This window comes from Spea bombifrons, chromosome 1 (assembly GCF_027358695.1).
Source record: "Spea bombifrons isolate aSpeBom1 chromosome 1, aSpeBom1.2.pri, whole genome shotgun sequence".
NCBI lineage: Eukaryota > Metazoa > Chordata > Amphibia > Anura > Pelobatidae > Spea > Spea bombifrons.
Window position 1 is genome coordinate 73432347 of NC_071087.1, and position 72089 is coordinate 73504435.

Below are 72089 nucleotides of genomic sequence, written 5' to 3' on the forward strand. Positions count from 1 at the left end.
CTTGCACATAGATTTCTAATTCACCTTGTCCAATGTAAACAAAATTGCTTTGTCTTTTGCAGCAGCCCCTCTCTGCAAATATATTTCTTCTGTCACTGTGCCAGTTCATCGCTCCATCATCTGTTTAAAAAAAAACAAAGCTTGGGTGAGATCTCATTTTATATAATACAGCAAAGTTTAAATGTATTAAGGTTTATCAAAAGGAAAATTAAAATAACTGTCATGCCCACAGTTATGCAGCAAGTATTTTGTCTCCAAATACATAACATTTACAAAGTATGATGCATTTTAATTTAATTTGATATGGATAAATACCACGATACTTACATGCTGTATTGAGAGAAAATAACAAACTACAAAGATGTAGGATGATCAAGAACACATGCTCCATATCTGGTTCCTACTTGTGCTCGCAAGATACTGAATAGGTTCTGGGATTTCTGACTTTATATGCTTTGGATGACAAATCTAACATGTATATTGATAGCAAAGCTACAAGAAGCTAATTTAGATTACGATCTTAATACAACACAAAAGTGGTGTCATAATACCCTTAAACTAATTGAATTTCCCCAAATGGTTCAGGGGCAGTGGTCAAAAAAATACTTCAAAGACTTCTTTTAAATACCAAATTATTCTTCAAGCTGTGATCATCTTTTGAATTTATTTACTTGCTCAGCATGAGCTGTTGGCTTAAACTACTTAGACCACCCAAATTAAGCACTAAGTGACATTCAGTCTCCACTAAGCCTCTTTTTATGAAAAGGAACATAAACATTTAAACGCCTTTCAGCTTTCTCAGTTGTCTTTCATCTGAGGTTAAAAAACTCTCACAACACTTAAGCTTTCAAGTTTAAAATAGTTTTATTTTCCTTTCTATAAACACAGACAACTGGGGAGCTATCATTACTATTACTTTGTTAGTTTGCAGGGAATTAAAAGCTTCTGTGGAAACTCTACAATGTTATTACACAAAATTTCAACCATAGTAGATTTGATAAAGGAGAAAATACTACCACTAGTAAATACATTGCTACTAAAATACTACCAAAAACAATAAATACATTTTATTTAATAAAACGTATTCAATGTCTTAAAAAATCAGCATCTACCCAATATAACTAGAATTCTTGCTTCCCAAATTTTTCCTTGGATATTTTGTCCTATATCTTTACTGAGAAATCTCCTTTCTTTTTCTGCAGATTTGGAAATCAAATATGCATTTTATTTAAGCTGTTGATAACACCTGTTTTTATGCCATGACATTGCATGCATATGAAAAGCAAAATATGTTAGATAGTTTTTGATTTATTTTGCCAAACAAAATTATACTGTAACTCTCTTGTCTACAGTATCTGTATGTAATAATTCAATGAGAAAGTAAAAGTAGTTATTTGGAAGTTTTTGAGAGATTCTCTCTATCTTCTACTACTATATAACGTGGCTACGTTAACTTTACTTAGTCATCACGTAGTTTTTTTTGTGTTGGTTTAACGAACACAAAACAAAAAACAAATCACATAAACAGTGACATATCTTGTTGGAGCACACCCGGTTCTTAATGTTTACCAGATTGTGCTGAAGCATGTAGTTGTGTTGGTCAGTGTTTCCTGTTTCACAACATGAAAGAGAAATATGATCTACGAGTAAGTAGTAGGCAAACCCCTGTGGGACAAATATTTTGCTAGGAAGTTGCCTCTTCTCATTTCCCCCCTTGAATAAATTCCAAAGCAGTGGCCCACCTCTCCTCACACCTCCCATGTTCGATCTTCCAAGTGTTTGTTGGAGCACATACAATTTGCAATAAAGGACCTTATTTCCATAAAATGACACAGCATAACTGTTTTAAAAAGGTGATAACTTTCAGGCACACTAGATTTTGATTCATTAAATTCAGCATTTCCTGTCTAGATAGCCCACTGTTATTCCATTGTAGTTGGTTTTCACTACAATAACAGGCACATCATTTATTTATTTTCTATATTGCATTCATTTATATGACACTTCTTACTACAAACAATTTCATATACTCTACACAGTTTGCAACTAATTTACTTTTGTGATGTGTATGCTATATGTATGATTTAGTAATACTTTTAGATTTGACAGAACATAAATACTATAGTTATGCTTTGTTAGCATGAAATAACTGAAACAAGTAGTTTTTTTTTTTTTTGCATTAGAGTTGGCCACGCTTAAGAACTATATGGTCCACCTAGTCTCCTAGTCTGAATGTTTTTTGTTGTTTTTTTCTTTTTTTCTTGCTTTTAAGCAGACCTTGGTCTTGTTTAAGATTCGGATAGCCAAATGCCTATCCCATGCATGTTTAAATTCCCTTCTTGTGTTTACTTCTACCACTTCTGTTGGGTGGCGGTTCTACTTGTTTTGAGAGGCTGTTTCACCCTCTCAGTTAAGTAAAACGTCCTTACATTATAAGCTTCAGACCCTCCAGTTTCAGAATATGACCTCTTTTCCTAACATTTCCTCCTTTTAAATGAACTGTACTTCCCAGTATTTAAATGTATATGTAACATTCCCTTTCACTCTCTCTCATTTCCTCCAAACTATACATATTGAGATCCCTTAGTCTTTCCTAATAATTTTATCCTGTATTATTTTATAAGCCATTCTCTGAACTCTCTGTAGAATGTCAATATATTTTTGGAGACTGGGCACCTATTCTAAAGAAGGATATCATAGCACTAGAAAGGGTGCAGAGGCGGGCTACAAAATTAATGAAAGGAATGGAGCACTATAGTTATGAAGAAAGGTTAACAAATTTAAATTTGTTTAGTTTAGAAAAACCGCGCCTCAGAGGGGATATGATAGCATTATATAAATATATTTGGGGCCAATACAAACCATTGTGTGGAAATCTGGACTATGCATAGGACACGTAGTCACGCGTTTAGACTGGAAGAAAGAAGATTTAGTCTAAGGCAGAGGAAAGGGTTTTTTATAGTAAGGACAGTAAGGATGTGGAATTCTCTGCCTGCAGAGGTAGTTTTATCGGAGTCTGTACAGACGTTTAAACAGCAACTGGATGGATACTAATAATAATCGGGGATATAATCTTTAATTATGGGGAAACAGCTTATTGATCCAAGGAGAAATCTCACTGCCATTTTGGGGTCAAGAAGGAATTTCTTCCCTGGTTAGTGCAAAATTGGAAAGAGCCAAATTGGGTTTTTTTGCCTTCTTTTGGATCAACAGCAACAAATGAACAGATATAGGAAAGGCTGAACTTAATGGACTCATGTCTTTTTTCAGCCTATATAACTATGTAACTAAACACAAGATTCTAGGTGAGGTCTGACCAGAGATCTGTAAAGTGACATAACCACCTCACTCCTTCTGCTACTAATGCCTATAGTTATACATTATGTTCCTTTTATTAACATAAAAACTTTAACTGTCATTCTTCCAATGTACTTAAATCATTAGCCATTTGGCTTATTCCATCCTTTTTTGATATAGCTGATAAAAAATATCAAAAAGTATGGGTGTCTCTATCAATTTCTGAGGCATTTATTATTTACCTTTTGGTCTTTCCTTGTTGTCCTATCTAGTCCCATTGATTTATCTGTTTTTACCTTGGAGAGTTCAAGTAGAAACAAAGTCCCTTCCTTTAATGTTCCTCTGTAAAGACTTAACAGAAACATTTAGGCACTCTGCTAGATATGCATTCTCATTTATCTTTGTCTTTAGTCTAATTATTCCTTGTTTATATTTTTCCTTTTACTTATATACCTCAAAAATGTTTTATCACTGCTTTCTATTAAATAGGCCAATGTTGTCCCTCTTTCTGCTACTGATGCCTACAGTTATGGATTATCTTCCATTTATTAACATTAAACTTTAGCTACCATTCTTCTAATTTACTTAACTCATTAGCCATTTGGCGTATTCCACTCAGAATACCTATCCTGTTGCAAACCTTTTTAAAAGTCATTTTCGAGACCGTCTGTGATATAACTGATAAAAAAAACATTAAAATGTGTGGGTCCCACTATCGATCTCTGAGGCAGCAATTAATTTACCTTCTGCTATGCTCTAGGCCCAGCCTTGGGCAACACCTCTGCTCTCCTCCTTGGCAACTGGAATTAAAAAGGTGATCTGTACCTTTAAGACAAGGAGCGGTGGGATATGACTTCTAACAGAGGCCATGCTGAGTCGGTACAGCCTCTATAGTGTAAATGGGCCAGTTGGGGAGCTCTATTAATTACTGGCTGTATTCCTATCTAGTTCTACTGATTTATCTGTTTTTACTTTTATCACTGCTTTTTACTAAATATACACAAAATAGGGGACAGCATACTAAACAGCATATTGGGATGATGGGGATGATTGGCTGCAATGCTCAGCACTATCACTACGGGTCAGTACACTTTTTATACACATATATGAGAACTGTTGTAAATCAAAAAATGTTGTTCTTTTCTGTAGCGCTTGATACCATGTTGCAACTACTAAGTTGCAAAAAAGAAGTTGCAAATGTTTAACTATTCACTTGCTGATATATATACAATAAATTTCATAGAAATAAAAAAATGAGTCAGGACATTTGCAGGACTAGATTACTGAATAAGAAAATGGGTAGAATTATTTTTCTGCATGCGGATAACAGGTAAAATATCATAATAACACATGCCAAGTAACATATTTGACCTGTTTCTGATAACATGGATATATTTTTTTCTACATGGGATTATGGATGAAATAACATGGTTACACATGCCAAGGAATATATTTTCCCTATTTCTGATATGAATATGGGTATAATTATTTCTCTATGTGGGGACTGTGGGTGAAATATAATTTTTACACATGCCAAGGAACATATCGTATTTGCTCGATTATAACACGACCCTGATTATAAGTAAACCCCAAAAAATCTGAATATTAATTTAGGAAAAAAAAAAAGCCTGTTAATTCATGTAAACTATTTTTTCATATGTAATAAAAGCTATGATTGAGAAAAATATTTTTTTTGTTTTTATTTCCTTTTATTTGCCAACCTGCCACCCTCCCAGTTATGCACATCTGCCCCCAGTCTTGCCACTCAGCCCCCAGAAATGCGTTATACCTCCTATATGCCACTCTGCCTCCCTGATATGACTTATATCCTCCTATATGCCACCCTGCCTCCAGAAATGCCTTTTAACTTCCTATATGCCACTCTGCCTCCAGAAATGCCTTATACCCCCTATATGCCTTTTAACACCCTATAAAAGGCATATAGGGGGTACAAGGCATTTCTGGAGGCAGACTGGCATATAGGGGGTTAAAAGGCATATCATGGGACAGAGTGGCATAAATGGGGGTTAAAAGGCATATCATAGGGCACTCTGCCTCCACGAAAGCCTTATGCCCCCCATATAACATTCCCCCCTGACTTACCAGTGCTTCTGACGTCCTGAGTCAAAACCAGTGTGGCTTACCTGGAAAGTAAAACAGGAATAAGGAATAAACAATTGGCATTTAAGCATTATAAAAGCGAGGGGTCGGTAGTATCATTTATGGCATACAAAGATGGCAACAAAGCCTGTAAAAAGGAAAAATGGCTAAACTAGAAAATGAGAAACTTTTTGCCAAGGAAAGTAAAACCAATCCCAAGAATTTTTGGAAATGGAAAAAAGTTAAAGGTAGGGAATGTAAGGTAAGGGTCTGTTATTATCTGAAATTGAAAATTTGGTTAGTGAGGACAGAGAGAAAGCCGACATCTTAACCCCTTCGTGACAAAGGCTGATTCTATTTTTTGTACCCTTCGTGACAATGGCTGTTTTATCGTTTCTGCGGTGTTTGTGTTTAGCTGTAATTTTCTCTTAACCCATTTACTAAACCCACACAAGTTATATATTGTTTTTTTCAAGACAAGAAGGGCTTTCTTCAGACACCATAATTTTTTTCATATGATGTAATTTCCTATAATAAAAATAATAAAATATGACGAAAAATTTAAAAAAAAAACATTTTCTCACTTTTATTTGAAAAATCTTTTATTCATCATAAAAAACTACTGAAAAAACCTGCTAAATAGATTCTACTATTTGTCCCGAGTTTAGAAATACCCAATGTTTTTATGTTTTTTTGCTTTCTTCTACACGTTATGGGGCAATAAGTACAAGTAGCGTTTTGCTAATTCAAAACCATTTTTCTCTGAATCTGGTAATTCTGTCTCTATGTGGTATTTCGGGTATCTTTGAAGCCAGCAAATTAAATTTACCCCACCAAACCATATATTTTTGAAAACTAGACACCCCAGGGTATTTTAGATGCTGATAGTTTAACCCTTTCCATGCACTAATCCTACCACCAACCCTTGTCAAAGTTTGTGATAGTAATTGTTTTTGGTGTTTTTTTCACATACTTTGTACTTCAGGTGTGAAATTACAGCTCCTGGTATATGTTGCTGTCACACAACACCCCGATATGTGTTCAGCAACATCTCCTGAGTACATTGATACCCCACATGCATGGGTTTGTCAGATTGTTTGGGGGACATTTGGAACATGAGCAATTCAAATTCAGTAGGAATTTTACATCTGGGTAAAGAAAAATGCTTGTACCCAACTATCAGTAGGGACAGGTTACAAGAAAGCCTGGCCTATCTCCAAGAAGGGATTTGATCTAGCACCTTAAGTGGTCCCTCATGCCACGGAATGGACACAGGGTTCACTTGACAGCGCAAATAAAAACGCTTAAAAATGGTGGAGCAAATAAAAGCTAAAAACAGTAAATGTAACAAAAAATTACAAAAAAAAAAATACAAAAATGGAGCAGGAACAAAAAAAAATTAAAAATGGGAAACTGTGTGATACAGCTTGAAGCAGTCACCGACACAGAGTGCAGGTTTTCCAGGGCAATCTGGACAGTAAAATGTGGTGTCCTTTCTTTGCCCCCTGCTGTGGCATACCCTGCATCTCTTTTGGGGATTCTGCTTCTTTGCTGTAGGGGGGATTTTAAAAATAAAATGGGTAGCCCCAATTCTGTTGGTTCCCATCACTACTTGGGGACCAGGTGCATCACGGTACAAGATACCTGAAATTACTTCGAGCTGAAACTGCAAAAAAGACAGCTTCAGCCCAGTGTCTGCTTTTTTGTGCAGCAAAAAAGCGTTATAGGTTGCAATTTGCATTAGATAAATTGCAACCTTCTTGTACCAGGCCTTTGTCTTCCTCATAATGAGGTAGGGCTGTAGGAGTTGATCTGACAGATCAACTCCACCCATGTTCTTATTATAGGCCCTGATGCACACTGGCTTTCTTACAACCTCAGCTCTGCCACGGACAGAAACCTCCACGGTTCTCTCATCGTGGATGGTGCTCAGCATGCACACATCTTTTCTGTCCCTGAACTTCAATGCCAAAAGCTCCTCTTGGCGTAGAGCTGAGGTCTCCCCCTTTCCTAGCCGGGTTCGTACCAGGTGTTGTGGGAAATCCAAGCGGTTCTTTTTTATAGTACCGCAAGCTACCGTATCGAAACAATACAGCAGCTTGAACAAAGGGACGCTTGTATAGAAGTTATCTACATACAAGTGGTAGCCTTTGTTCATAAGGGGGAATATTAGGTCCCAAACAATCTTGGCACTGGTGCCCAGATGGTCTGGGCAACCTGGAGGGTCAAGGTAGCTATCCTTACCCTCGTATACCCGGAAGGCATGAGTATACCCTGTCTTGCTCTCGCAGAGCTTATACACCTTCACTCCATACCTAGAGCGCTTGGAAGGAATATACTGCTTGAATCCCAACCTTCCTTTATATTTCATCAGGGATTCATCCACACAGATATCCCTTCCAGGTGTATAAACCTCTGGAAACCTGGCAGCGAGATGGGTACTCAGGGGGCGGATTTTGTAGAGCCTATCAAACTGAGGGTCCTCCTTAGGGGGGCACAGGCTGTTGTCGCTAAAATGCATGAAACGAAGAATCATTTCATACCTTTGCCTAGTTATAGTTTGGGCATAAATGGGGGTACTAAAGATGGGGCTGGTGCTCCAGTAGGAGCGGATGGAGGGCTTTTTTATAATGCCCATTAACATTGTGAGTGCCCAGAATTTAAGAAATTCTGGCACGTCAATGGGAGTCCATGGCTGTTTTGCCCAAAAAGAATTAGGGCATAAATGTTTGTTTGTGTGACAATGTCTCCCAAGACATCGTCTCCCAAAAAAACCTGCACAAATTGCAGTGGAGTGAATCCTGTAACATCAATATTGATGCCAGGAATTCCAGAAAAAGGAGGGATAGCTGGCTTGTACCTATTAGGCGCTACCCATGCCTCTGGTGCACTGCCACGACTACGTGTGGCAGGCGTCCTAACAGCCACAGATACATCACTAGATGTATCTGTGAACTGACCAACGTCAAAATCTGACGCTGTATCAGTGGCCTCAGAATCTGTGGCCAAAAAGGCATACGCCTCCTCAGCCGTATACCGCTGCATGGTAACAATTGCAGCAAAAATAGTGGGGAAGGAAAGGGTTAATGGCTATAATAAAAAATAAAAAAAAACCTAAAAAAGTAAAAAAAAATGTAAAAAAAAAAAAACCCCAAAAACAATTGCCACTATGCAAGATCACTGTTTATGCAGTGATCAATGGCAATGAAGGGGTTAATATTATATGGGTGGCTCTTATAAGAGCCTTTGGATCAATATATAAATATTTTTTTATTAGAGAATACCTGAAATACCAGAAAACACACCGATCTGTCTCTCTCCCTCACTAGAAGCAAGTGAAGGAGGGGGGCAGATCCAATACTGATCAAAGGCAATGTTTAGAAAACATTGCCTTTGATTTAGCAAATCATGATCACTCTTATGAGTGATCTGACCACTAGGGGTGTTATTCACTGGATGTCCATGACATCCAGCAACACCCCCCCCCGATGATGACAGCAGGCTCCGCCCCCCGGCTTGATGGGCGCCGCCATCTTGAAACACCGCGTGTGTTTCGAAGACGCCGGCACCGGAAAGGTAAGTTGAGCATTTAGTAAGCGATCGTGAGTCGCTTCCTTTGCTAAACAGGTGTTGCAAAGATGCCTCGATACTGAGGCATCTTAGCAACACCAGCTAAGCAAAGGAAGCGACTCGCGATCGCTTCCTAAACCCGTTTTTCGGCGGCGGGCGCCGCCATGTTTGAAAGAAGTGCAGTCTTTCAAACATGTTTTTTTATTTGCTCCTAGGAGCGATCGGGGGGGGGCGGGAATGTTTTTTTTGGTGTTGCTCAATGCCTCGATGTCGAGGCATTAGAGCAACACCGTTTGAGTGAAAAAATCGATCACGGATCGATTTTTTCACCCGTTTAAAGACGTGCCGGTCCTGGCACGTCAATTGTCATAATCGTCACGATTTTCGGTGACGTGCCCGGACCGGCAATTGTCATCAAGGGGTTAAATGCTTTTTTTTCTTCTGTTTATACCAAGGAACAACCAATGCCGGAGCCCCTGCTGGCTAATTTTAAGGAACCGTTGCAGCAAACATGGGATTGGCTGACACAAGAAAAAGTGCTCAAGCAATTAAATACTGTTAAGGTAGACAAGGCCCCTGGACCAGATGGTATACACCCAAGGGTACTGAAGGAGCTAAGCCTAATTCTGGCCCAACCATTATTACTAAACTTTAGGGATTCTTTCAGCTCAGGCATAGTTCCATTAGATTGGCGCAAGGCAGATGTGCCCATATTTAAAAAGGGATCAAAATCTCAACCGGGCAATTACAGGCCAGTAAGCTTAACATCGGTAGTGGGGAAATTATTTGAAGGGTTGCTAAAGGTATACATTCAAGATCATATCTTGATCCATAATCCAATTAGTAGAAGTCAACATGGATTTGTGAAGGACCGGTCTTGTCAAACGAACCTATAAGCATTCTATGAAGAAGTTAGTAAAAATATAGACCTGGGGGTGGCTGTAGATGTGATTTATCTGGACATTGCTAAGGCATTTGATACGGTTCCACATAAAAATTAACAGAAATAGGCTTAGGTGCAAATGTCTGTATGTGGATCAGAAATTGGCTAAAAGATAGAATGCAGAGGGTTGTTGTGAATGGATGTTTCTCAGCCTGTACGCAGATATTAAGTGGAGTGCCTCAGGGGTCTGTCCTCGGTCCTCTTCTTTTTAATTTATTTATAAATGATCTCCCAAGCTGCATTGAGAGCCATGTCACAGTTTTTGCTGATGACACAAAATTAAGCCGGGTAATTCAGACTAATCTTGATGTTTCTTCTTTGCAGGAAGATTTAGACAGAGTTGAGGACTGGGCGTGCAAGTGGCAGATGAGGTTCAATATAGAGAAATGCAAAGTTATGCATTATGGTAAAAATAATAAAAATGCAACCTATTCTTTAAATGGAATATCCTTGGGGGAAACTACCAATGAGAAGGACTTAGGAGTAACGGTTGATAACAAACTTGACAACAGTGTGCAATGCCAACAAGCAGCTGTGAGGGCCAATAAGGTTTTGGCATGCATAAAAATAGGTATTGATTCAAGGGAGGAGGATATTATCTTGTCTCTTTACAGGTCATTGGTAAGACCTCACCTTGAATAGGCGGTACAATTCTGGGCACCGGTCCTTAAAAAGGACATTATGGAATTAGAAAAAGCGCAAAGGAGGGCTACAAAATAAATAAATAAGGGGAGTGGGAGATACTAGTTATGAAGAGAGACTAAAAAAGTTAAAATTATATAAGCTAAAAAAACGGCGTCTCAGAGGGGATATGATAACGTTATAAAAATATATGCAGGGCCAATATAAAGAGCTCTTCAGTGACCTGTTCATTAACAGAAATATACAAAGAACAAGAGGTCACCCTCTGAGACTGGAAGAGTGCAGGTTTCATAGACGGCAAAGGAAGGGATTCTTTACAGTGAGGACAATAAAGGTATATTCCAATAATGGAATTCACTGCCAAGGAAGTATCCAATACATAGATGCCTTCAAAAAGGGTCTGGATATATATATATGGTTTTTTTTTAAAGGCATGACATACAGGGCTACAAACAGAATTAATTAATATTTTAGAGCTTCTTAATCCAAGGAGAAATCCAATTGCCTTTTGGAGTCAGAGGAATTTTTTTCCCTGATGGCAGAATTCAAAGTAGCTTAAGTAGGGTTTTTTTGCCTTCTTTTGGATCAAGAGTAGGAAGGTTAGGTAGAAGGGTTGAACTTGATGGACTTTTTTCAACCTTATGTACTATGTAACTATGACAGAAAACACAAGAAAGGGGAGGGGTAGCACTATATGTGAAAAATAACAAAATCTAACTTAACACAAGTTGGTGAGGAGAACAGAGTCAGTTTGGGTTCCATTACAATTTGGCAAAAGTCAAGTAACTCGGGTAGGTGTGACTTATAGACCCCAGGAGTAGAAGAACTAGATAATCTACTAGTGGAGAAAATAGCTAAAATGACAGTGAAGGGGGGTGTTATAATAATGGGTGACTTTAATCTCCCCAACGTGAACTAGAAAACCAAAGTAGCGGGTTATGCCCAGAGTTCAGATCTTCTAAACTCCCTACAGGGATTATATTGAGAACAAGTAGTTAAGGAACCAACTCATAAGGAGGCCATATTGGATTTAGTGTTCACAAATGGAGATTTGTTAACAGACATTTCTGTAGGGATCTAGTGATCATCAGTCTGTGTGGGTTAATATATGAACACTGACACCACACAAAAAATAGTTTTTTTAGATTTTAGAAAACCTGACTTTTCTAAAATGAGAATGATGCCCACGGGGGGCCAGCATGGGCTATAGTGGGCCTTGACTGTTGTGCGGAGGAGGGGTAGGCAGCTGGGATCTGCGCTGGAGCCGGTTCGAGGGTCCGGAAGGCCGGTGAGGAGGACCCGTCCGCCGCGTCGTTTGAGCCCTGGTGGGGAGGAGAGGCCCGGCGACGTTCGTGGTGCGGCCTCCGGGGCCGGACCAGGCCGGAGCACCGGTGTTTCCCAGGACTGCGGCCAGGATTCGGAGCGGAGGAGGCGGCGTCCGCCGCGGACGGCGGGATCCGGATGGCAGGACGACGGAGGGACTTTCCGGAGGTGGTGAGGACCGCGACCGGAGCCCGGGCAGGGACCCAGCTCGCTCCCCAGATGGAGGATCCGGCGGCCGGAGCGGCAGGAGGAGGAACAGCCGTGCTAGGGGGGTTGTATTAAGGGCTGCGGTTCGCTGTCGCTCCCGTAGTCGGTCGAGCGGTGTATCTGGCCGTTCTCGGCGGGTTAGGCGTTCCCGTTCCCTGTCGCATCATAGTCGGTCTGTTCGTCGTTCTTCTCGTGTTAGGGGGGGTTCTCGGTGTTCTGGTCGGGATGTTAGGGGCCGTTCTCCTGTTCGTCGGGGGGGGTTGGAGGGGGGTCGGCGGGTTTCTCGGGATAGGGTTTCCGGGGTGCAGGCTCGGGGGGTTGTTTCGTCGGGGCGGCGGGAGAGGTCGTCTTTGGCTGCACATTCCAGGTGTCTTTCTACTTCCAGGAGTCAGCGGGATGTTGAGGATCGACAGCAGCCGGCTTCGGTGGCAGCCACTCCACAGGTTCCCTCGACGTCCGCGCAGGATTCTACGGCCCAGCGGTTCGGTGCAGCCGGGGGATCGGTTGGTGAGTGTCTTTTGCAGTTGATAAGCGCGTTGCCTGGGGCGCCGGTGGGTAGTGGGTCAGTTCGGGGTTTGTTGCAGGGGCTTCAGGATTTGGTGGAGGCGTGTGGGCTAGGGGCTAGTTCGGCTTCGGGGGTACAGAGTGCTTGGGAGCCAGGGGCTCCGGTGGCAAGTGGTACTGGGGAGCGTTTGGCAGGTGATGTACTCTCACCAGTAGGGCCAGCTGTGGGGGGCTCGGGGGCGTCTGCTGAGGTTGCGGTCAACGAGGTTGTGGGTGATAAGGGGCCCTTGGCCGGTGCGGTCCCGGATGCGGCGCGGCAGTTGGCGTATGTCTCTTTCGCGGGTCCTTTGGGGGTGCATTTAAAATCTGAAGTGAAGGAGAAGATTTGGAAGGGGGAGTATGTAGAGTTATTTTCTTTACTTCCTCTGGAGGAGTCTCTGGACATGAAAGAGGATGAAAAGAAGGATAGTAAGAAGGAGGATGAGGAGGAGAAGAAGCGGAAGGGCCTTTTGTATTTTGGCGAGTGTTATCGGGGAGAAATCCCCTGATAAGTGCTCTTCTTTATTTTGTTATGTCGATGGCATATGGGAGGCTTACAGGGTGTACGGGGGTTGGGCGTGGTGGCGTTATGATGAGCAGTTTCGTCAGCGCTTGGCGGCGAATCCTGGGATGCGGTGGGACCAGATGGACCTCCCGGTGTGGTTGAAATTGATGATGGCGCAGAAGGCGTCGCCCTTTCCTGGGGGGCCGGCGGGGGTTCACAAGGAGCTTCGTCGGCTGCACATAAAAAAGGTATCTGCTGGCTGTTTAACAACAGCCAGTGCAAGTGGGGTGCCTCGTGCAGGTTTAAGCATGAGTGCTCCGGATGTGGGGGTAATCACAGCCTGTCCAAGTGCTTTAAGCGCGCCAAGACAGGGGCAAGCTCGGGTCAGTCTGGGTCTAAAGGGGAGAACGCCGATGAACCGCGACGCGATGCTGCCGTGCCTAAGCCGTTACGGTAGGCGGGCGGATGCGGCGTTTCTGGACGCTGGTTTTGCGCAGGGATTTCGTATCCCTTTTGTTCCTCGGGATTCGCGGATATTGAGGCATAATTTGAAGTCTGTGTCGGCGTACCCTGAGGTGGTGCGGGAGAAATTGGGCAAGGAGGTCCAGTTGGGCCGTATGGCGGGTCCTTTCGAGGAGCCGCCGTTGCTTGGTTTTCGTGTGTCCCCCTTAGGGGTTGTCCCGAAGCGGGAGGAAGGCAAGTTTCGCCTTATTCACCATCTCTCGTATCCGAAGGGTGTGTCTGTTAATGATGACATTGATAGGGAGCTGTGCTCGGTTTCGTAAACTTCGTTCAATAGGGCGGTGGATTTGGTGCGGGAAGCGGGGCCCGAGGCGCTTATGGCGAAGGCGGACATTAAGTCCGCTTTCCGGGCTACTGCCGATTCATCCGGATTGCCATCATCTGTTGGGTTGTTGGTTTGATGGGGCGTTTTATGTTGATATGTGCCTTCCGATGGGTTGTTCCATTTCCTGCGCCTATTTTGAGAAATTTAGTTATTTCGTGGAGTGGGTTGTGCGTGAGGAGGCAGGTTGTCGTTCTTTAGTTCATTATTTGGATGACTTTCTGTGTGTGGGGCCGGGGGATTCGGATGGGTGTTTGCGCTTGTTGCGCACGTTGCAGGTGGTGGCGGCTTCTTTTGGCATTCCCTTGGCCCCAGATAAGACTGAGGGCCCATCTTCTTGTTTGAGTTTCCTGGGGCTGGAAATTGATTCTGTCCGTGGTGTGTGCCGGCTTCCGGCTGATAAGCTGGTCGCACTGTCGGCGGTTGTGCGGGATGTGCGGTCTGCTAGGAAAGTTACTTTGCGGGTGCTGCAGTCATTGTTGGGGCGCCTTAATTTTGCTTGTAGGGTTATTCCGGTAGGTCGGGTGTTTTCTCGTTCGTTATCCAGGGCTACGGCTGGGGTTCGGGCCACTCATCATAGGATTAGAATGTCTAAGGCGATGCGGGCTGATTTGGCGGTGTGGGAAGTGTTTTTGGCCCGGTTTAATGGGACGGTGTTTTTTCAGTCTGCCTTGGTGTCGGCCGATTATTTGGAGTTGTTCACGGATTCCTCGGGCAGTGTGGGTTTTGGGGCTTATTTTGGGGGTCTGTGGTGTGCTGAGCAGTGGCCTGCGGCTTGGCATGCTAGTCCGCTCATTAGGAATCTGGCTTTTCTGGAATTGTTTCCTCTGGTGGTGGCTCTGACGCTCTGGGGGTGGCGGATGCGTAATCGCAGAGTGGTGTTTTATTCTGATAATTTGGCGGTTGTTCATTCGTTTAACAGGTTGTCGGCTGCTTCAGTTCCGGTGGTTAAGTTGCTGCGGTGGTTTGTTTTGTTGTGTATGGAATTAAACGTGTTGTTTAAGGCTGAGCATGTTCCTGGGTATCTGAATGTCATTGCTGACTCTCTTTCTCAGTGGGATCGGTTTCGGCGGGAGGCTCCTGGGGCGGACGCCGTGGGCTTCCCGTGCCCGGAGGTGATGTGGCAGCTCGGGACCGCTTGCTTGCAGGATGGGTGAAGTCGTCATTGGCGCCTGCGACGTGGGCGGTTTATGATAAGGTTTGGCAGGAGTGGGACCGGTTGGTGAATTGTGTGGGTCTGGTGGAGGGGGATGGCGCCCGTTTGGATGTTTTGTTATGGTATCTGACTGGGTTGGCTTTGGAGGGGGCTTCTCCCTCTAAGGTGGATAAAGGTGTTGGCGGCTTTGGCCTTTTTGTTTAAATTACAGGGTTGGGCTGGTGTGACGAAGCATTTTGTGGTTCGTCAGGTCTTGAAGGGGATTAAGAGGGGGCAGCGGGTTCCTGATGCTAGGCGTCTGTTGTCTGCGGGGCTGCTTCGTCGGTTGTTTGAGGTGCTGCAGGGTGTTTGTTTTGACGGTTTTGAGGTGCTTTTGTTTCAGGCGGCTTTTGCATTGGCCTTTTTTGGTGCTTTTCGGGTGTCAGAATTGGTGAGTCCCAATAAGTCTGTTCAAGGTGGTTTGGCTTCGCGGGATGTCACGTGTGAAGGCGATTCCGTGGTTATCTGGTTGAGGTCTTCTAAGACTGATGTGTTGGGACGCGGCAAGCAGGTTCGGTTGTATGCTCTGCCTGGGGATGTCATTTGCCCGGTGCAGTGCGTGCAGCATTATTGGGATGTTCGGCCGGCAGGTGGGGTGTCGTTTTTGGTTCATCGGGATTTATCACCAGTGTCTCGATTTCAGTTTTTGCGTGTGATGAGGCTGGGGCTTGGTAAGCTTGGGTTGGCGTCAGCTGAATTTGGGACGCATTCGTTCCAGATCGGGGCGGCTATGGAGGCGGCTCGTTTGGGGTTGGATGATGGAGTCATCCGGAGAATTGGTCGGTGGGAGTCGGCTTGTTTTCGGAGGTATATCAGGCCGTTGCGGTTGGTGAGTTGTGGTTTGTTTGGTGGGTTTGGTTATTTCTTTCCTCTGCTCGTTATGTTTTTTCTGTTTTGCTTTGCAGGGGCCTCATTTCATCGTGTGGATCATCAGCCACTCCTTCGTGTACTGGGCCCAACGGAGAGCCGCAGTTAGGCGCAACGGCCTGCAGCTGGGCTTCCCCATGGTGCATGTGAGGTGGTTTGGGATACGAGGCATGGTGTGGGATGGAGTGTTGTTGGAGGTGGTGAAGTATTTGAGGTTGGGTTTCCAGCACTCGGTGGTGGTTATCCACGCTGGGGGTAATTATATGGGGCCTACGCCTCAGCGCGAGCTTGTGTGGAAGATGAGGCGTGATGTTGAACGTTTTTTGGAATTGGTGCCTGGCTTATTGTTGGTGTGGTCAGAGATGATTCCGAGACGCAACTGGCGTCATGCGAGGGATGGGGGGCTATGGAGCGTACCCGTGGTAAGGTTAATAAGTTGATGGCAAGTTTTGTGCGCCGGCATCGCGGGGTGGTGGTTCGCCATGTTGCGTTGGAGGAGTTTTGCCCTAGTTTGTTTAGTGGTGATGGGGTGCATTTGTCGGATTTAGGGCTTGATTTCTTTAATTTGGCTATCGCGGAGGGGATAGAAAAGGCCTTGTTTTTTCGACCACTGTGGCTGACCCTCTGGCAGCGCGACTCGATCGCCGCTCCGCGGCACTGTAATACCGAACACTGCTGGACTTTGCTGACGTTTTGTTCCGGATCTCTTGTTCCCGTTTTCCGCCAGTTTGCTTTGCGGTTGCCGTTGTACAATTCCTGTTGTTAGAAACAATGCTGACTTCCTTACTCATGTGTTTTTTTTGGTTTTTTATATATATATATATATATATATATATATATATATATATATATACGTACCTACCTCACTTTCGACTTGGGCCGTTGTCCCACCTCTACTACACCATCTCTCACGTCTACATTTACTTACGTCCCCCGTCTTTTACGGGGTAACCACGGAGACATACTGACACATTTCGTAGCCTCTGTATCTCTCACATGCCCGGCCTACTTTTGCGTATGATGCTCCTCTCCTGCTCGGTGCCTCACACGGCTTCCAGCCGTTTCTACAGCACGACACATCCATACATACATACTTCACATATATATATATATATATATATATATATATTTTATTGTGTGCCTATTCGTTTGGTGGTGACGCAAGTTGCTCACGGACCCGTGCCGAACTGCTTGGCGCTATAATGTATAGCCTGTTACACATATCTCGGGGGTTGTGATTGCTATAATGCTCTGATGCAGAGTTGTTTCTTTCCTCGTTGCTGTTGGGGGCCCCGCGATCCTCCGCCAGACCCTGGAGACCTTTGATATGTATATATTTCCCCTTTTTTTTTCACACCGGTACGCATATTTGAATATATTTGTTGCACCGGGTTCTGTGGGGGATCGGGGGTCTCACTGCCACAATCCCACCTTCTGGTCATGTGACTACTAACAGGTGGCTTGTGCAACATTCCACCCTTTCCGTGACACGACAGTCATCTATGTTCCTGCATCTATGTACACCTGAGCAACCACCTCTGCGACACTTCACTCTAATGGTGGTATTACACAGCTCATGCACCCTTACACTCCTACACATCTGTCTTTTCTGTTTTTATTGTTTGACTTTTCATGTTCAGGTTACTGTTCGTTCTTCCCCTGCCTCCACCTGTCTATGCCGTGGCGCCCTGTCGTGCATGTGGCTCTAGATTCCTTCTGTGGTGCCTAGCGCCTGGGGTGCGGGATTTCCGTGCCTTCTGGCTCCTCGTCTTGTCATATTGGCCTCCTTTGTGCCCTGCTTTTCACTTAATTATTTACCTATTGTGACACAATACCCCTTCACTTTGGTACTCTGTCCGGGAATCTTTACTTACACACAGTCTTTCAGGCTGCAGAGACGGCTCAGACACGAGGAGGGTAAAATAAAAAGGCTGGGCCTGTTTTATTTTGTCACAGGCATAACAGAAAAATAAACAAATCAAAACAAAAGCCTTGCTCTTGTGAGCACTAACTAATACACGGATTTCCAACCTAACTACAGTTGGACGGCTTATCCGTTCCCAACAAACAAAATACCAGTTTGTATGCAATAATTGCAGCAGTCAGTATTTTTGGCAGCTCTCTCCCTCTCGCTCTCAGGGAGCCAAATGATCTCTCTCTTGCTCTGAGACCAGGAGGCTACTTAACTGCCTCTCCCATTAATTAGTGGTTACAGGTGAGTGCTAGGAGAGTATCCGATAATCTCCGGACTGGATTCCCACCTGCTGGACTTCGGCTGCTCATAAACTGTGGAGTGGAGCACTGGCCCGCCCTACTCTCCAAATGCTCCACCCCAGGGACCCAAAACACACAAATAACGACAAACAATAATTACATTTGTTACAATACATCTCCCTGGGGCTAGTAAACTATTGAGGATAACCACCCTGCAAAATATAAGGCGAAATATACACTCCTTCCATTATCATTCCCTGCTTTCTGTCACACATCCTCCCACCCAGCTCAGACCTGCTGGGGTGAGCGACCATAGACATCAGCGAGTGCATTCTTGAGAGCCCATCAGCATTCCCCTGTTTGCATCCAGCCCTGTGTTCTACGGAAAAGTGATAGGGTTGCAAACTCAGAAACCAGCGTGTTACTCTACTGTTTTTTTCTTTGTTCTGGCACATCCATGTAAGTGGTGCGTGGTCAGTTACCAGTCTAAACTTTCTCCCTAGCAGGTAATATTTAAGATGGTCTACCGCCCACTTTATAGCAAGGCACTCTTTCTCTACAATAGAGTAATTCCTTTCGTGTGGGTTAAGCTTCCTGCTTATGTACAAGATCGGGTGCTCTTCCCCTCGGCTTTCCTGAGAAAGGACTGCTCCCAGTCCAACATCAGATGCATCTGTCTGCAAAATGAATTCTTTGGAGAAGTCAGGGGTTACTAACACTGGTTGGGTACAGATGATTTCTTTCAACTTTTTGAATGCTTTCTCAGTTTCTGGGGACCATTTTACCAACACCGGGGCTTTTGCTTTTGTCATGTCAATTAAAGGACTTGCAATTGTGGCAAATTCAGAGATGAACCTCCGGTAATAACCGATTAGACCAAGGAATGTTCTCACCTGTTTCTTAGTGACTGGTTGTGGCCAATTGCGTATGGCTTCTATTTTTGCCTGCTGAGGTTTCACTAAACCCCTTCCAATTGAATACCCCAAGTATTTGGCTTCCTCTAGATTTAACACTGTGTGCCTATAACTTTGTGGCACCAACAACTGTTTTGTTGCCTCTTTCTTACCAATTCTATATAATAAGTCATTATCAACTTCAAAATACAGATAGGTAAGTGGTTTTCCTGGGTCAATGGGTGCTCCGTTTCTTACTGAAATAGTGCTTCTAGCTACTGATAAAGTAGGATCTGACCACTGTGCACTATGGAAGTTACCTGGGCTAACTTCTAAATCAATTAACCCCATGTCTTGTTCCGGACTATTCAAGGTGTCAGTCTGTTCTGGATTGTCGCCAACTAGCGTTTTAATAGAACATAACAGCTTCGTTTCAGGCTTCTCATCATTATTCAGCTCGTCTACCAACATATCTGCAAAGGGAAAATCATCCGACAACTTAGATGCATTATTTTCAGAGGAATTCCACAATCCTAAAAAATGTGGGAAATCTCTACCGATTATCATATCGTGTGCTAATTTTGGTACCAGGCCAACTTGACAGTTTACTGTTCCACAATGCGTCTCAACCCGTACCATAGCAGTGGGATAATTGTGTATGTCCCCATGTATGCATGCGATATCTACCTTATTACCGCTATTATTACAAATGTCGGGAACCAAAGACTTGTCAAGCAGGGTCACCATACTTCCAGAGTCTAGTAAGGCCTGCACTGTTTTCCCTTCCACAATCACAGAACACCAAGGATGATTTTTTACACAGCCACTTTTGTTTGCAGCACACACAGATCGTGAATATAATGAATAACCATCCCTGTTATTACCCAAGTTACATTCCATTGGTTCGATATTATCAGGGCAGTCTTTTGCATTTTATCATTCTCGTGCCCCTTGTAGGTTCTTCCTGCATGAAAAAAACCTCTCTCTCTTGGCGTTATGTCCCTGGAATTATAAGAGCCTACTTGCTCTTCAAAAGTTCCCCTTTTCCCAGGAGTCGTCTTACCATATTTGCTGGGGCTTTTTAGGTTTCGAGGTCGCTCCGTTGCAGGATGTTGGATTACTTCTTCGGCTGCAATGTACCGCTCTACCAAAGCAACTAACTGGTCAGCTGTCTGGGGTTCGCTCTGACTGACCCACTGGCGGAGAGTAACTGGTAAACCTCTCAAAAATCGGTCCATCACTAGTTGCTCCACTATGTAGCTTTCTGTCACACTATGTATAAATCCATATGGCGAGCAGCGGCTCACGTCCGATCCTTGTTATTTTTACGTGTTTTTTTTTTTTTTACGGTTGCGGCTCTACCCTCTCTGTTGTGGTAGGTCCTTCCCCTACACAGTGACGCCATCTGTTGCCGGGTAGAAGTCCCCAGCAGGCGTAGTTTGTGTCTCCCTCGTTTCCCTCCTACTCCCCCTCTCCTTTCCCCATTCTCTCCCGGTTCCCACCTGGTTTTGTCGTAGTCCTTCTCCCCGGTTTCTTTCCACCCCCCTCTCCCCCCCTTTATTTTTTTATTTTATATATATATATTTTTTTCTTCCTCTCTCTCTTTCTTAGCTTTATCTTTCCCATATTTCTCTCTCTGCTTCCCTCTCTCCTGCAACATGACGTCCCTAGCAAGTGGCGAGCTCTCTCTCCTATCTATCAATGCCCGTGGCCTGAATACCCCGAGAAGCGTTCCCTCTTCAGGGATCTGAAAAAGAATCGGGTTGATGTCACCTTTGTGCAGGAAGCCCACTTTTTTGGGCCTAAGGCTCCCAGACTTCATAACCGGCTCTATCCCACCGTTTTCCTGAGTAACAATCCATTGGCTACAACTAAGGGGGTGGCGGTGCTTTTCTCCAGTCGTGTGCCTTTTCAGGAATTGGCCACTCGTGTGGATCCTGAGGGGCGATTTATATTGGTGAAGGGGACAATTTTGCAACAGGTATATACTTTTGCAAACGTTTATCTGCCTAATCGGGGTCAGCATATCACTCTTCGCACTGTCCTACGTGAGCTTGATGGCTTCCAGGAGGGATTGCTAGTACTAGTTTAATGTGGCTCTACACTCCACGTTTGACACTTCTACGGGTAGTCGTCATGTTATGCAGAGGGTTCTCTCTCTTCTCATGGACCGCAAACTGGTTGATTGCTGGCGGGCTCTCCCCCCAGCTGTTAAAGACTATACCTTCTTTTCTACGCCCCACCACTCCTACTCCCGCACTCCTACTCCCACTATTTTTTCCTTCCCTGTCGGTTTGCCCCGCTTTTACGCCGCTCCATTATCGGGATCACTTCTTGGTCCGATCACACTCCTCTTTCTATCTTCTTGTCCTCCCCTTTGGCGCGCCCCTCTGGGCGTTCTTGGCGCCTTAACGAGTCCATTCTCTCGGACGCAACCTTCTGCGCAGAGACCTCTCAGGTCCTTGAGAGTTATTTTGCAGACAATTTGGTGACGGAGACCCCAAAGTTGACCGTTTGGGAGGCCCACAAATGCGTGGTCAGGGGTCACTTTATCAACGCCTGCTCCCGACGCCGAGAGGTGAAGAGGGTTGAGGAGCTTTACGGGCAAATAGCTATGGCTGAGCAGGTCCACAAGGCCTCTATGTCGGGTGATGACCTCCAACTCCTCCTGTCTCTGCGGGGTGATCTGGCCACGCTTCTTAATTCTAAAATGCAGCGTTCCTTTTTGAAATCCAGGGCCTTGTTCTTCGAACACGGCAACAAAACGGGTAAATATTTGGTGCGAGCTCTCCGTGCTGGCCGTAAATCTACATATGTCTCCAAGATCCGTTCTCCTGATGGCCTGTCTCGGTCTCTCCCCTCAGACATAGCCAAGTGCTTCCAAGATTATTATGAGGGATTGTACAACCTCCGCCCAGATGCCCACTCCTAGCACTCACCAAGTAATATGGCAGAGGTTCGTTCGTACTTGGACAGGACGATTGGTAGGAAACTGACGGTAGAGGAGGCTTCCCTTCTTGACTCGCCGATCACTTTGTCGGAAGTAACGCTGCCCCTCCGGTCCTCTCAGTCCGGTAAATGCCCTGGCCCTGATGGTACTACTCTGTGTTCCAGGAGCTTTTAAGTCCTCATTTTGTGGGGGCTTTTAACTCCATTTTGGATGGTGGTCGTATCCACAATCACACCTTGGCGGCTTCGATCGCCTTGATCCCCAAGGATGGTAAGGATCCTGAATTGTGCAGTAGCTACCATCCCATATCTTTGCTGAATACGGATCTCAAGCTTTTCGCAAAGATCCTGGCCAATAGAATGAAGCCCCTCATGCCTTTATTAGTCCATCCTGATCAAACTGGCTTCATACTTTGCCGGGAGGCTAGAGACAGCACTATCAGGGCCTTAACCCTCATGCACTATGCCAAGCATACCTCAACTCTGCTGTTGTCCACCGATGCGGAGAAGGCCTTTGATAGGGTGGACTGGTCCTTTTTGATGTCCACCCTTGCTCACATGGGTTTTGGTCCTGGCCTACTTGCTTGGTTAAGCTCTTTATATACTACACTCACAGCTCGTGTTCGTGTCAATGGCTCCTTCTCCGACGCCTTCTGTATCCGTAACGGGACCCGGCAGGGTTGCCCGCTGTCCCCCCCTTCTCTTTGTGCTCGCCCTGGAGCCGCTCCTTCAGGCCATCAGGTTGAATCCAGATGTCAGCGGACTTTGTGTTGGGGGCACCCACCACGAGGTTCTAGGTTATGCTGACAATCTCCCGTCCTACTATCTCTCTCCCTAATATTATCCGGGAATTTTCGACCTACGGTACGCTTACCAACTTTAAAATCAACGCTTCCAAATCAGAGATCCTCAATGTAAATTTGGCCTGCGACGTCTTCCCTCCTTTGCAGTCTTCTTTTCCCTTTGCTTGGTGTTGCCATAAGCTTAAATATCTAGGGGTGTGGCTATCCCCGATTTCTCGCAACTTTTCGCCTATATTTTCTCGCCTTTACTGACTTCTATTCAGACTGATTTCCAATCTTGGCGACGGTTGACAGTGTCATGGATTGGCAGGATCAACATGATTAAAATGAATATTATGCCCCGTCTCCTGTATTTGTTCCAGACCCTCCCTACTGTTGTTCCCTCTTCTTCTTTTGCTTTCTTGCGGTTTGTGTGGAACCCGCGGCCCCCCCGGGTTCGCTTCACTACCTTGATCCTTCCTAAATCCCAGGTGGGTTGGCTGTACCTTGCCCGCGCTCTTACTACAGGGCTTGCCACTTGCTTCGGGTTCTGGAATGGTCTCATAATCCCAGCCATAAACTGTGGGTGACAATTGAGACCGCCTTACTGTCTTCCCGTGAGTGTGTTGCCCTGGCATTTGGTCTCTACAGCTCGGGGCGCAGCATTGCCCCACCCTTTCATTCGTGCTACCTTGGATACATGGCTCTCGGTTATCCGGAGGACTAGGTTGTCCACCATTCCCTCTCCGCTGACCTCCATTTGCAATAATCCTGATTTCCCTCCTGGCATGCGTACTACCCTCTTTCCTTCCTCTCCTCCTGTTGGGAGGTCTGACATTCGCTGTTACTTGACTGCCGTTGGTGTCAAACCACTGGCTCAGCTCGCTGCTCACTTGCCTCCCTCTCTTGCTGACGTGCTCCATCATGCTCAATTACGTAGCTTCTTTCGTTCCTTGACCCAAAAGCATAATGTGCTACGTGATCTTACAAAGTTTGAGAACCTCTGCGTGGCGGCCTCGCTCCCGCCCCATGGCATATCACGATTATATGGCTTACTTCTTGACGCTTTCAGCTCTGGATCACCTCCATTTATGGGGCGGTGGGAATCTGAATTGCAGATTGTCCTTTCATCGGAGCAATGGGAGAAGGTCTGTGTCCTCACTCATCATTGCTCTAGGAGTAATAGGGATCAAGATATGTCTTATAAATTGCTGGCCAATTGGTATTGACCTCCCTCTGTCACCTCCGCTTACCACCCAGATGTGCCCAACAGTTGTTGGAGATCTGCTGCTGTCCCGGGCTCTCTTCTTCACCTGTGGTGGCACTGTCCACACATCATCCCCTTTTGGAAATCCATTCATCTTCAATTGCATCACTTTACGGATAGAGCCATACGATTCACGCCGGAATTTTTTCTCCTTTTTCACATTACTTATTCGGCGTCCTGGTTCCGGAAGTCAGTTCTCCGCCACCTCCTTACGGCGGCGAAGGCGCTCGTCCCCCTGCACTGGGGTAGTCCTGTCCCTCCTACTATTAAGGAATGGATTTACCGGGTGGAACAGATACGGGTATTGGAGGAGTTACACTTCTCAGCGATTGGGGCTGTTGAGAGATACCAGAAAACATGGTATTACTGGCTGGACGTCCTGTCCGGCCCCCTGGCTCGTTCTCTGCTTGCGTCGTCTCGATGGCGTCTCTGGTTCTCTTTTCCTTCTTTCCTGTCTGTTAGGGACCAGGAACCAGACGGACACAAAACGTAAAATGCAATCACCTTTATTGTAATGACAATAGTGAACAAAGCCAAATCGTGATCCAAAAGCATATACCAAAAGACAAGCCGGGGTCAGGAACCAAGACAGGTACTCAGACAAGCCGGGGTCAGGAATACAGAGATCAGCGAAGTCAGGAACAAGCCAGGAATCAGGAGCCGGGAGGGACGTCAGAGAAAGCCAGGTCATACACAGGAATTCAGGAACACAGCGATAGCACTTGCAGCCGGAAACAACACAAGGGCAAGGAGGAAGTGAAGTTTAGCTGCTTAAATAGCCAAAAGGGGCTGGCTGTGGGCTGGACAATGGGCTGAGTCACAGGAGTGACAGGAGTGTAGCCATGGCAACCCAGCCAGGCTGTATAGCCTCCATCAATGCAGGAAAAGCAGCTAGACCATAACAGTACCTCCTCCTCAACGACCCCTTCCCCGCGGAGCAGGGCCGGGTTTGAGGGGAAAACGTGAGTGAAAGCCATGAAGGAGAGCGGGAGCATGGACTGTGACGAACCCTGTCTGATCTTCACTGTTATTATTATTATTATTATTATATTTATGTGTACCCGGTTTGAATGTGGCTGCAGCTCCAGCCCTCAAAGAGACGATCCTATAATCTGGCTGGGGCTCTTAATCAGCCAGCACAGCCCTATCTGCCCAGACGGCACACGCACTACAGGGGGGATAACACAGGTGGGAGAAACCCATTGTATCCCTTAATCCCCTCACCTGATACATTCCCTGTATACTGATGGGATTTGTGAGGGGTTGTGGCTGATGGGATTTGTGATGGGATGTGGCTGATAGGATTGGGGGTTGGGTTTGGTGCACAGCGAATGGAGATTGTATATAAGTTCTGTGTTTTTGTAATAAAGAGAGTTCTGTTTTTAACCTCAAAGCATGAAGTCCTGTCTCATGATTGAGGGAAGTGCTGGTCTGTGACTGCTTTCTTCGGACAGCCACAGGGTGTCCGCTTACTGGGAGAGGGAAGGAGCTGACGGGCGGATGTGTCCAGTCTGGGGCACAGGACGATCCGTCACATGGACATCTGAGGCTGGAACCCAAGATCTCTCCTCGGGACCGTACCCCTTCCAATGGACCAAATACTGGAGCTTCCCACGGAACCAACGAGAGTCGACTATGGAGCGGAGCTCGAACTCCTCATGGTTGTCTACAGTCACCGAACGGGGGCGAGGAGTGACTGTAGTAAAACGATTACAGACCAGAGGTTTCAACAGAGAGACATGGAACACATTGTGGATGTGCATGTTAGAAGGAAGATCCAGGGCATAGGCCACAGGGTTTATCCATCGAAGGATACGGACAGGCCCCACATACCGGGGAGCCAGTTTCTGGGAGGGCACCCGGAGGTGGAGATTTCTGGAGGATAACCAGACCCTCTCCCCGACCTGATAGGAAGGCGCGGGTAGGCGTTTACGATTAGCCTGGAGCTCCTGACACTGTTGTGAGCGTTGAAGTGCCTCCTGAACCTGCACCCATGTGGAACGGATCTGCTGGAGATGATCCTCCAGTGCCGGAATCCCCTGGGAAGTGAAATTATCAGGAATCATGGAGGGCTGATACCCATAATTCACCATGAAAGGGGAGAACCGGGTAGAGGCCGAGACAGCACTATTATGAGCAAATTCCGCCCAGGGTAGCAGATCCGACCAGTTATTTTGGTGGTCTGAGATGTAGCACCGCAGGAATTGCTCCAAGCCCTGATTGGCCCTTTCCGCAGCCCCATTAGATTGTGGGTGGTAGGCCGAGGAGAAGGATAGTTGGATACCCAGTTGCGCACAGAAGGCCTTCCAAAATCTCGAGACGAACTGGCTACCCCGGTCAGAAAGTATGACTTTGGGAACCCCATGTAGCCGATAGATGTCCTTGATAAAAACTGTAGCCAACTCCTTAGCGGAAGGGAGCTTTTTGAATGGTATGCAGTGTATCATTTTAGAAAACCGGTCAACAACCATGAGGATAACTGTGTTACCGTTAGACAGCGGAAGGTCGACTATGAAATCCATGGCAAGGTGAGACCATGGCCTCTCACCAGTAGGTATGGGTTGGAGAAGGCCCACTGGAAGGTGACGGGATGATTTAGTCTGCGCGCAGACTGGACAGGCTGCTACGAAGGCAACAATATCTTTGTTAATTCCTGGCCACCAGTAGAGACGGGAAACCGACCAGAGAAGTTGGTTCCTCCAGGGATGACCTGCTGATTTAGGATTATGATAGGTGGAAAGTAACTTGGTACGCAGGTTGACAGGTACAAAACATCGCCCTGAGGGGGTTTCAGCAGGTGCATCTACCTGAGCGGCCCGTATTCTGTCCCCGAGGGGAGATGTTATGCTGGTACGTATGGTAGCCAGTACTCGGTCCGGGGGAATAATCGGACTAGGAGGACACTCCTCTTTAGCTTTCGAGAACTGTCTAGAGAGAGCATCGGCCCGGACATTTTTGGTCCCCGGCAGGTACGAGACCACATAATTAAAACGGGATAAAAATAATGCCCAACGGGCCTGCCTCGGAGTTAAGCGTTTAGCCTCGGACAGGTAGGTGAGATTTTTATGATCCGTGAAAATTAGGATGTGTACAGAAGTTCCCTCAAGCAAATACCTCCATTCTTTGAGAGGCAGTATTATCGCAAGCAACTCACGGTCACCAATTTCATAGTTGCATTCTGCAGCACCTAGCTTCTTGGAGAAGTACCCACATGGGTGCAACTGGCTCTCAGGAGTAGGACGTTGAGACAGGAGGGCGCCTACCCCTGTCTCAGACGCATCGACCTCAAGTATGAATGGAAGTTCGGGTTTCGGGTGTACCAAAACAGGAGCTGCGGCAAAAGCGGCCTTCAATGACTCAAAAGCTTTGATGGCCCCTGGGGACCAAAGAGAGGCATTGCCATCTTTTTTGGTCATGTCCGTAAGAGGCTTAACAATAGAGGAAAAATTCCGAATGAATTTCCTATAATAGTTAGTGAAGCCGAGGAATCGTTGAAGGGAGCGGAGACCTACAGGTCGTGGCCACTCGAGAACAGACGAGAGTTTTTCAGGATCCATAGCGAAACCGTCCTCTGAAATTACGTACCCCAGAAAGGTGACCTGCTTGCGGTGGAATTCGCACTTCTCCAATTTGCAAAAGAGATTATTCTCTCGTAACCTCTGTAGGACTCGGGCTACATCAGCGTGGTGGCTTTCTATGGAGGTGGAATGGATCAAAATATCGTCTAGGTATACCACCACACATTGTTGGAGCATGTCCCTTAGGACATCATTTATGAATTCCTGGAAAACCGCGGGGGCATTGCAGAGACCAAAGGGCATAACTAGGTATTCATAATGCCCGCTCCTGGTGTTAAACACGGTTTTCCATTCGTGGCCCTCTTTTATCCTTACTAAGTTATACGCCCCCCGCAGGTCGAGCTTTGTAAATACCTTGGACCCTTTTAAGCGATCGAATAACTCGGTAATGATTGGAATCGGGTAGGCATTTTTAACCGTGATGCGGTTGAGCCCCCTGTAATCTATACAGGGTCTCAGTTCGCCGCTCTTCTTTTTCACAAAAAAGAATCCGGTCCCAGCAGGGGAAGAGGATTTACGGATGAACCCCCGGGACAGCGCATCCGCAACATACTCCTCCATGGCCTTATTCTCTGCGACAGATAATGGGTAGACTCGACCTCGAGGGGGTATGGCACCAGGTTGCAGCTCAATGGCGCAATTGTACGGGCGGTGAGGTGGGAGCTCACCAGCCCGGCCCTTATCGAAAACATCATGAAACTCTTGATACTCCTCAGGCAACAAAGAGACCGGAGAAGTGGTTAGCACCTTCACCACTCTCCCTAGGCATGTTTTGGAACAATTAGGCGACCATGCCAAGACTTCGGCCCTTACCCAATCAAACACGGGATTATGTTTGCGCAACCATGGATATCCTAAAACCACAGGATAATGAGGAGAGTGTATCACCTGAAGTTGAATAATTTCATGATGGAGAGCCCCGACAGCCATAGACAAAGGAGTGGTTTCATGGGTGACCTGCGGGGGCTGTAACGGTCTGCCATCGATCGCCTCAATGGCAAGCGGAGCAGTCCGAAGCTGCAACGGAATAGAGTGCTTCTGAGCAAAGGTGCTGTCAATAAAAAGGCCCGCTGCCCCCGAGTCAATGAGTGCCTCTGAAATGACGGAAATCTTGCTCCAAGTGAGACCCACCGAGACTAGAGGTTTATCCTTCTGGACATCTGGGGACGCCGAGACGCCACCTAAGGACTGTCCCCTCTGGAGCCTTAGGTGCAGGCGTTTTCCCGGACGTGTAGGGCAAGTTCGCAGCAGGTGCCCTGCTTTATCACAGTAAAGACAGAGACCCTCCCTCCTCCTAAAGGCCCTCTCCTCAACCGAGAGACGGGTAAATCCAAGCTGCATGGGTTCCACAACGCCCGAAGTGTCGAGACCAGGAGGCATGGGAGGAGAGGGAGGCATGGGTGGGGATGAAAAGCTCGGGGCTAAACGTATAGGAGGCCTCCGCAGGCGCTCCCGGAAGGATGGTCTCTCACGGATTCGTGAGTCAATAAGGATACAAAAAGAGACCAATTCCTCCAAATCACTGGGAAGGTCCCGGGCCGCAACCTCATCCTTAAGTATATCCGAGAGCCCATTAGAAAAAGCAGCCACGAGAGCCTCGTTATTCCAACCAACCTCAGCGGCCAGGGTATGAAACTCAATAGCATAGTCCGAAACCGTCCTTGTACCCTGCCAAATGGACATTAATCGTTTGGCAGCCGAAGCAGAGCGTGCCGGTACATCAAATACGCGTTTTAGAGACGCAACAAACTCAGGGTAATTGTGTACTAAAGGTTTCTGTGTCTCCCAAAGGGGATTCGCCCATGCCAAGGCCCTGTCTGAGAGTAAAGAAATCACAAAGCCCACCTTACTCCTGTCAGACGGAAAGGCCTGAAGTACCATCTCCAGATAGATACTGACCTGGTTCAGGAAACCTCTGCACAAATTAGGGTCGCCCCCATAACGCTCGGGAAGCGGGGCGGACCCTGTCAAGCCTCTGGCAGTATTAAAATCACCAGTGGCAAACGGAGCGGATGCAGCAGCAGGTATAGAGGCAGCCTGTGCCGTGGGGACCTGAGCTGGCAGAACCAGATGTGCAGTACGGGGCAACAAGGTCAGGAGAGCTAACGCAAATTGGTCCATGCGCTGGTCTACCTGGTCCAGCCTGGTAAAAACATTTGGTGGATTGCCTGCCCCTTCTGGGTTCATGGCCCTTGTGTAATGTTAGGGACCAGGAATCAGACTGACACAAAACGTAAAACGCAATCACCTTTATTGTAATGACAATAGTGAACAAAGCCAAATCGTGATCCAAAAGCATATACCAAAAGACAACCGGGGTCAGGAACCAAGACAGGTACTCAGACAAGCCAGGGTCAGGAATACAGAGATCAGCGAAGTCAGGAACAAGCCAGGAATCAGGAGCCGGGAGGGACGTCAGAGAAAGCCAGGTCATACACAGGAATTCAGGAACTCAGCGATAGCACTTGCAGCCGGAAACAACACAAGGGCAAGGAGGAAGTGAAGTTTAGCTGCTTAAATAGCCAAAAGGGGCTGGCTGTGGGCTGGACAATGGGCTGAGTCACAGGAGTGACAGGTGTAGCCATGGCAACCCAGCCAGGCTGTATAGCCTCCAGCAATGCAGGAAAAGCAGCTAGACCATAACACTGTCTCTCTTTCTTCTCACCCTTTTCCCTCTTTATTCTCGCCCTTTTCTCTTTCTTCTCACTCTTTTCTCTGTTTCTTCTCCCCACCTTTTCCTTTTTTTTTTTTATTATCGCCCCCTTCTTTCCTCTCTCCTGTTTTCCCTTCGTCCTCCCCCTCTCCCTTTATCCCCTCCTCCCCCTTTTCTTCCCCCATATCCCCCTCTCTGTCCCGCTTCTTACCCCCTTCCCCCACCCTTGATGCTTGCTACCACTCCCGGCGATCAGGCTCCACTGGTCCGTAATGCCCACGTAATCTGCTGTCCTCAGTAGTGTGCGGGGCCTTTCCTGTGCGCTATTTCGACTCCTTCTTTCTCGCGCACTCTCTTATGTCGGACCTGTGCCTAGTCCCATGATTCGTTCATATATTCAAGGTGTCCTCACTGGTTATTGTTTTCACTCCCTATTCTTTCTTCGCACCTGACCCTTACACGTTACACATCGCCGACACCGCTCCACGTTCGGGGCGGCTCTGATGCATGACATCCATGGGTGCAATTGCCCTCGTCCGTGTGCACCTTCTCCCTCCTCTGTGTAGGGGGATTTCTTACTTGCTACATATTTTCTATCTGTCGTACCTATGCCTTTTCCCGTGGTTCGTTATATATCATATGTTATCACATGGGTTGCTCTCTCTCGTCGCTGCTCTTATTATTGTTACCATTGCCTTTTATTTCTTCTCTTGCGCAATGTTGTGTTGGGAGTGATTGATGTACTTCACTGCAATGTTCCTTGTCCCCCCCCCCTTTTTTCCCCTTTCTGTATCTCTCCCCAAAACATTTGAAAAGACAAAATTTGATTTACCCTAAAATAAAAGCATTTCAAATACCAAAGGGGTGGCTAATTTAATAAAAAATGAATGGTTTGATGGGGTAAATTGGAGTGGCCGGGAGTGGATAGGGCATAGGCACAGCCTGACCAAAATGAAGAAAAAAAGCACACTTCCCAAATGTGGCATTATAAATCCCAAACAACCCGACAAACCCATGCATGTGGGATATCACTGAACTTGGCAGATGTGCTGAACACATATTGGGGTGTTTGATAGTGATGCATACCAGGATCTATGAATTCATTCCTGAAGTACAATTTGTGCAATTAAAAGGGTGAAAATACCAGCATTTGGGGCGTCCAGTTTAAAAAAAATATATGGTTTGATGGGGTAAATTGAAGTAGCTGGCTTCAAAGATGTTCCAAAGAGGAGATAGAGGCAGAATGACCAAATGCTAAAAGTCTGTGTTGAAAACCTGAATTACGCATGTCCCAAAAGTAGCCTTTTATCAGCCAAACAACCTGACAAACCTATGCATGGGGTATCACCATACTCGAGGGATGTTGCTGAACACATATTGGGGTGTTGCTTGACAGTGACACATACCATGACCTGTATATTTATAAATAAATTACAATTTGTGAGAAAAAAAAAATTAACAAAAAAAAAAATTACTACTATTAAGTTTGACAAAGTGTGGTTGTATAATTAGTGCATGGAAAGGGTTAAAATACCAGCATTTGAAACACCCTGGGGTGTCTAGTTTTCAAAAATATTGAAAAAATTTCAAAAAGTTTTGGAAATCATAAAATACTTGTACTTATATGACTGAAGTAATTGATAAGGTGGTGCAGTAAACATTGCATATCTGGATTTTCGTAAGGCATTTGACACTGTCCCACATAGAAGACATATATAACTGCAATCTCTGAGTTTAGATCTCAATGTTGTTGAATGGATTAGGCAGTGGCTGAGTGACAGAAAACAGAGGGTTGTCAATGGTGTATGTTCAAGGTCTTGTTACCTGTGGGGTACCTCAGGGATCTGTACTTGGACCCATAAAAAGGGACAAAAGCATAGTGTACTGGAAAAATCCTGGCTTTCTAACCGGACCCTGGAAAACAGGAAGTTCTACTTACCGAGAGCTTCTTTTCCCTGTCAATCCCTGGTGACACTAAGGATAGACTCCTCCTCCGTACCTGATAGGGCAGGACTCAAAACTTTAAAAGGGCCCTCCCTCCTACTAACACCAGTAAATACCAAAAGACCACACAGGCAAAGCAATCTGATGCAACAAAATTTATTGAAAAGAAGGGAGGGAACAAAACGTGTCACCAGGGATTGACAGGGAAAAGAAGCTCTCGGTAAGTAGAACTTCCTGTTTCCCTGCCGTCCCAGGTGACACTAAGGATAGATTTACCAAAGAAGAAGGGTGGGAAACTAAGGAGACAAAACAGCCTCAAGGACCTTCCGACCGAAAAGAGAGTCCTCCTGAGTCATCTGGTCGAGACGGTAATGCCGCACAAAAGCGTGGAGAGTCCGCCAAGTAGCCGCCTTGCAGATCAGGTCGGGCGAAAGACAACATCTTTCGGCCCAGGAAGTGGAGACTGCCCTAGTAGAGTGGGCACGGATCCCCACAGGAGCAGGTTGGCCGGCTGCAGAATACGCCAAGTTGATGGTTGCAACAATCCACTTCGCGATGGAAGACTTGGAGATGCTGATGCCCCTGTTGGGCCCTGACGAGGCCACGAACAAACAAGAGGACTTGCGCAAGAGTAGAGTCCGTTCCAAATAGATTGTGAGGCATCTCTTCAAATCCAAAGTGTAAAGAACTTCCTCTTCAGCCGAGCCAGGAGCAGGAAAAAAGGTAGGCAACACGATCTCCTGGCTTTTGTGGAAAGCCGACTGAACCTTGGGTGCGAACTCTGGCGGCAGAGAGAGAACCACCTTATCCGGGAAAAAACGGAGAAACTGTTCCTTCATAGACAAAGCCTGGAGTTCACAAATCCGACGAGCGGAAGTAATGGCTACTAAGAAGGCCGTCTTCAGCGATAATAGATACAGAGAAACCGACTGAAGAGGCTCAAAAGGAGGTAATGTGAGTCTTCGAAGGACGAGATTCAGGTCCCACGGAACCATCCTGGTGACCGAACGAGGACGTATCCGGACGATGGCCTTGGCACCCGGATCATAGAAGGCTGCAGTCCATAGTCAAAACCTTCCTGGAGGAAGTCCAGAATAGAGGCAGAGGAACAGGAAGTTGGCAAAATCCCCTTGGAACAACACCAACTGTGAAATCTCTTCCAGATCTAAATATATCGCAGGGAGGTAACCTTCTTTCTACTCTGCAGAAGAGTCTCAGCCACATGACAGGAAAAACCTTGCGCTCTCAACAGTCCGCGTTCAATCTCCAGGCCGTCAGGTGGAACACTGCAGGGTTTGGGTGTAGGAACGGACCTTGATGTAGAAGGTCTTTCCAAGCTGGGAGCTTCAGAGGGGGAGAGAGACCTAGAGCGATGAAGTCGGAATACCAGACTTGCTTCGGCCAGTCCGGTGCTATCAGGATCACGGAGGCGTGGTCCTTCTTGATCTTTTGTAGGACCCTGGAGATTAGGGCAAACGGAGGGAAAATGTATGCGAGACGGAAATTCCATTCCTGTGAGAAGGCATCTATTGCCAATGGACGATCCCGAGGCCTGAGGGAAAAGAAGACGGGAATCTGAGCATTGTCTCTGGATGCCATCAGGTCGATCTCGGGCAAGCCCCACCGCTGGACAATTAGATTGAAGGCCATCGGATGCAGAGCCCACTCGCCGCTCAGCACAGGAGTTCTGCTCAGGAAATCTGCTTGAGAATTCAAAGTTCCTCTGAGGTGAACGGCGGACAGAGTCATGTGATGGGACTCTGCCCAAAAAGAAATCCCGAGCGATATACGGAGAAGCCGAGGACTTCTTGTGCCCCCTTGTCGGTTGATATAGGCTACCACTGTCTGATTGTCGGAACGAAGCAAAATGTCCTTGCCGGAGAGCAGATGCCCCCAGTGATGCAAAGCTTTTTCTACTGCAAGTAACTCCAGACAGTTCGAGGGAAGAAGTTTTGCCGCTGGAGACCAGAGACCCTGCACAAACAGGTCTTGACACGTAGCTCCCCATCCCTTGATGCTGGCGTCTGTAGTGAGAAGTACCTTGGAGACAAGAGACCATCTTCTCCCAGCGGCAAGGACGTTCTGATGGAGGCACCAGGAGAGGGAAGCTCTGACCTGCGGAGGAAGACAGACACGCCTGTCCAGAGCCAATGGGTTGTCTTCTAGATGGTTGAGGACAAATCCCTGAAGTATTCTCATGTGGGCCAGGGCCCAGGGTACTGCATACTTTGCGGAGACCATCTTGCCCAGCAGGGACATACATAACCGTAAGGAGCTGCGGTGCGCAGAGCGAATCCTGCGTACTAGGAATCGAATCCCCTCTATTCTGGCAGTCGGAAGGAAAGCTTTCCCGGAGCAGGAATCCAGATGAAGACCCAGGAACATTAGATGTTGAGAGGGAACGGTGCAGGATTTGTCCCAGTTCAGAATCCAGCCGAGATCTTGTAATGTGTCGACCACCGTGGAAAGATGAACCCGAAGAATCTGTGCCGACCGGGCATGGATTAGCCAATCGCCCAGATAAGGAATGACTGAGATTCCCTGGACACGGAGATGGGCCGCCACGACTGCCAAAAGTTTCGTGAAGACTCTTGGTGCTGCTGACAATCCGAATGGAAGGGCTTGAAACTGAAAATGCTGGATAGTTGAACCCCGAGGAATCGCCACTCTCAGGAAACGTTGATGAGATGGATGGATGGGAACGTGGAAATATGCATCTTTTAGGTCTAATGAAGCCATGAAGTCGTTGAGGCATAAGGTGTCGAGGGTGGATCTTACGGTTTCCATCTTGAACCTGATGAACTGGAGGTGGCTGTTCAAAAAACGCAAGTCTATGATTAGGCGAAGACCATCCGGTCTCTTGGGGACCAGAAAAACCGGAGAATAAACCCCTTGGCCACGTTCTGGCCAGGGGACAGGAACCAGGACTCTGAGGTCTGACAACTGTTGGATGGTGGATAACAGGACCGACCGCCTTGCCTGGTCTGGAGGAAGGTGGGAGATCAAAAAACGGTCTGAAGGCCTGGTCCGGAATTGAAGTTGATAACCGTGCAATACAATGGCTCTCACCCAAGGGTCTCGGGTGAGTGAGAACCAACTGTCGGTGAAAAAACGGAGCCTTCCTCCCACCGGAATGGAGGAGGCGTCATGCAGCATTCTTGGGGTCTTGAAACGCTTTAGGGAAGGCAATCCTGTCAAATCTCCCCTTTCCACGAGGGAATCTGCCTCGGAAGTTCTGTTCTCTGGACGAGGGGTTGAATCTAGAACTCTGGCCTCTAGAATGTCCCGGGAAGAAAGGCCGAAAGGACTGCCGCCTTTTCGAAGGAGGCCTACGTTGAGGCATCCAATGCTTGTCCCCTGTGGTTCTCTCCAAAAGGGACTCCAGCTCTTCCCCAAATAAAGTCTTACCCTTAAAAGGGATATTAAGAAGCCTGTTTTTAGAGGCATTATCCGCCGCCCAGGCCTTGAGCCACAAGGCTCTTCTAGCCGCAACCGAAAGCGCTGAAGCCCTGGCCGTCATTCTGATGTTTTCAATGGAGGCATCACAGAGAAAATCCACAGCCAATTTCACGGCAGCAACGCTTTTGAGGATAGTCTCCCTGGAGGTTTTGGCAGCAATATCCTCTTCGATCTGGGAGAGCCAAATCTTGACAGCTCTGGAAACTGAGGCAGAAGCAATTCCCGGCTTAAAGACAGCAGCTGAGGCCTCGAAAGATTTCTTAACTGCAGCTTCGGCTTTCTTTTCCATCTGGTCAGAAAAATGAGAACCATCCTCCAGCGGCAGAGTAGTCTTCCTGGAGACCTTCATAACAGCAGTATCCACCAGCGGGGTAGCACAAAACTCAGCGAAGTTCTCATCAAAGGGAAACATGCGTTTAACCCGTCTGGACAGGTTAACCCTCCTTTCCGGGTGGTTCCATTCCTGCTTGATAATGTCAGAAAGCGCAGGATGAACAGGAAACAAGGCAGACTGTTTGGAGAAGCTGGCACCAAAGAAAGCGTCATCTTTTTGGGTGGGTACCTCCTCCAAATGCATAGCTGACCGCACAGCAGAAATTAAAGTCTCAATTTCTTCCACCGGGAACAAAAAGGAATTTTCCTCCCGGATCTCTCCTTCCTCTGAGGAACCTTCCTCTACCTCAGGATAGTCAAACTCAGAGTCTGAGTACAAAGGCTGACGTCCCAGGAGAGCGGGGTCTTGAACCGCTGGAAGGTGATGATAGGCAGGAACAGTCTGACGGAAAGCAGAGAAGGTAGACTGCATCTCCTCTTTAAGCCAGGTCAAAAACTCCCTTCCCCCAGACGGCTCAGAATCCGCTACAGATCTCAGGCAAGCGGAGCAGAGTTTCTTTCTTGAATCCTGCAAAGCCTTGTGACACCCGGAGCATTGGGCATGCTTAGACTTCATAGCAGCTTTCTTAGGCTTGTCCTCAACAGAGGGCGGCTCAGAATTATCAGGGGCCGACATAATGAAAGATGCAACAGCACCTGACCAAAAGAAAACAGCAGGAACACACATAGCAGCCAAATCTATATTTATAGTGAAAAGGAGCTGAAATTAGGCTGTAATCTGCAACAGCAGAGAGTTTGGCGCCAAAAATTTGAATTTTGACCAAAACGAGGCTTGGAACGCACAACCGGAAGTGCAGAAGCCCGAACCGGAAGTCTAAGGACGCCATAATGGCTAAGTCAGTAAGCCGCAACAGCGGTGTCTAGCCGCTGAATCTTCAGACCGGCAGGCGTCCCCGGCCATAGGAGGTGACGGCAAACATGCTGGCAACTCCACAACACGACCGGCGGAGCAACCGTGCTAACCGCCGAGACAACGGCGGTGCAGCCGCGAATACCGTCAGAACGGCGGTGGTGCAGCTACGAATCACCGCCGGGACGACGGCACCACCGCGGCCACGATCACCGCCGGGACGACGGTGCCACCGCGGCCACGATCACCGCCGGGACGACGACACCGCAGCAGTGTCCAGGAACCGGGACAAGCGCTGGGCGACGCAGCACCAGCCATCCGGCTAAGGTGCAAGGTATCCCCCAGGATAGAGCCTAGAGCCTAAGAAAATAATAAAAGGTAGACGAGTCCTTCCTACCTGGTAGGGCAGGAAAAAATACTGGTGTTAGTAGGAGGGAGGGCCCTTTTAAAGTTTTGAGTCCTGTCCTATCAGGTACGGAGGAGGAGTCTATCCTTAGTGTCACCTGGGATGGCAGGGAAAATCTTATCCTCAGATTGCAACACAAATCTAATAGCTGTCAACTTATCTACTTCATCCACAGGCAGGACAGCCTTGAGGAGATAGGCAGGCAGGCAGCCCCAAGGCCACACGATTACCAGAGTGGAAACGGGGCTCCAGCAGACAGTAAGTAATCTGCTGTAAGGCTCTAAAGATGCTCAGCACCCGATGGTTCGGTCCATGGGAGAACCAGTCAACTAGGACTGCATACAAGGCTCCCCAAAGCAACCGAGTCGGGGGGGGGGCTGAGGGATAAGGGGGATGTTCCAGGAGCTTTATAATTTCTTGTCCTACCAGGATAGGCAGAGCAATCTCCTACTACATGCTAGAGAAACAGCTGGAGATTGCCACAAATTTTTACTTTTCTACTTTACAGATACTTTGTTCATTTTTGAAGTGGGGGCTGCAATTAATTTTTAGGGTAATGTGGTGAATGGGTCTGGGTTAGCAGTTGCTCTGTTTCTTGCAAGGAGTGTAAACACTAAAACTGACGGTTGGTTTCCATTAATATCAAAAGAAAGTCATTTGTGGCAAGCAGGTAAAAAAGTGTTTTACTAAATTATTGTGATGTAAATCAAAATTGATACTTTATCAAAAAAGAAAAACAAAGACACCTATAAAATGTACAATACAAAAGCTGAAACACTGCAAAATGATGAGATTCCAACTATGTTGACATGCAGGTACCCAACAGGTTGCCATAAACCTAAAAGGTGGATGATGAACTGTTCTTCTGATAAGGCAGCATTTTCTTTTAAAAGACAAGGTTCCACAATGCTTCCAGACCAACATTCATCTTAGACAGAACCACTACTCGCAGTTACTTCATTCCTATGTTCAAGAGGCTTCAGTCTAAAGTACCTTAAGAAAAATGGTAAGTTTAGTAGTTGCATACGTTTAGCACTCGGGCACAAGTACGCACACAAAATTAAGTTTGCTGAACAAAAGTTGTTTCAGGAGCGATTAATGCTACGTGCAAGGGAGGAAAATGGTACGTCTGTTCAAACATTGACATAGCCATTTGCCCACCCTCGGATTTGCTATTACTCTGTGATTATTACATATGGCAGCAGCATGCATTCTGACCGGTATTGAGAACTAACCAGTGTCTGGTGATCATTTTAATCACAATAACAAAATTAGGGCTTTGCAGGTACCCATGGAAACTTACACTTTTCCCATATAGTCTGAGTATACACACATTTTCGAACAAAACCAATTGTAAGAATAGGAGCCAGGCATGTGAATCCTTCCATACAAAACACACTTACTTACCTTCCAAGAAAGCAAACTCGTCAGTTGCATCTATTGCATTATCTGCAAAAGGGATTATTAGTTTAAGAAATCATTAACTCACACAATTAAGGATGCAATTCATGTAAGACACCTGCTAACATGTATCTGATATAGGGCTGCAACTAACGATTATTTTCAGAATCGATTAGTTAGCAGATTATTTTTTGGATTAATTTTTCATTTAATAAAAAAAGGATGTTAAAGACAAACAGCAGAATAAATCACTGATAAAAATGCATTTCTTGTTTTTATTTCCCATCCTGCCCCCCCAGTTATGCACATTTGAGCCCAGGCTTGCCACACTGCCTCCCAGATATGCAACACCCCCCCCAGATATGCCTTATATACCCTATATGCCTTATACCCCCTGGTATGCCACTGTGCCATCTGATATGCCTTATACACCCAGATATGTCGCTCCGTCCTCCCCAGATATGCCTTATACCCCCCAGATATCCCATTGTCCCCTCACAGATTCACAGACTCGTTCACAGCACACTGACACAATACTTTTATAAATACAGGATTAATCTTCAGTGACCCCAGGATTTAGATTCCCCTTAGTTTGCCCCCCCCTTTACCTCTAACTGCAATTTAAGTTAACTTTAAGTCCTCAGCATTAAATTAACCCTAAAGACCCCATCAACCATAACTGCCCCTAAATTAACCCCCACCTCCTCTAACTTTCAGCAGCCCAAATATTAATTTTATACTCTGTTAGATGAATTGCTAAGCATGTGGACACTATAACCAAATGGGTGGGGCCAATTGTCAGCGTGACTGCAGGGAGGGACTAAGTAGTAAGTGCTGCTGTGAGTCACACTGAATGAAATGGATTATAAAACCAGTGGTATTTTTCAGAGCGTTATCGATTTTAAACTATTCGATAATGAAATTCGTTGGCAATAATTTTCATTATCGATTAGTTGTTGCAGCCCTAATCTGATAAGAACCTTTAATACTCAAATTACGCAGACTGAAAAGGCTGCTGAGTTAATGTACTAACTATCTATTTACAGAGCACTCCACTGTTCTGTATACATGTTCCTTCAGATAAACAGGTATCAGACATATGAAATATTAAAAGACATATGAAATATTACCAGCTGGCACTAGACTTGACAGGGCCCTACAATAATATTTACACCCTTGCAAATGCTGTGAAAACATGTCTATGGTTTAAGCGGAAATAAAAAGTTGTCATTGTGGAGGAAGCATGCAGACTACGTCAGACACCTTAGTGAGCATGATAAAATTTATACTAATAATATATATTACAGCGATAGGTATAAAAGGAGTTAAAGTGAGTCAGATTCTTTTTTCGGATTAAACCAAAATGGCCACTTATAGCAAAAAAACAGCAGAGGTAGGTTGGGAGCACATAGCGGTAGCTATAAGGAAAAGTACATCATGGCCACTATTAAATATAGTGGTGGCTTTTTATGTTTTGGGGCTGTTTTTCTGCCAGAGGATCTGGACATTTTGTTAGAATACATGGCATCATGGACATAACAGATATTAAATTAAATCCTGACTGCATTTGCCAAAAGGTTTAAAATGGGCCATGGTTAGATCTTCCAGCACAATGGCTTACAGGCCACACATTCAAGGTCCTACCATGGCCATCCAAGTCCCCTGGTTTGAACACCAGCATCAACCCCAAGATTTGGAGGGTGTGGAGAGATTATGTATGGAGGAATGGTCCCTTGCTATATATTCTCCAAACTCATTGGTGCATTATATGAGCTGTTATCTTGGTAAAGAGGTGGTATTGACTAAAAACGTGCAAATACTGTATTGGCTCGATTATAGGCCGCACCCTAAAACATTTTTCTTAGTAAATAAAAATAGATATGCTGCCACTCTGCCCCCAAGATGTGGCCCCCCCACCCCTAAATTTACCAAAGCAGACTCCCGGTGTGTTGCGGGGCCGGCAGGGGACATCTACACAATACACATAGACAACTTCCGTTGCCGGCACTTCCGCCGTGGGATTTGGCTTTAACAGACGTTCACCAGCTGCGGCAATGTGAGCGCAAACAACCTCCGCTGCCGGCACGTCTGCACGATGTGCTTTAACAATCTCCCTTGCTGGGACTTCCCATATTGTTAAAGCACATCGAGCAGACGTGCCGGCAGCGGAGGTTGTTTACGCTCGCATCGCCGCAGCCGGTGAACGTCTGGACGATGCGCTGGCAGTGGAGGCTGTCTCAGTGTATCGGAGAGTAGGATCTAGGTCCTCTGCAGGGCTGTGGGGGATCTGTATCCTAACCCTGCTGCATGCCCGGCGCCCGGAACTGCATGTCCCGGGCGATACGAATTGCGCATTCCTGCACTAGATCCCGAATATAGGCCACACCCCCACCTTAACCCCTTGGCTGCTAAACCATTTCCCACCCTGGTGCTAAACTGGTTTTCGGCATTTTGGTGCATCTCACGTTTAAACGCGTTCCCAATTACTTGGGAATGAACTATACAAACCATATACTGTTTTTTTCAGCACACCCAGCAGATTCCAAATATACCATTTTTATATGTGTATGTCTCATTAGGTTTGCAAAATAAAGCCAAAAATGGGAAAAAAAAAGTGTAATTTTTCACTTCCGACTCAATAAAAACTAGTTCGTAATGTTATTTTTCTAAACTCTAATATCAAAAGCTGTGTTGCTAAATATTTGTAGTAGGTAACCGGTCTAAAATAAACAGAAATTGAGAACAGTAGACTGTTTTTCTAATATTTTATAGCTAAAAGTTAAATTTATTAGACTATCACAAAAGACATCTTTAAATTTAATGCATGGCTGCCGTCAATTAAACAGCTCTAGCTGCCCGGGATGTTAAAATATGCCAAAACTATATATTTTTAGAAACTACACCCCCAGCTGCAGCAAATGAGGTCTTAGTTGTATTTGTATCACAAATCTGACATGCAACAAATAAGTGAATATCACACTAAAAATAAAAAATAAATTAAAAGCGACAAGTTCATTTATGTCTTGCGCACTCCAGTCTTGTGCTACGAATACATGCAGCCCCTCATTTGATGCGCCAAGGGGTGTAGTTTCTGAAAACATATACTTTATGTTCCATAATTTAACTTACCAGCTGTCTAAATGCAGGCATCACCCCTAAATGTTTTAAGACAATTTTTTAACAAGATTCTCCAATCTGCCATATCTGAAGTTAAAGTGGTCTAGACATCTGGGAAGTTAAATTAGGGTACATAAAGTACATATTTCGAGAAACTACACCCCTTGAAAAATAAGTTTTGCGGTAAAAATGCAAGGCGCTCCAGCGATGAGATGGTTACTCACGTACCACGCAGGCTAAATGGCTGATTTTAATAATATTTGCAGTTCATCAGGATTTCAAAAATTGCCTTCCTCTACCATTGGCTAAATTTAAACCCAAGATCAAAGGGATCATGGGGGTTAAAATTTAGTATCGGCCATTTTTAAAAAGGGAATGTGACTTTTTCATAGCTATATGATCACTGTGGTAACATTGGCTACCACAGTGATCATTTAGCTAGAATACTTAAACTTTTTTTTTTTTTTAAAGTTAAACTAGTTTATGTTTAGATAATTTAATTTTTTTTACTTTTTTGTACATTTTTAACTTAATATTTTTTATTAATTTTTTACAATCTATATACCTTTCCAACGGTATATGTTGGGGGTCTGTAGCTGCTTAGAAGCCTGAGATACAGGCATCTAAGCAGCATGCCCCCATACCTCTTTAACTGACAATTGTCAGTTTTCAATAAAGTTGCGCGGTGACATCATCACGTCATTACGCGCGACGTCACCGGCCAGATCGGGTGGTCCCAGTGATGCCCTTCAATATGAGGGGCAGATCGCCGGGGTAGGTGGTGATGGGGGTTCACAGACCTCCATCAAGGTAAGATAGTGCTAGCGACGGCATGGTGCCGTCGTTAGCACCTGACTGGGACTGCTAGCGACGGCACCATGCCATCGTTAGCAGTCAAGGGGTTAAAGACTTAAAGTGGGGGAAAAAAGTGCAGCCTATATCCGGGCAAATACGGTAATTGTGCCAGAAAAATTTATTTTCACAATTATTTTTTGATAAACGTGTTGTGTTTGCAATTATTTGATATCCACGAGAGCAGTGTATTTGTGTATTTTGTTATATGAAAAGATTAAACAAAGAAATTTACACTGTTTTATTTGCTCATATTTACCAAGGGTACCAATGTTAGTAGATGCCACTGTATATGAACACGCTGAAAATATTTACTGCATATATTTAAGATGAAACTAGCTTTCAGTATTAAAGCAATAAATATAAGTAGCTGATGAGGTTTTTGCCCGACTCTTGTCAGCAAGAACAAGCATTGCTCTGGTATAACAGCACTCTTCACAAGGACCATTAGATAATTGTTCTGATGCACAATTATACCATCAGGCATTACATTTAGGTACTGTACATGCCAAAGAAACTCTTCTCCACATCTTTTGAAATCTGAAGAGCCTCCCTCTGCTGGCTGATCACACAATGTGTAATGTGATAACGAATGCAGGACTAAATAGTCCTTATTCTTGATCTTTAAAAAAAAAAAAAAATGTTACCTGAGAATTTGTTATCCATGTTAATCGCAGTAGCATACAAGAGGAAAGCGCTACCAGGAGTGCCACGGAAACCGTACGTTCATACCTAAGAATTTCTTTGCCTTGTCACGATCCAGCAATTTCCTCTCGTACGCTACAGAGAGCGACGTGGATGAAATATATTGATTAGTTTGCATAAACTTATAGATAAAAAAAAAAAAAAAAAAAAATCGAATTTCAGCAGCCCAAATATTTAATTTCATACTCCGTTAGATGAGTTCCTGAGTCAGTGTGACTGCAGGGGGGTGCTGGAAGAAAAAGGGGCAGGGCCAATCGTCAGTGACTGCTGGGAGGGACTGTAAGTAGTAACTGCTGCTGTGAGTCATACTGAAACGGATTATAAAACGAGGGGTATTTTTCAGAGCATTTGCTCTGAAAAAAACCCTCATTTTATAAATCGATAAAAATAGATTCCACTAATCGATAATGAAATTCGTTGGCAATGATTTTCATTATCGATTTTATCAATTAGTTGTTGCAGCCCTATAAACTACAACTATAAATAACAAAAATAAAATAACTTATTCACCTGTTTACATAATATGTACACACGTGAACAGCACAGCACTATTGAACACATTGTGAATCTAATATTAATTAACATTTGGTGGGATCGATGAAAGGGAGACTTGTACATCAGATCTTACAGTATAGTCATACCTAAATCTTTACGCTGAAGGGTTTTTCTCTTTCCTCGCAGTGCATATACATAAGCATCTTTGGCAATTGTTTCTATAAATAGTTCCTGTAAAATAAAAGATTATGTAATCATAGGAGCATTATATGTGCAAAGACTATGGTGGACTAGTCAGGAGGCAGACATGTAAATACAACTTACAGGGACACGCCAGTCATAACAACTGCTTCAAACGTGTATAATAGTCTAGTGTCCTTTTTTAAAATCACCATTTTTTCACCCTTGCAAATACAGGTCTCTGTAATATTTCCCTACCCACAGCTACTTGGCTTGCCACCGCAAGTCTATGTACCCTGGAGATAGTTAAGTTAGCATTCAGGGAAAGCTCAAGACATTGTGCTGCCTGAGTCAGAGGAGGAAATGTATCCCCCCATCCATTATGCTGCATCATGATTAATAAATTCATTCTCACAACGTCTTTCGTATCCCTGTGTTTTCTGCAGCTCCACGTCTTCTCTTCTTCTTTTATCTTCTTTCTTTATCTGCTTTTCTGTGAACCTGGCACCCTGATCCTATATTTGGCACCCCAGATTGACACGTTACCCCTCCCCCCAGTAACTCACAAACACACTTACAGCCCATACCAAATTCGGTAGCAGTGGTGCCCACTTTATCTCAATCTCTCTCTATTACTCGCCTTTGTCTCATTATCTCTCTTTTTTGCCCATCTCTCCTCTTATTATATTTAGCATCCCCCATCTTTCTCTTGCCTTTGCCTCAGTAACTCACATATGTACTGGAAGACATTTTTCTCACTCTCATATTTGCACACCCCCATGCTCACTCACACCCTCCCACCCACTAACTCAGGAAAACACTACAGTTACAGTTGAAACCAAGAACACATATGCCATGATTTTCAGGGTAAATCTAAATATCAAAATAATCCTCAAACTATATTACCTGAAAGCACATCACCCAAGGACCTGGACTACACCACTTTTTAAGAAGACTGACACAACAATGAATCTAACAAGAACATGATAGAGGGTTTTTTCCTTCCACCTTTTTGTATTTTTTTTTTTACAAGCACGCATGGCACCGTTTCATCCAGTGTTTGGACGCAATTCTTTGGTGTCTCAAAGCCAACAAGCATGCACATATATATATACCGTACATACAGTAAAAATTATATCTGGGCTCTAGGAGTTTTTGGGGTACTATTGGTGTATAGTTAAAGTGAAGACATAATTGAGCATTTTTTCCTCCATAGGATTTCCCACCTTCCATTGCAGTTTGGGAGGCAATTACGTCTGAAAACCAAAGAGAGAACGGATTCGTTATGATAAAGTTGAACCACTGAACTTGGAGTTTAGAGGCAAACTCCCGGAAGCCCATTTATACTTTTTTTTGGAACTGGAAGGGGTGAGCCCACGGCGATTTCTTTTACCAGCCATTGCTACATGCCAACTGTTTTACAGCATATTCTCAACAACCCCATTACTCTCTCACCGTTGCCTTGCTGGTGATAAATACAGACTCTTGGCTAGCCAGTGATACGTCGGGATCGGCTTTCATCAGCGCTTTCACACGAGACAGTGGGAGTCTGGCCTGTTTCTGCAAGCCACTTACAGCAGGAACTGCACTCAAGACTTCTGTCTCACCCTCTTGCTGATTGCAACCGACTTCGGGCTCGGTATCAGATACTTCCTGTAAAGCTGCCATCAGAAAAACTAACTTGCGCGAACTCGCACGGGGTAAAGTGACTACAAAGTCTAATCGAAGACCGAGCACAGGTGTTTCGTCGCCTGAGTAGCTACGCGAGTTCTTGAGGCAGAATGAAGAAGAGGCGGAGTCTGTGGTTGTGACGTAATATCCTGATGGTTGGGGAAGTCGGCGGTTAGGTTGAAGTGTTCGATTATTGAGAGGCGATTTGAACGGTAACGATGTACGAGATAGTGATGGAAAATTCGGATCACTAAACTGAATCGGATCATTTCGAGTCGTTCATTGAAATGATCCGATTCATAATCCGAATCCTTGGATCACTCAGTGACTCACAGGAGTTACTATTTCCCAGTCCGTCCCTGCAGTCACACTGACGACTGGCCCCGCCCCTTTCATTAGAATCAATAAACCCTCCTGTCTGCCTACTCTAGTAATGTCACTGAAGGCAGAGAGTCGTTCATATAATCGTTCCGAGACTGGAATCATTCAGAGAATCTCACTGACACAATAATGTAATAAATAAATACTGTATTTGCTCGATTATAAGACGAGTTTTATTTACAAAGCAAATACTCTGAAAAATACCCCTCGTCTTCTAATCGGGGTCGTCTTCTAATCAGACCTCAAATAGAGGTCTGATTAGGAGACTAAGATCCAGATCCCCCGCACCGCTGCAGGGGACCTGGATCCTCCTGTCTCACCCCCCCCATCATACACACACTTACCGGTGCTTCCTGCTGTGTTGCCGGGGCAGCGGGTTGATGTCTACGCGATCCGCGTAGACAACGTCCGCTGCAGCCGGAAGGAGGTGTGGCTAGCAGCGGGGGTTGTCTGCGTCCGTCGCGTAGACCTTCCCCGACTGTCAGAGATCAGAGCTCCCCGCACCGGTGCAGGGAACTCTGATCTCTGACAGCCGGGGAAAGTATACGCGACGGACGCATACAAACCCCCGCTGCCAACTCCACCTCCTTTCGGCTGCAGCGGAAGGCGACGTCAACCCGCTGCCCCGGCTGGAAGCACCGGTAAGAGAGGGCTGAGAGGGGTGAGAGAGAGAGAGTGTGTGTGTGTGTGTGTTAGTTAAATGGGGGTATAGGGTGTGTGTGTTAAATGGGGGCATAGGGCATTTCTGGAGTGGCGTTAAGGGGGCATTTAATAGAGCACTCTGCCTCCTGAAATGCCTTATACCTCCCTATATGGCACTCTGCCCCATAATATGCCTTTTAACCCCCTAAATGCCAGAGTGGCATATAGGGGTATAAGGCATTTCTGGAGGCAGAGTGCTCTATACAATGCCTTTTAACTCCCTTAATGCCACTCTGCCTCCTGAAATGCCTTATACCTCCCTATATGCCACTCTGCCCCATAATATGCATTTTAACCCCCTAAATGCCAGAATGGGATATAGGGGTATAAGGCATTTCTGGAGGCAGAGTGGCACATAGGGGGTCAAAAGGCATACCATGGGGCACAGTGGCATATAGAGGGTTAAAAGGCATATCATGGGCCACAGTGCCATATTGGAGTGGCAAGCCTGGGGGCAGATGTGCGTAACTGGGGGACAGGTTGGAAAATACAAGAAATAAAAACAAAAAATATATTTTTCTCAATCAAAGCTTTTATTAAAAAAAATAGTTTACATGAATTAACATTTACTGGTAAAACTTTTTTCCTTTGGGGTCGTCTTATATTCAGGCTTTTTCTTTTTTTCCTAAATTAATATTCAGATTTTGGGGGGTCGTCTTATAATCAGGGTCGTCTTATAATTGAGCAAATACGGTACTTTAATAATCCTCACTGCCGACCAGGATTTTGATTCCCCTTAGTTTGCCCCCCCTTTACCTCTAACTGAACCTTAAATTAACTTTATTAAATTAACCCTCAATCCTCAGCATTAAATTAACCCTAATGACCCCATTAACCATAACTGCCCCTAAATTAACCCTAAAGACCCCATTAACCATAACTGCCCCTAAATTAACCCCAAACACCCCATCAACCATAACTGCCCCTAAATTAACCCTAAACACCCCATTAACCATAACTGCCCCTAAATTAACACTAAAGACTCCCATCAACCATACCAATTTATTTGGTAATTTATCTGGATACATGCAATTAATTTAGGGGCTTTTATGGTTAATGGGGTTTTTAGGGTTAATTTTAGGGGCAGTTATGGTTAATGGGGTGTTTAGGGTTAATTTAGGGGCAGTTATGGTTGATGGGGTGTTTAGGGTTAATTTAGGGGCAGTTCTGATAAGAATATGGGTATGATATTTTTTTACATAGGGATTATGGGTGCAATATTATGGTTACACATGCTAAGTAACATATTTGACCTGTTTCTGATAAGAATATGGTTATAAATATTTTTATATATGGGGATTATGGGTGCAATAAGAGAAATTGGTCAAATATGTTACTAGGGATGTGTAATGATATTTCACCCATAATCCCTATGTAGACAAATATTTAAACCCATTTTCTTAACAGAAGTAGATCAAATACGTTACATGGCACGTGCAATCATATAATTTCATCCATAATCCCTATGAAAAAATATATTCATACCCATTTTCTTATCAGAAACAAGTGAAATACATTATGAGGCATGTGTAACCATAATATTCCACCCATAAACCCCATGTAGAAAAATTATTATACACATATTCTTATCAGAGACAGGCCAAATGTATTCCTTTGCACATTTAACCATGATATTCCATCCATGAACCCCAATATAGAACAATACTTATAATAATATTCTTATCATAAACAGGTCAAATATGTTACTTATTATGTGCAACCATGATATTCCTCCCATAATCCCCATATAGAAAACCAATTATACCCTTATTCTTAACAGAAATGGGTCAGATATGTTCCTTGGCATGTGTAACCATAATATTCCACCCATAATCCCAATGAAAAAAAATATTATACCCATATTCTTATCAGAAAAAGGTCAAATGTGTCACTTAGCATGTGTAACTATAATATTCCACCCATAGTCCCCATGTAAAAAAAATATACCCATATTCTTATCAGAAACAGGTCAAATGTATTACTTAGGATGTGTAACTATAATATTCCACCCATAATCCCCATGTAAAAAAATATTATACCCATATTCTTATCAGAAACAGATCAAATGTGTTCCTTGGCATGTGTAACCATAATATTCCACCCATAATCCCCAAGTAAAAAAATATTTTACCCATATTCTTATCAGAAACGGGTCAAATGTGTTACTTGGCATGTGTAACCATGATATTCCCCCTCATAATCCTCATGTAAAAAAATGTATTCCAATATTCTGATCAGAAACAGGTCAAATGTGTTCCTTGGCATGTGTATCTATAATATTCTACCCATAATCCCCATGTAAATAAATAATTTTACCCATATTCTTATCAGAAACGGGTCAAATGTGTTATTTAACATGTATAACTATAATATTCCACCCATAATCCCCATGAAAAAAAAATGATTATACACATATTCTTATCAGAAACAGGTCAAATGTGTTTCTTGGTATGTGTAACCATGATATTCCCCCCATAATCCCCATGTTTAAAAAATATATTCCAAGTTGATGATGATCAAAACAGGTAAAATGTGGTACCATATTAAATCTATAATCCAGCCCTACAAATGTTTTTTTAAAGTAATCATTTTTATTCAGATCCAAAAAGTCAGGTAATGTACAGCGAAGAACAGTGTTACAGTCTCCAATACATGTAATAAAATGTTACAGGGTACAACATTCTTAGGAAGAAGATGGACACAAGTAAGGTAGCGACAAATATAGAAGCATCAGATGTTGCATTGTGTTTGAGTTGTAACATTGTGGATAATAGGATCTGAGATTTTGTTGTTTTTGTTTAACAAGTGAGCAGCGTTAGAGAGAAGCCTGACAGAGACATGTATACGTATCTATTGATGCAGTTAAACTGCTCACAAAAGAAAAAAAAATAACAAGAACCAAGAACAAAAGGTACAATCAATCGGAGCACAATTTCATGGCACATATCGGCATGTGACGTGAGTCAGGAGGAAGTGGAGAACAAGAGACCAGTGCATTACTCAAAGAGAGTATAGTCACAGAGGACACTGCGAAAGGAGGAGGGTCCCCAATACGAGTGTGACAGGTGGCAAGACTCTGTAAGTGAAGTGGTGGTGGCTGGCCAGGCTGATGCGTGCGTGGATAGTAAGGCATGGCGTAGTGTGGGTGCAGAGAAGCTGGGGGTAGTCGGCGCACTGATATCATGTTGGAGCCATGGTGTCCAGACTATGAGACATGAGGTCATAAAATATCTTTTCCAAAATCCTATGGTGATCAATAGTCGAGAACACTTCTGCGAGTAGAGCGGGAGAATTGGCTTTCCAACGTCTCACAATGCACAATTTCGTAGCTAGGAAGATATGTATTATCAATTTGCGTTTGGGACCAGGGAGAGGGTCTGGGACAGGGCTGGACTGGGACTGAAAAGCAGCCCTGGAAAAATTTGGAGACCAGCCTCATATAGTTTATCTCACTGTGAAGCTCTTATACCCACACGCACCCCTTATACACACCCGAGTCACACTATGTGCCATTCTTTTTATCTCATTATTTGTATTAAAATGCCAGAAGTGTTAAAAGGCCCTAATAAATGAAATACATTACACATAATGGGATCAAAACATTTACTACTGCGAACATTTTTAGATGAAAGAGTTCCATTTTATTCAGTGGAACAAAACACTGATCACATTATTCTTCACGATATTCTGGTAAGAAACTTTTATTTCTTTATTAATTCATGTAGACTATTTTTTTCCATATTTAATAAAAGCTATGATTGAGACATGTTTGGTTTTTATTTCCTTTCATTTGACAACCTACCCCCGAGTTATGCACCTCTGCCCCCAGGCTTGCCACTCTGCCCCCCTGAAATGCCTTCTAACCCCCTATATGCCACTCTGCCTCCAGAAATGCCTTATACCCCCTATATGCCACTCTGTCCCATGATATGCCTTCTAACCCCCTATATGGCACTCTGCAATATAGGGGGTTAAAAAGCATATCATGGGACAGAGTGGCATATAGTGGGTATAAGGCATTCCTGGAGGCAGAGTGGCATGAAGGGGATTAAAAGGCATATCATGGGGCACTCTGCCTCCAGAAGAGCCTTATGCCCCCCTATATGCCACTCTGCCTCCCTAATATGCTTTATACCCTCCTATATGCCACTCTGCCCCATAATATGCCTTTTAATCCCCTATATGCCACTCTGCCTCCAGAAATGCCTTTTACTCCCTATGTCACTCTGCCTCCAGAAATGCCTTATACCCCCCATATGCCACTCTGCCTCCCTGATATGCCTCAACCCTCCTATATGCCCCTCTGCCCCGTGATATGCCTTATACCCCTATATGCCACTCTGTCCCATCATATGCCTTCTAACCCAGTATATGCCACTCTGCCATATAGGGGGTTAAAAGGCATATCATGGGACAGAGTGGCATATAGGGGGGTATAAGGCATTTCTGGAGGCAGAGTGGCATAAAGGGGGTTAAAAGGCATATCATGGGGCACTCTGCCTACAGAAAAGCCTTATGCCCCCCTATATGCCACTCTGCCTCCCCAATATGCTTTATACCCTCCTATATGCCCCTCTGCCCCATGACATCCCTTTTAACTCCCTTTATGCCACTCTGCCTCCAAATATGCCGTTGACCCCCTATATGTCACTCTGCATCCAGAAATGCCTTATACCCCTATATGCCACTCTGGCATATAGGGGGTTAAAAGGCATATCATGGGACAGAGTGGCATATAGTGGGGTATAAGGCATTTCTGGAGGCAGAGTGGCATAAAGGGGGTTAAAAGGCATATCATGGGGCACTCTGCCTCCAGAAAAGCCTTATACCCCCCCTATATGCCACTCTGCCTCCCTGATATGCCTCAACCCTCCTATATGCCACTCTGTCCCATGATATGCCTTCTAACCCCCTATATGCCACTCTGCCATATAGGAGGTTAAAAGGCATATCATGGGACATTTTTGTTTACTTTATATGGCAAGCCGATCCAGCTTGCCATATTAAATAAAAAATAATATATGCCACTCTGTCCCATGATATGCCTTCTAACCCCCTATATGCCACTCTGCCATATAGGGGGTTAAAAGGCATATCATGGGACAGAGTGGCATATAGTGGGTATAAGGCATTTCTGGAGGCAAAGTGGCATGAAGGGGGTTAAAAGGCATATCATGGGGCACTCTGCCTCCAGAAAAGCCTTATGCCCCCTATATGCCACTCTGCCTCCCCGATATGCTTTATACCCTCCTATATGCTCCTTTGCCCCATGATATACCTTTTAACCCCCTTTATGCCACTCTGCCTCCAGATATGCCTTTTGACCCCCTATATGTCACTCTGCATCCAGAAATGCCTTATACCCCTATATGCAACTCTGGCATATAGGGGGTTAAAAGGCATATCATGGGGCAGAGTGGCATATAGGGGGTATAAAGCATTTCTGGAGGCAGAGTGGCATATAGGGGGACACACTTACATACACACACATGCCGATTTTTTTTGTTTTTAACAAATACAAAAAACATTATACAGTACAAAAAATACATTATTTTACTCACCTTCTACTTCTCTTGACTTCCTGGTAGCTGCACACTGTTCTCCTCTATGCTGACAGGATGCCTCTGACCTGACATCCGGTGCTGCAGCAGTCTGAGTGCGAGGGGGCGGAGCTTCCACCTCACGCTGCTCCCATCACTATGCAGCCATCAGACTGCTGGGAATGTAATCTAAACGGCCGATGCGTGCTGATGCCGCCGGCCGGAGCTACTTTAACAGCTTTCACCCCTCCCGCTGCTCCCATCACTAGACGGCCATCGCACACGGTTGCTGGGTGCTGATGCCGGCCGGCCGCATCAGCACCCAGCGGCCGCTTTGATTAGATTTTGGGCAGCCTGGGGGGCAATTGTCCCCCTGCCCAGCCCGCCCCTGGCACCGAGGGAGGCGTTCAATGCCATTTGCAGCCGCTCAGCGGCTGTCTTCATGGTTAGTCTGCCGGCCGCCCAGCCCACGGATCTTCCGGCCCACCGGGAAATTTCCCGGTATCCCGGTGGGCCAGTCCGGCCCTGGTCTGGGAACATGTGGAGAAGGGCGTTTTCAAGGTTGGGCTCCAGACGAATGTGGAGGATGGAGTGTATGGCGGAGAATATCTGTAGCCAAAGAGGAGCCAGAAGTGGGCATGACCACCACATATGGAGCATGGAGCCCTCCTGACCACAACCTCTCCAATAGAATTTAGAGTAATTAGTGATCACGTGGGATAACCGAGATGGAGTCTGATACCAGCGACAACTAACCTTTTTCTGTAGTTCTAAATGGTTTAGACAATGGGATACACCTCTCATCATTGCCTTCTACCCAGGAATCGGATGGAAAGGTTTGGTTCAGTTCTCTCTCCCAGGCTCGCATATGCGTCAGTTTGTTGGCGTAGAATCTGGAGACTAAAAGAGAATACCAGCAGGAGATTGCTCCTTTTATCTCTGGGGCCGAACGGAACAAGGAGAGAATGGGGTGCAGTTCGTACGGGGGCGGTGCCATCGGGGAAGTAGTAGATGTAGTGACATGTCGTATCTGCAAGTATTTGTCGCGATGTGGAATGTCGTAAGTTTGAGTGAGGTAAGTGAAAGGTACTAGAGCACCATTGTGATATAGGTCCCCCAGGGTTTGTGGGGTCGGGCGTCGCTAACAAGAGACTTTCAGTCATTAAGTCAAGTGTCTCTAGGGCTAGGTTTCCACTTGTTTTTTTTTTGCTAAAAACGCCCATAAAAACGCCAATAGCGCCACCTAGCGTTTTTTTAGTGAAAAAACGCTGCAGCCAGATGTTAGCTGTTCTTCAATAGGAAATCGCACAATGCCATATCCACTTGGCGTTTTTTTGTTTGGCGTTTTTTCAGTCCTCTTTGGCGTTTTTTTGCTTTTTTGGGCTCTGTGGCAGTTTTTCAAAATCGCAGCATGTTGACACTGGCGTTTTTTGCAAGGAAATCTTGGCGTTTTTCTCCAATAGAAGTCTATGGGAGAGAAAAAACGCCATGAAAAAGCCATGTGGGCTTTTTGCTTTGGCGTTTTTTATGGCGTTTTTTTCCACAGTTACAATGCAGAGGATGGACCCAGTATCTGTGTGTCCTACGAGAAATAGGCTGGAAACAAACAGTTTCACACAAAACAAAGTTCATATTGAATTGTACACCATTGGGAACAAACATACCTTTACAAACAAACATACCCAACTGGATCCTGCGTGCCAAAAGCAACAGCAAACAATTTGCACCATCATTTGGGGCCAGTCTTCCTAGAGGAGCAGACATTCGGAATAAAGCATGCCTTACAAACCACAGAAAAGAGACAAAAGGGTCCGCCGGGCCATGTTTAAGTAGAACTCTACCAAGTAAATGACATCAGGAGGGGGCAGATACTTGCCATTTATCCCAATCCCTTTTAGCTGGGTGAAACTTCTAACTTGTAAAGGCTGGAAAAACTGCCTAAGGTCAAAAAAAGCAATTTCCACAGAAAGGCTTAAACGCCAGGAAAACTCCAGAAAAAAAACGCCAAAACGCAGGTAAATGCAGTGGCAGTTTTCTTGGCGTTTTTCATCAAGAAAAAAACGCAGGACAAAAACCCAAGTGGAAACCTAGCCTTAGGGTGTATGTAAGGACTTACCTGCCTCTCTGGTCCCGCGCCATGGCCAGTCCCGCGGCGCTACCTCCTTGGCCGGCTTACCGGGCAGCGAGTACCACCACTACCCGGTCGGCGTCTTCACAAAGCGGCAAACAGGTAGCACATTGTGTGGTGAAAACATAATATTACACGTTACATCTGTAACGTGTTCTTATAACCTCGGGTGACCTCCTTAATGCAGGAGACACCTCCACCTGTCCCTATTTAAACCTGGACTTCCTCTTCTGGGTCACCCTTGGTTGGTGTATTCTGTGGTTTTCCTGTGCGACTTGCTGTGACTATTTTTTCGTTTGACCCGGCTTTCTGACTTTGCTCCTGTTTTCTGATTTGGCTCCTGTTCCCTGATTGTTGGTATTGACTTGGCTTGTTTGACTACTCTTCTGGATTTGATTTGGCTTCCTGCTTTACCGGTTACCAGACCTGATTCTCGGTTCCAGCTCTCCTGGCTACTCCTGGTTCCTGTTTGCCTGGCTCACTCTGCCATCCGGGGTCCTCCTCATCCAATCGTTACAGTGTAAAGGGAAAAAGTCTGGCTAGGGAGGGGAATCGTCGTAGATGTCGGGACCAGATTGCGAGCATATAAGAGGTAGTAGGGGGAAGGGGGGGGGATCGGCAGGTGTAATGTGCGTTTGGTCCATAGAAGCTGTGGAATGGAATAAGGAGAGATATAAGCATTTTCATGGGTAATCCAGGCCGGTATGTTGGAGGAGGCGTGAAACATCAGGATCTGAGATAGAATACAAGCCTCATGGTATACTTGATGTGTGGAATCCCTAAACCTCCACAAAGTCTGGGGGAGAATCTAGTGTGGTTAGCCACGCGTGATCTACATTTAGACAAGCGAAGTCGATAAAATAAGATTCTATAGAGTGTAGCAAAGAGGGAGGGGGTTGGATAGGGACAGTGCGCAGAACATAAGAGTTTAGTTAGAGCAGTCATTTTTAGTGCGTTGATGCATCCTAGCCATGATAGTTCATAGCTCTTCCATCGTAATATGTCTGGTTTTACTTGTTGCCAAACAGAAAGTAAGTTGTGAGTATTGAGGGATCCCATGGTTTTGGTCACTTGAATGCCTAAATAAGTCAGGGAGGATTCCCTCCAATCAAAGGAATAATGTTCAGAGAGGGTTCGTGCTTGAGATGTGTCTATGTTGAGGCACAGGGCTTGTGATTTGGAGATATTAAGTTTATGATAGGAGACTGACGCATAAATGTCAAATTGTTGTAAGAGTGCAGGTAAGGAAACTATGGGTGAGGTAACAGATGCCAGGATGATCGAGGGTACAAGGGGGACTGGAATTCATAGTGAAGCCCGATATAAGAGAGTCCATACAAATGCGTTCTGCTGGCGGTTCGAGTGCGAGAGCATAGAGGAGGGGGGATATGGGCCAGCCCTGTCTGGTACCATTGGTGATTGGGAATGGATGAGACAGAAAACCTAGCATGGAGATGCATACTGATGGAGAGGTGTAAAGGGCCAATATGGCTTGAATGAATGGGGGGCACATTTTATGAGGGTCGCTCTTAGAAATTGCCAGTGGAGCCTATCGAAGGGTTTTTCTGCGTCGAATGATACTAAGAGTGTGGGGAGTTTGCGGTTGTTAGCTGCCCAGATCATAATGATGAATTTACATGTATTATCAGACAGTTGTCTCCCCGTCACAAAACCCACTTGGTCAGTGTGTAGAAGGCATGGGAGAAGGGGGCTTAATCTGTTGGTAAGGATTTTGGCATAAATTGTAATATCATTATTGAGGAGGGAGATGGGTCTACAATTAGAGCAGGTGTCTGTGGGTTTATTAGGCTTGGGTATTGTAATAACATGGTCACGAAGGTTTTCTGAAGGAATTAATCCTGAGGACATAGAAGAGCGAAAGAGAGTTAACATGAAAGGGCCTAATGTGGAGATATAGGTGTGATAATAGAAGGAAGTGAACCCATCAGGTCCTAGGGCAGAGTTTTTTTGGAGTTGGGCCACTGCTCTCTCGATTTCGCTGAGCTCTATTGGGGTGTTGATACTCTCTGCTATGTTTCAAGGTATGGAAGGGAGGTTAACTGTAGAGAGGTAAGAATCAATGTCTGAAGAAGAGGGATGAGGAGATGTAGGTGTGTTTTGGAGGTTGTAAAGGTCAGTGTAGAAGTCTGCGAAAACTTCTACCATTTGAGATGGATTAGAGATCTTTCGTCCGGCCTGGTCGCATATGTGTGGTGGTCTAGACAGAGCCAAAATGTGTAGTAGTTTACGGGCTAGGAGGGTGTCTGCCTTATTGCCTTTGGCATAGAACTTTTGTTTCAGTTTCATGAGCATGTATGAGGTGTGTTGGGAATTAAGATCGGCTAGTTGAAGTCGAAGTCGTTTGATCTCGGTGAGGAGAGAGTCTGTGGGGCACAATTTATTAGCCGTTTCTAGGTCATAGAGCTTGAGGAGAAGGGTTTCGCGGGAAAGTGTGGCTTGTTTCTTGACGTGAGAGGCTAAGCTTATCAGTTTGCCCCGGATTACTGCCTTATGGGCATTCCAGAGGGTGGCGATTGGGACATCAGGAGATTGGTTTTCTTGAAAGTATTGTGTGAGATGAGAGTGGATTTGCGATTTGTGAGCGTCAGGATGTAAGAGTGTGTCATTGAGTCTCCATGTGCCCTTGCCCGCTATGGGGTGGTCTAGTTTTATGGTGAGCACCACTGGGGCGTGATCAGACCAGGAGATAGTGCCTATACGGCATGAGAGTGCTAACTGTAAGGAGAAGTAGTGTAATCGGGAGTATGATTTATGTGGGGTGGAGAAGAAGGTATAGTCCCTATTTTAAGGGTGGAGAACGCGCCATAAGTTGAAGAGATGGTGTGAGTGGAGTAGTGTCATCAAGTCGTGTCCCATGCGTAGGGTGTGACTGGGGAGTTTGAGGTTGTCCAAGGGGGGTGTAGAGTGGCATTAAGGTCGCCACATAAAAGGAGTTGGCCTTTCTTATTGCGGTCAAGTCTTTCCAAAAAGGATCGAAAGAAGGTAAGTTGGCCAGAGTTAGGAGCATAGAACGTGGCAATTGTATACATAACAGAATTAATAACACAATTAAGGATAACATACCTCCCCCGTGGGTCCAGGAGCTTATAAGTGAGTGTGAATGAGAGGCGTGTGGAGATGAGAATTGAGACTCCAGCTTTCTTAGATTCATGGACTGGAATTGTGTGGGGAAGAACTTTGAGTAAAGAAATGTATTAGAAGATTTCTTTAAATGCGTTTCTTGCACACAAATAATGTCTGCTTTGGAAGATTTAGCTTCTCCCCATAAAAGATGTCGCTTGTGAGGAGAATTAAGGCCCTTAGCATTTAAGGACAAAACATTAAGTTTGGCCATGTGGATAATTTAGTAAACTGAAGCAGAAGCCGAATTGGACTGTGAGCTCAGGACCCACGGGAAAGGCACTAAGAAAGAAAAAATTAAAGGGGAAATTCAAGGTACTCCTCGTTGAGGTGGGCCGCATGTGACCAGTGTGTAGTATGTGCCATAGATGTGTAACATTAAAGAAAAACAAAAAAAAACTGCACTATGGGTAGCACTAGAGGGTGGGGAGGAGAGCCGTTGTCGGGCCTGAGAGTTAAGGAGGGTGGACAGTGATAAAAATAAGAAGGTGTGTATTACGAAACTCCTTATCATAAACAGTCATAGTGGGTAAATCATAGGACTAAAAATGCACTTATCTGAACAGTGATATAGTAGAGTCCTAGAGCCGAGGTTGAAGTCACAAGTGAAGACAGATGATCCGCAGCGGCGGCGCGTGTCGCATAGCAGTCTTGTTGGGTGGTGACGGACCTGCCGTTTCTGGAAATGAGCACTGTCCAGCGTTGGAGATGAGTAGGGCAGTCATGAGAAGATGATGGTGGAAATCATGGCGCGAGATAGTCCAATGTGTTGAGAGCGGAGCTTTGCTTGGAGGTCGATGATGGTAATCACAGATTTTCCTGAAGTTCATGTTTTCTTCAGAGTTGTCCACACTCTGTGGAGCTTTTTCGGTGGAGAGGAGTGTTGTGGAGAGGTAGCTGAAGATGAAGTGTGGGGCGGCTGCTCCGGGTGTAGTCCCCAGGAGGTAAGTAGAGTGAAGCCGTCTTCAGGTGAAGTAATGGTGGATGTAGAGCCCTCTTTTTGGATGTAGAGGCGAACCGGGTAGCCCCAACAGTAGGGGATTTGGTGAGCTCTTAGGAGAGATGTAATGGGAGCAAATAGACGTCGCCGCTGGTGAGTTGCGAGAGATCTGTTAAGAGTAAGATATCTCAATGGTTCAGGTAACTTGGGTTTGCGGCAAGCAGCCTGCATGATTCTGTCTTTGATATCAAAGTAATGGATCCGGGTCAAAACATCTCTAGGCAGGTTGGATTTGACTGACTTGGGTCTGGCAACCCGGTGAAGACGGTCTAGTCTGACAGGTGAAGAAGATTCATCAGCCAGGAGAGATTGGAAGGGGTTCTGTACAAATTGAGTTAAGTCCGTCACAGAGACCTCTTCAGGAATGCCCCGTAGTCGGATATTGTTGTGGTGGGATCGATCCTCAAGGTCCATGACCTTAGTGGGAAGAGCATCCAACTCTGCCTGCACAGAGGTGTACCCATCTGAAAGAGTATTATGGGCTTCTGCGAAGTCATCCATCTTTCTCTCCAGGTGGTTAGTACGTTCACTTATGTCGTTGATGTCCTTGCAAAGAGAGGATGCAATTTCTTGAGCTGTTCCCTCACGTCACGAGGCAGGGATTTTAGGACTTGAGAGGTGAGCTGTTGATCGTCCTGACCATCCGGAATAGGATGTGAAAAGTGTGTGGACGGTGAGGGTGGATCAGACCTGGATGGTGAGTTTGGACCCAGGGAAGCCTCTGAGTCTTCATCTGGCGCACGTGGTAGGCCGATGTCCCGGGAAGACTTTTTCCAAGTTTTAGGGTAAAAAAAACGGACATAACTGTAGATTTGCGTGAGCGGGAGTTCCCCATGGTATAGGGAGCACTTTGCTAGAAGAAGGAGTCTAAAAATAATGCAGATGGCGTGCGATTTAACTCTCGGGCCGTGGAGCTCTCTCTAAGCACGTCTGCTCAGGATGCCATCCAAGCCACGCCCCCAGCCCTACAAATGTTTTGACTAATTTTTTCTATTATTTCTATAGAATTTACTATGATTCTCCTATAAAACTGTATGTATTTCAGCAAGTGAATAGTTAAACATTTGCAGCTTCTTTTTGCAATTTAGTCATCGCAACTTAGTATCAAGAACTACAGAAAAGAACATACCGTATTTGCTCGATTATAAGACGAGGTTTTTTTCAGAGCAAATGCTCTGAAAAATAACCCTCGTCTTGTAATCGGGGTCGTCTTCTAATCAGACCTCAAATGAGGTCTGACTATTAGACTAAGATCCAGATCCCCCGCATCGCTGCAGGGGACCTGGATCCTCCTGTGCGGTAACCTCAGCTGCTGCCGGCGTCTATCACCGAGCGCCGGCGAAAGTGCCGGCAGCAGCCGAGGTTGCATAAGCGCATACCTTCCCGGGATAGCCCGTCCACTGTGGGGAAGCAGAGCCGGTTGGGGAGATTCATCCAGAAGACCGGAACCCAGCGGTACTGCGCTGTCCCTGCACAGACCTCTTCAATTTTCTGGAGGAGGCGGGGCCTAGCGGGGTCACACAGCGTCATGCTGTAATCCCGCGGGAGCTGCAGCAAGCGCTGAGGCATCGCAGTGAGTGAAGTGCCTGAGTGAGTAGGTAAGTGTCTGGGTGGGTAGGTAAGTGTAAGTGTCTGGGTGGGTAGGTAAGTGTCTGGGTGGGTAGGTAAGTGTAAGTGTCTGGGTGGGTAGGTAAGTGTCTGGGTGGGTAGGTAAGTGTAAGTGTCTCAGTGGGTAGGTAAGTGTCTGGGTGGGTAGGGAAGTGTAAGTGTCTCAGTGGGTAGGTAAGTGTCTGGGTGGGTAGTGTCTGAGTATGTAAGTGTCCCCCTATATGCCACTCTGTCCCATGATATGCCTTTTAAAAGGCATATCATGGGACAGAGTGGCATATAGGAGGGTATAAGGCATGCCTGGGGGCAGATGTGCATAACTGGAGGGCAGGTTGGTAAATAAAAGGAAATTAAAAACAAACAAATAGTTTACATGAATTATTATTTATTTACTAGTAAAACTTTTTTCCTATGGGGTCGTCTTATAATCAGGCTTTTTCTTTTTTTCCTAAATTAATATTCAGATTTTGGGGGGTCGTCTTATAATCGGGGTCGTCTTATAATCGAGCAAATACGGTACTTCGATTTACCATGAGTGTAAAAAGTGATAGTGATGACCATTGCAGCCAATCATCCCATCATCTCAATATGCTGAGTAAGTCCCATGACAGTATTGAGTGAATGCCCAAAGGATATAATGGGTGAAAAATTAACCCCTTTTTGTACCCTTTGGGACTGAGGTCGTTTTAACACTTTTGCGATGCTTCTGTTCAGCTGTAATTTTCTCCTCACCCATTTACTGTACCCACACAAGTTATATATTGTTTTGTTCAGGACACGATGGGCTTTTGATTATATCATCTTATTCATCTTATTCAATATAAAAAATAATAAAACATGGTGAAAATGTGAAAAAACACCTTTTATGACTTTTATTTAGATCATTGGATCAAGAAGCTCTAAAATATTAATTTTATTCTATTTATATCCTGTATGTGATGCCTTTCTAAGAAAATATGGAGACCCCTTTTGAAGACATCTAATGTATTGGATAACACCACCTCCCTTGGCAGTGAATTCCATACCTTTTATTGTCCTCAGAGGGTGACCTCTTGTTCTTTGTATATTTCTGTTAATGAACAGGTCACTGAAGAGCTCCTTATATTGGCCCTGGATATATTTATATAATGTTATCATATCCCCTCTGAGATGCCGTTTCTCTAGTGTATATAATTTTAACTTTTTTAGTCTCTCTTCATAACTAGTATCTCCCAATCCCCTTATTAATGTCGTAGCCCTCCTTTGCACTTTTTCTAATTCCATAATGTCCTTTTTAAGGACCGGTGCCCAGAATTGTACCGCATATTCAAGATGAGGTCTTACCAATGACCTGTAAAGAGGCAAGATAATATCCTCCTCCCTTGAATCAATACCTCTTTTTATGCATGCCAAAACCTTATTGGCCCTCGGAGCTGCTTGCTGGCATTGCGCACTGTTGTCAAGTGTTATTCCTAAGTCCTTCTCATTGGTAGTTTCCCCCAAGGATATTCCATTTAAAGAATAGGTTGCATTTTTATTATTTTTACCATAATGCATAACTTTGCATTTCTCTATATTGAACCTCATCTGCCACTAAATCTTCCTGCAAAGAAGAAACATCAAGATTACCATATTTGCTCGATTATAAGACAAGGTTTTTTTCAGAGCAAATGCTCTGAAAATTACCCGTCGTCTTATAATCGGGTTCGTCTTATAATCAGACCTCAAATAGGTCTGACTATGAGACGACTAAGATCCAGATCCCCCGCAGCTGCAGGGGACATGGATCCTCCTGTCTCCCCCATCCCCCCCCGCCCCACTTACCGGTGCTTCTGAGTCCCCGGTGTGACATCTACAGGCTGCCCTGGCTGCATGACAGGGGAGTCAGAAGCACCGGTAAGTTTGGGGGGGGGGCAGGGGAGTGTTAAATGGGGGGCATAAGGCATTTCTGGAGGCAGAGTGTTCTATGAAATGCCTTTTAACCCCCTTAATGCCACTCTGCCTCCAGAAATGCCTTTTTAACGCTCTATACGCCACTCTGCCTCCTGAAATGCCTTAAACCTCCCTATATGCCACTCTGCCCCATAATATGCCTTTTAACCCCCTTATAAGGGTATAAGGCATTTCTGGAGGCAGAGTGGCACATAGGGGGTCAAAAGGCATATCATGGGGCACAGTGGCATATAGGGTTAAAAGGCATATCATGGGGCACAGTGGCATATAGGGGGTATAAGGCATTTCTGGGGCAGATGTGCATAACTGGGGGGGCAGGTTGGAAAATAGAAGGAAATAAAACCAAAATATTTTTCTCAATCATAGCTTTTATTAAAAAAAATAGTTTACATGAATTAACATTTACTGGTAAAACTTTTTTCCTATAGGGTCGTCTTATATTAAGGCTTTTTCTTTTTTTCCTAAATTAATATTCAGATTTGGGGGGGGCTGGGTAATTAAGACTACCGGATTTGCTCGATTATAAGATGACCCTGATTATAAGAGTCATCTTATAATCGAGCAAATCCGGTAGTCTTAATTACCCAGCCTCATTTTGTGTCATCAGCAAAAACTGTGACATGACTCTCAATGCAGCTTTGGAGATAATTTATAAATAAATTAAAAAGAAGAGGACCGAGGACAGACCCCTGAGGCACTCCACTTAATACCTGAGTACAGGTTGAGAAACATCCATTCACAACAACCCTCTGCATTCTATCTTTTAGCCAATTTCTGATCCACATATAGACATTTGCCCCTAAGCCTATTTCTGTTAATTTATAGAGTAGTAGTAACCATATCAAATGCCTTTGCAAAGTCCAGATAAATCACATCTACAGCCACCCCCAGGTCTATGTTTTTACTAACTTCTTCATAGAATGCTAATAGGTTGGTTTGACAAGACCGGTCTTTCACAAATCCATGCTGACTTCTACTAATTGGATTATGGATCAAGATTTGATCTTGAATATATACCTTTAGCAACCCTTCACATAATTTCCCCACTACCGATGTTTTTATTTTTTTTTGCTGTTTTTTGTAAGTTATAGGGCAATAAGAACAAGTAGCGTTTTATGATTTCCAAACCTTTTTCTCCCAGCTTATAGTGTCAGTAACGGTAGGGCTTGCTCTTTCTCCCGGGACAAGCACTCTAAAAGATAGTAAAAGGTTAAACTCCACCCTCTCCTTCCTTATAACTGTACTCACACTACTCCGTAGCTCAGTTCTTTTTTGTCCCGCACAGTGGACGAGCACGGATAGTTTCTCTCCGGATTCGGTCGGCACACGAGTTGTTGCCGACGGGGGTTCCCACAGTCCGTTCGCTCCCTGGGTGAGAGCTTGGCTGTCTCCTCTTCGCCGCGTTTACAGATTTAATCTGTAGCGTTTTTTTATGACCGTCTAGGGGAGGAGCGTTCCACTGATGATCCGACCGCGCTACAGTGCATGCGCGGCTCGGATCATTCGATTCTGGCGCAAAATTTGGCTGCCTATTTATACTGTGCAAACCTGTCTGACCACAAGAGTGTGTGTCAGGACAGGTTTCCGTGTTGTCTGACACCCCAAACGGTTTTTGGTGATCCTTATCTCGGATATATATTAAAATGTTAACTCCTTCATTGCCAGAAAAGGATAAAATGCCAGCTGCTCTTCCCAAAAAGGCCTCATGCAAGTCTAAACATTTATCTTGCACAGAATGTAACTCTCCTCTTCCAGACGGATACAGGAGAAAGACGTGCCAGCAGGATAACTTGGCAAAGGAGAAGCAGAAGGATATGCAGTCCTTTTTGTGCTGGTTCCAGGACAATCTCACTCAGACTTTTCAGGCATTCAAAGAGGCGGCCAAACCGGCTTTGCAGGACAAGCCGAGTAAAAAGCTCAAGAGGGAACAAATTTCTTCTACGTTAGAGTTGTCATCCGGAGAATGTTCTCGTTCCTCTAGTTCTGAAGATTCAGATTTCGATTCCGGGTTTCCTTCTCAAGAACATGGGAAATTCGTTAAAGAAGTGACCCATCTATTATTACTAAACCCGGAAGCTAAGAAAAAGGGTTTTCAGCTCACGGAATTTCTGCAGCATGAATGGAAAAATCTCAAAACACTTCAAACTAATTTTCAAGCTACAAGATGATGTCATGTGGGAAGAACTCCCTAAAGTGGATGCTCAAATAGCTCAGTTGTCTAAGAAGACTATGTTGCCGATTGGAGAGGTGTCCGGTCTTAAAAGATACCATGGACAAAGGAGCTAATAGAAGGATTTTCCAAGCCTCAGGCTTTCAATGCAAAGCAGCATCAGCTGGAGAAGCTGTAGCTAGAGCCCTATGGATCCAGAAATTAGAAGACCAGGTTCTGGATGATGCAGATAAAGAGGTTTCTCTTGTCAAATGAAATTCTGATTGACACAGTGGAGGAATTGGTCAACTTTCTGCTCTTAACATGGGACTTTCAACAGTTGCTAGAAGAGAAATATGTCTCAGATCCTGGAATGCTGATTCAGCATCCAAGTCTTCATTATGTGATCTACCACTTGAGAAAAAGAAGCTGTTTGGTTCTCCACTAGAAGAACTTTTGAACTTTTAAAACAAATGTCTGACACTAAGAAAGCACTCCCACAAGATTTTAAGCCTAAATGGAATTGTAGATATCCCTGCAATTAGCAGAGATACTCTACGGCATCTGATAAATCTTCCTTTTGGAGGCAAAAAAGGAGTCTAGATTTCAGCCTCCTAAGACTACAAGACAAGAAAGGGCGAGAAGATTCTGACAAAGTGGGAGGTCGCCTTCAGATGTTTCAAAAAACATGGTTCCACACTACCAGCAACCCATGAATATGTCATATAGTATCAGAAGGCTACACCCCACACAATTTTTTCCTAGTCTCCTCATACCCATTGGTGAAGAAAAACTCAGTGCTAGTTATGGCAGCATCAAAACTCCTCAAGCAAGGAGTTGTAGAGAACATACCAAAGAAACATCTATTTCAGGGAAATGACTCTCGTTTGTTCCTGGTTCCGAAGCCAAATGGTTCCTTCCGTCCAGTCCTAGATCTGATGTCCGTCAATCAATACATCCCATATCAACACTTCCGTATGGAAGCCGTATTGTGAGATACAAAGTACGTCTTACCGGAAGGAATCCAACATGCAGGAATTGAACATGCTTGCTCAACACAGAACACACAGAAGGAGGACTGGAAAGGATAACAGGGCGCTTTGGGAGTGTAACCGTAAGCACGGGTGGTCGAGAAAGAGCCAGGGTCAGGATACCAGAAGTCACAGAGCCGTTTAGCAAGCCAGGGTCAGGATACCAGAAGTCACAGGAGCCGTTTAGCAAGCTAGGGTCAGGATACCAGAAGTCACAGGAGCTGTTTAGTAATCCAGGGTCAGGATACCAGAAATCACAGGAGAAAAATCAGGAACACGGATAGGCAAGACTTCACAAAATTGGGTGCAAGTGCATGTGGAAAAAACAAAAACAACAATAAAAGTGCAGTAAAGAATGTATACACTTAATAGTGTAAGTGTGCAGTGTACTCACAAGTGTAGCAGTATGGGAAGCTCATCAAAAAAGACCAAAGGGCTTGAGTTCTTCTTATAATCTGGAAATATATAGACAGAGACCCAAATGGTGCAATATCTTTTATCCCAAATTTTAATAATAAAGAGTAAAAGCACTTACAAAATTGGTGGCATAACTCAAATGACGTTATGCAAAACCAGCCATACAGTGTAAAAATCCCGAGATTGGAACGGAAAATCAAACGTCCACAGGTAAGTCAGGATCCAGAGATATCATAAAGAGCAATACAATAAAATAAAATAAATTCTCAACGCGTTTCGCCGTATTAATCAACGGCTTCCTCAGGAGAAAAATAAAGTAAAACAGTCAGGGGAGAAAGTCCGTTTTAAAGAGACTTCCTGGTGACGTCGTTCTGTTGCGTCGTCCTGTTGTTGCAGCCGCGTCAGTGCGTCCTACCGTTCCTCTGGTCCGGCTAGTGTTGCAACAATTTTAGATTTTCCTAGCTTTGCGTATGAAAATATAGATTTTATTAAAGACAGGAGGCGAATATTATGCATTAAATCCTTCTTTACTACTCCCAGCAGCAAATAGTTAACAGAGAAAAAAAATGGTTGAACAAGAAATCTATAACACAGGTGTGCAATCAAGGTGAACACAGGTAACCAATCAATAAACAGCAGGTAGAATAAGAGCAAGGTCCCCTCATATATCATCCTCTTTCACGCTGCGAACTGGAAAAAAATCTTGTAACCGGAACCGAATGGCGATGAACAGGAGATCACTAGCTGTGCTGTAGTCTTTATGCTAAAACGGTATAAAAAAACAGGGTTGGGTTAATAGGGTGGATAATATTCGCCTCCTGTCTTTAATAAAATCTATATTTTGATATGCAAAGCTAGGAAAATCTAAAAATTTTAAAACAGACAGGAGGCTTCATATTATGCATGTTCAACGCTATGATCTAGCCAATTATGTCACAAAATTACAGCTGAAACATGGACCTCAGGCTTAAAATAGAAAGTTCTGAAAGTGGAGTCTGAAGACCAATCAGCTGCCTTAATGATGTCAGCTAAAGATCCCCCGGCTCGGAAAACCTTAGAAGACATTGCACTCCTAGTGGAATGAGCCCCAAATAGAGAGACATCGATGTTCGCCATCTCCATGGTAGTTCTAACCCATCTAGCTAGGGTTGTCGTAGAGACAGGGAGAAAAGGTTTGCGAAAAGAGATAAGAAGTTGAGGAAGAGTAGGATTACGAAGGGAAGAAGTTGCGGTCTCATATGTTCTAAGGCAGTGAACTACACACAGGTTAGGGTGGTCAGGAAAAGACGGGTAAAACACAGATGAGGTAAAAGTTTTAGTACGTCTGAGAATTGAAAAGGAAACTCCAGATGGAGAGAAGTTTCGGGAGGTGAGGTCTAATGCCTTCACATCAGAAACTCGTTTGAAGGAAATCAGGCAAAGGAGCATGGTGAGCTTAAAGGACAGTAGTCTTAGAGGAAGAGAGTCATTAGGTCCCCAGGATTTCAAAAGTTGCAGTACAATATTAACATTCCATGTGCAGGTGTATTTAGGTTGAGGGGGGCGTTTGAACCAAATACCTCGCATAAGTTTACATATCAGGGGATGTTGACCAGTAGGTAGAGAGTCAATCGGAGTGTGTTTGGCAGAAATGGCTGATCGATATACATTTAGCGTGCGATATGCCTTACCCATATAAAATTGAAAGGAAAGAAAATTAAGTATGTGCGCTATAGTGGCATGTGTGGGATCCACGTGTCTCTCCAAGCACCAACGAACCCAAAGTTTCCAGGCTGATCCGTAATTGATACGGGTACCTGGAGCCCAGGCGTCTGATAGGATGTTCTCAGTCGAGTCCGAAAGGTCTCCATTAGATGAGATTGACCCGAAATCAAGCATGCCATCAGATGTAGATGATTGGATAGAATCAGTGGATGGGGTCTCCCGTAAGGGTTGTGGAGGATGTGGTCGTGTGACGGGAGCAATCTGGGTACGTCTATCATCATGCTGAGCAATTGGGGAAACCATGGTTGCATTGGCCAGAGAGGTACTATGATGGCTATGGCCGCTCTCTGGGATTTCGTGTGAAGGAGAACTCGGGGAATCATGGCGAATGGAGGGAAAGCATAATTGGTTCCCTCCGACCACAAGTGGAGGAAGGCATCTTGGCCCCTTGCCTCGGGATCTGGCCGCCAGCTGAAAAAGATTTCGAGTTGGCGATTCAGTCTCGATGCAAAGAGATCTATGCTGAATGGGCCCCACAGGGAAGATATGGAAAATGTTTGGGTCCAACATCCAATCGCTGAGGTCCAAGAGGAAACGAGAGTTCCAGTCGGCTATGGTGTTTTAACGCCTGAAGGCCCAACATCTGCGAGAGGGCCTGGGATATTCAGACGAGATCCCTCTGACGACAGAAACACGAGAACTCTTTTTTTTCAATTCTTTTTCCGCAAGTTTCTCTAATTTATTAAACAGATCTGGAGCAGTATAGTCTTCTTCTGTGTTTTGTGAAAATATAGTGTTTATTTTTTGGGACCTCTGGTCTCAAATATTAGTGTAATAGCTTTTAGTATAAGCCATCCCGGATTACAATGATTATATTTTATTCATCTCTCTCTGACGTCCTTTTTTCCCTATGGGGGTTCTGTTCAACAAGATATATTCCTGTGGAAAGAAGAAAATATACTTTTAATACATCAGATGCACTTTCCATCTCTTAATTGGTATCAATTAACATTGCTACTATATTGCTACATTGTTTCACTTACCCACTTCAGTTTGGACAGATTCCAAACCGCATACACAGATGTCTTCTATCTTGATTTCGCCTGTCTGTTTCTTCTATGGGTTCCCCGCTGTTTTGTGGCTATATTCCTGTGAATTGAAAAAAAGAAATTATTCAATTAATACATTCGATATGTCACAATTTCGATTTCATAAACGGGCTCCCCATCCCAGTCGACTGGCGTCTGATTCTATGACCAAATCTGGAAAAGTATGTCGAAAAAACCGGGGCGCATAGATATGTGGGAAAAAAATAAAACAAATATAGTGTAATAAGTTTTAACAAAAAATTAAAATTGTGATATTAATTGCACTCACAAGTGTACTTGAAAGTGATTGCTCGTCAAAAATCCAGACTCTTTTCTGTCTTGGAATTTCTGTGATGAAGATAGGAAATGAAATAGTGCAATAAAAGTTGATATTTCTTTAATAAATAAAGGTAAAAAACTTACAAACGGATGGGCATAACGAATAAGTTATGCATAAAAGCAGTGTGAGGATGTCCTTCACAATAGTAGAAATGGTGATCAGCAAGTCCTTATATAAAGTCCAAATATCGATGATCGAAATTATAAAGTTTCTCAACGCGTTTCGCCGACTTCAATGTCGGCTTCCTTAGGAGAAATTCAGAAATCAGTATGTATCCCGTCTGTATCTTCGCGGTTTTTAAAGTTCACGCTCGCCGTCTTCTTCTGTTTACGTCATCTTTTTTTCTTTTTTCCTCTTTTCTTTATTAGTTGTTGTCTTTTGGATGCCTCAGGATAAAATGACAGCGAACGATGTGGAGCTTTTCATTCCATCGTATCATCGGGACTCGTAGCCGCCAATATTCGTGATCGGTAAGTATACAAGATAAATAATTTATGAAATCGAAATTGTGACATATCAAATGTATTAATTGAATCATTTCTTTTTTTCAATTCACAGGAATATAGCCACAAAACAGCGGGGAACCCATAGAAGAAACAGACAGGCGAAATCAAGATAGAAGACATCTGTGTATGCGGTTTGGAATCTGTCCAAACTGAAGTGGGTAAGTGAAACAATGTAGCAACATAGTAGCAATGTTAATTGATACCAATTAAGAGATGGAAAGTGCATCTGATGTATTAAAAGTATATTTTCTTCTTTCCACAGGAATATATCTTGTTGAACAGAACCCCCATAGGGAAAAAAGGACGTCAGAGAGAGATGAATAAAATATAATCATTGTAATCCGGGATGGCTTATACTAAAAGCTATTACACTAATATTTGAGACCAGAGGTCCCAAAAAATAAACACTATATTTTCACAAAACACAGAAGAAGACTATACTGCTCCAGATCTGTTTAATAAATTAGAGAAACTTGCGGAAAAAGAATTGAAAAAAAAGAGTTCTCGTGTCTCGTGTCGTCAGAGGGATCTCGTCTGAATATCCCAGGCCCTCTCGCAGATGTTGGGCCTTCAGGCGTTGAAGGGCCCGGTAATGTAGCGGGGCCGGGAAAACAGCCTGAATGGATGCTGAGAGGAGACCCACAATGCGAGCTAGATTGCGTAGCGAAATTAAACATTTGTTGAGTACTGAACGTATCTCTTTGCGAATAGTTTTTAGTTTCCGAGGAGGAAGACTGAGTGTGGCAGAATGAGAGTCGACCAGGAAACCTTAGAATTCCATTTCCCGAGAAGGAATCAAAACTGATTTCTTCTCGTTGATGATGAAACCCAGGTCCGTAAGTAGAGAAATGGTCCACCCCATATGAGTGCGTAGTGTCTGGCAGTCTTGGGACATGATGAGGATATCGTCTAGATAAATTATAAGTCGTATGCCCCTCCTCCTCAATAGAGCGACTACTGGTTTGAGTAGTTTTGTGAAGCACCATGGTGCTGAAGATAAACCAAATGGTAAACATGTAAATTGCCATTTCTGGCGTTTCCAAATGAATTGGAGGAAGTGTTGGTGTGAGGGATGGATGGGAACCGTCAGGTAAGCATCCTTTAGGTCTATCTTGATAAACCAATCGTTGAAAATTAACAAATCTCTGAGAAAATGTATTCCCTCCATTTTGAAATGTTGGTATTTGACATAATTGTTTAGATGTTTTACATTTGTGACAGGTCTGTAGCCTGCATCCTTCTTTTTTACTAAGAAGATATTGCTTAAAAAGCCTGGAGTGGCAAGAGGGACATGAATAATGGCCTGTTTGGATGCCAGATCGGTAATCTCGCTGTCGACTAATAATTGGTCGTGTGTGGAGAAATGAATGGGACCAGGGGGTGTCACCTGGGTGGGTTCGGTTACGAATTCCCATGGATCGTATGTAATCTGTTCCCATATATGGAAAAAATGACCCAGTCTGCCTCCCAAGTTTACTGGGGAAGAAAGGGGACGTGTTATGGGACCTACCGGTCGACGTTTTGGATCGTGATGCCCCTCGGTATCCTCCGGACCACCAAGGTCGGCTTCTTTGAGGAAAGAAGGGTGAGGTTTCGGAGGTCTCCTTGTACTGTTGGTACGATGAGGATCGAGAGCCTCTGGAGCTGTATCTCCGAGATGAACGGCTGGGGAAGTGGCCCCTGCCTTTCCCAGCCTTCCCAAAAACCTTTGGGTTGAATACTTTTTTAATAGAACTTTGGGCTTTATCGAGGGATGTAAAAATATTCACATATTTCCCGATATCTTTTATGAAAGAGTCCCCGAATAGGAGACCTTCCGCAGAGGGGCCCGGTTCATTTTCAGCCACATGTGTGAGTTGTTGGTCAACCTTCATAAGGATCGAGCGTCTACGCTCGACTGATAGTGAGGAGTTTGCGTTGCCTAGGAAACAAATAGCCCTTTGGAGCCATCCTTTGATAACGCTGTTGTCAACAGATGTATCGGTCCTCTCTGCTTCCTCAACTAATTCAAACATTTTTGCCAGCGGCCCTGTTATGTCCAACACCTTGTCCTGGCATGATTTAAAAGACCTGTCCAGGCCTTTGTTAGGATTCTTTCCTGATTTGGACATAGTAGGATCCAATTCAGGGGTCTGCGCGACTTTATCAGGTAAGGTAGGCCTGGGGCATTCAGCCCTTAATTTGTTATGTGTTGCCTTATCTAGAGGCTTTCTTAGCCAGGTCATGAAATATTTGGAAATATGAGTGTTCGGAATCCACTCTGCTGAGCGAGGGTGAGCAATTAACTCTGGGTCAAACAATGGTTGCCCTTTTGAATCCAGTAAAACTGGTGCATTTATGAGGGTCAGTCTCTTGAGCCTCCGAGTCTGATGAAGTGGGAGGCTTGTATTCCGAATCGTCTGAATCTGAGTTAGTATCGGTTGATGAAGAGGTGAAATAGGAGTCAGGTTTGCTCCTTAAAGCAGCCTTGCATGCCCGTTTGTCTTCCTCACGGGTAGAGGGTCGTGTGAAGGGTTGTTTGACACCTTCGGTAGTTTTACGCTCAGAGCGTAAGGTCTGTTCGTCATCTTTAGATTG

General features: G+C 44.9%; 2 protein-coding genes and 1 non-coding gene across 3 annotated transcripts in view; all 3 read right to left on the reverse strand.

Annotated features, from left to right (window-relative positions):
• Nucleotides 1-1024, reverse strand: part of LOC128491314 (uncharacterized) — a 4942-nt gene extending 3918 nt beyond the window's left edge. The window contains exon 1 of the mRNA XM_053463633.1: nt 25-1024. Within this exon, the coding sequence (XP_053319608.1) occupies nt 25-109 (85 nt within the window). The 5' untranslated portion in view covers nt 110-1024. The remainder of the gene's footprint in view (nt 1-24) is intronic.
• Nucleotides 1025-6561: 5537 nt separating this feature from the next.
• On the reverse strand, nt 6562-6691 carry LOC128468520 (small nucleolar RNA SNORA35). Its single transcript, XR_008345855.1, has one exon. It is a non-coding gene; the product is annotated as a small nucleolar RNA SNORA35 (small nucleolar RNA).
• Nucleotides 6692-38115: 31424 nt separating this feature from the next.
• POLE4 (DNA polymerase epsilon 4, accessory subunit) lies at nt 38116-45885 on the reverse strand. The gene is made up of 4 exons (XM_053463639.1): nt 45630-45885; nt 44141-44225; nt 38832-38873; nt 38116-38417 (listed from the first exon to the last, which is right to left on the reverse strand). Exons 1-4 carry the CDS (start codon nt 45840-45842, stop codon nt 38404-38406), a joined length of 354 nt encoding a protein of 117 aa, XP_053319614.1. The 5' UTR covers nt 45843-45885; the 3' UTR covers nt 38116-38403.
• Between the last annotated feature and the right edge of the window lie 26204 nt (nt 45886-72089).

Excerpts from the sequence above, each read along its gene's own strand:
- POLE4 (XM_053463639.1), bottom strand. The coding sequence starts at position 45,842 with ATGGCAGCTTTACAGGAAGTATCTGATACCGAGCCCGAAGTCGGTTGC. Across the intron at positions 44,226-45,629 it reads TTATCACCAGCAAGGCAACG|GAACTATTTATAGAAACAAT; the intron begins GTGAGAGAGTAA and ends TTTATTTTACAG. Across the intron at positions 38,874-44,140 it reads CCTTCAGCGTAAAGATTTAG|ATAATGCAATAGATGCAACT; the intron begins GTATGACTATAC and ends TCCCTTTTGCAG.